General features: G+C 40.1%; 2 protein-coding genes and 1 long non-coding RNA gene across 4 annotated transcripts; 1 reads left to right on the plus strand and 2 right to left on the minus strand.

Annotated features, from left to right (window-relative positions):
* Positions 1 to 1,472: 1,472 nt before the first annotated feature.
* LOC133561446 (uncharacterized) lies at positions 1,473 to 16,034 on the minus strand. Its single transcript, XR_009808699.1, has 4 exons — positions 15,960 to 16,034; positions 5,942 to 6,061; positions 3,596 to 3,690; positions 1,473 to 2,061 (listed from the first exon to the last, which is right to left on the minus strand). It is a non-coding gene; the product is annotated as an uncharacterized LOC133561446 (long non-coding RNA).
* A 748-nt stretch (positions 16,035 to 16,782) lies between these two features.
* azi2 (5-azacytidine induced 2) lies at positions 16,783 to 45,798 on the plus strand. 2 transcript variants are annotated; one of them, XM_061916238.1, is made up of 8 exons: positions 16,783 to 16,937; positions 25,351 to 25,601; positions 27,343 to 27,459; positions 28,674 to 28,773; positions 35,611 to 35,744; positions 35,881 to 35,942; positions 37,953 to 38,080; positions 43,809 to 45,798. In XM_061916238.1, the coding sequence occupies exons 2-8, from the start codon at positions 25,383 to 25,385 to the stop codon at positions 44,225 to 44,227; spliced, it is 1,179 nt and encodes a 392-aa protein (XP_061772222.1). In that variant the 5' UTR covers positions 16,783 to 16,937; positions 25,351 to 25,382; the 3' UTR covers positions 44,228 to 45,798. The 2 variants fall into 2 exon arrangements, with proteins under 2 accessions (XP_061772222.1, XP_061772223.1); XM_061916239.1 differs by having other exon boundaries at positions 37,956 to 38,080.
* A 436-nt stretch (positions 45,799 to 46,234) lies between these two features.
* On the minus strand, positions 46,235 to 57,564 carry cmc1 (C-x(9)-C motif containing 1). Its single transcript, XM_061916240.1, has 4 exons — positions 57,422 to 57,564; positions 57,060 to 57,152; positions 46,768 to 46,858; positions 46,235 to 46,598 (listed from the first exon to the last, which is right to left on the minus strand). The coding sequence occupies exons 1-4, from the start codon at positions 57,438 to 57,440 to the stop codon at positions 46,478 to 46,480; spliced, it is 324 nt and encodes a 107-aa protein (XP_061772224.1). The 5' UTR covers positions 57,441 to 57,564; the 3' UTR covers positions 46,235 to 46,477.
* Between the last annotated feature and the right edge of the window lie 14,525 nt (positions 57,565 to 72,089).

Here is a 72,089-nt window from a genome sequence, read left to right on the forward strand (position 1 = left end):
AACTTAAACGGAGGTGTGGAATTGAATCCATACAAAGTGTGAGTTCATGGAGCACAGCTATACAAATGTAGTGAGGTAAAAAAAATGTCAATTGTTTTGTTTTATCAAAGCAATTAAATAAATAAATAAAACATTTTAGGTGTTCCTAATCAAGTGGTCAGTGAGTGTATAAATCAGTCCAAATAGGTAACAAATAGGGCATGTGCCAGAATATATGCAAGTATAGCTATAACTATTAGACAGTGTTGTGATAGACTATATGAATATCCTGCTTGCAACATTGATCTTAGCTTATCAATGGGACATCAATGCTGCAGAGAGAAGGATCATAAGAGTTATATAGTGGCCCACTATTGACTGTATACATATGTTGATGATCAATAATTATAGTCATGAGTATAAATTTTGCATGTTGGTTTTGTGTCTTCAGGTCCACACTAAAGTGATGCTCATAAAGCCCATTGCAATATGTTATATGTAACTTGAGAGTCAAATGCAAATGGAAGGGAAAAGGCTGAGAGAACAACAAAACAGCATCCTCTTCTGGTGGGAATTGATATGACAGATGATTTGGAAAGGGATGTTTACAAAACAACACAGCAGAAATCCGTACATAACATTATTTTTGATATATGGCATAGTTGTACAATTGTAAAAAAATATATGTATTAAAAAATGTGCAACAGATTAATAATTCGGAATAACAATGGTTCAAAATTCCTCTGATTATGTCCTTTCTGATCACTAACTAATTACATGAGCTGATAAATAAATGATGTAGCTAAAAATGACAACAACGTGACATCTTACACTAATTCAACACTTGAAAAAATCTTCATACCCTCTGCTTTTTGAAAATGGTAGGAAATTTGCATCTGCAAAATAATCTATACCGACCAAGGTGAGGGAAAAGGTACATTTCTGTAACATAGTATACCTGTGCAGTAGTTATTAATGTATGTATGATTGAATGTTGTGCATTTGTTTAATGTGGAACGGATTAAGATTGTTTAAATTACCATTATTTCTGTAATCTGTTGTTACAGAGCTCATACCGCGAAACCTATTCTTGAGCACTCCAAATAAGCCCTTGCTGATAATAAAGAGACTATTTGCATTCACATGTCGGTCTCTTTAGTATGTGAATGCTTTGCAAACTCCTAGGTTGAATTTTGCAGCAGACATTCATGACGGGCTGCTGTATTTTTAATATGTTAAGTGTACGCACTGACATCCATCAGTCAATATCCAACTCTGACATTGAACTAGTAATAATAAATCTTGGATTTTAAACAACTTTTGTAAAACATACATGCACACAGTATTCTGATAATATAATGCACTTGATAATGTACTAGGCCAAATAATTTATGATTATCTCCCTTCACAAGGGACATAACCCTGTCACAATGCAAACACAGCATTGTATGTTTGATATATAATGACACAAAAATAACTTTGCAACGGTTTATTGTGAGCGCACTTAACAGTCTGTTGATAACTGTTGTATATGGTCACTTAAAGGTGTAAAAGACCCATAAAATAATAAAAGATGTTACAAAACATAAACGTGGCATTTATTTCTATAATAATGTGTGCTGGACAACCTTGAACAAAGTCACAACTTTTTACACGACACTATAATAAGAATCGCCAATAAAAAATCTAATTTATGACTAATACAGCAATTGAAAAAAAACTAAATATTTCATATAAACGATTCTATTAATTTGTTAAGTAAGAATCAATTAGCAGTTACCTATAAATTGTCTTCTGAAAGGATTACCAAACACTATGGTGTCATACAGATGCCAGTCATTAGCCTTCTTCGCACCGCTTCAACATGTCATTTGTAGGCTCTCCGTCTGCCAGCCTAACTCCTTCAGAATGTTTGACCTTACTGACTTCCTGTGGCGAAATGACTGAGGTAGACATCAATCATGCATCACCATGGCGACAGTCATTTATCAAGTCCTCCCTGCTGGTCGCACTCTCAAACCTGAATCCGTCGATGACCAAGGTCTCACCCTCGTCAATGCAGGCCAGAACCTCCTCATGAACCTGTCCCAACAGTACACATGTTGGACCAACATGGGTGTAAGTACTGTAAGGGTTAGAATGCAAATAACCTATTGCTATAAAAAATTACTACCCCACACAGCATTTGCAGCAGTGATAATTATGTGCCCACACTTGTCATTTACGCAAATTGCTCAATAGGTAATAACATTTTCTATCTGAATAAGAAGACCGGCAAGGGTTTCAAAACCCAGTCAGGGTCAATAGACATGTGTCAATACGGAATTATTGTTTTTTTATTTAAAAATTGTTTGTATTGTTTTAGTTCTATTTATACTATTTATTTTATTTTTAACGATACTGACCCTTATGGTGTCTCAGAAAAATGTTAGCCCTTAAACAAGTGTAATTGAGGACCCCTGCATTCGACCAAGAAAACTTTCAATACATTCAACTAAACTTGTCTGTCAGATTTCTTTCAATATGCAATGGAACTTCCTGGATTTCCAGGAGAGTGCATGTCTTGCCAGACATCCAACTACAATGTGAGAGCAACAAACTGAAACGAACGGGTTGATATTACCAATCCATGCCTTAATGGTGCAAATAAACTTATAAGTACCATTATCACTGCAGAACTAGAGGACAATGAATGGTTAAGCATACTACACGCCGAGCAGGACGACGCCTGAAGATAGGCTAACCACTAAAGCTTCAATGTAAAGTATGGTGATCGATCAAATATTGGTAGTATTGATATCTGGTATTGCATCAGTATATGATCGACACCAAAATTATTAAAACAATAATTTTCTTAACACTATTATTACAAAAGTCCCTGGATTCAGGAAGGCTTTCAGGGAAAAAAAAAACTAATAATTTAAATGGGATCCAATAAATGGTATGTAAAATTTACAAATTGAATATATAATCTGCTTTACAATAATGCTAGCAAAGTCTGAGTTTAATGAAATACGAATGTGTGGAGTTTGCATGTTCTCCCTGTGGGTTTTCTCCGGGTTCTGCGGCTTCCTCCCACATTCTGAAAATATGCATGTCCGGTTAATTGGAGACTCGAAATTGTCCATAGGTATGAATGTGAGTATAAATGATTGTTTGTTGTGTCCTGTGACTGGTATTGTCTTTACTGAATAACATTTTCAGTTCTATCATTCATACTATAATCACAAAATATTGGATGGTGACTCGGGTCGGAGGCTAAACATGTTGATCAGAACATCTTTCATAACAAATAATGTTCATTAATTATAAGTTCAAGGGCCAAACTATCTTAACATCTTTGAAGATAGTAAGGAAAGGTTGTTATTGTTGATTTAAACCTATTAGATGGAGAAGCCTATAATGAGACATTAATTACTTTTATTGCCAAACTACATAATCATATGTATTATCTTTGCCACACAGAAATTCAACACAAAAAAGGCAGCTAGAAGCTAAAAGTCTAGCACAATCTGCTAATGTCACGTGATATCACGCACATTTCTACCTTCATGTTTTTGTGCAACCTTTGAGGAATATTTATATTAATATAGTTAAAAATAAAAGACACAAATACCAGTGTGCTGCTTCTTGGGTGAGATGGTCTGGCTGGTGCCCACTGTTGCAACACGTTCTCCATTTCTTTCAACAGCAGCTTAGCTTCCCACAACACTGTAATTATTTGGGCAACATATAGTAATCCAGCTCTACCATTCATTTATATTTAAAAAACAAATTGTATTAACTTTTATTGAGGTGATATACTTTCCTCAATTTTCATTCAAGTTAAGGACACATCAAAAAATTGAATGCAACACATCTAATGACTCACATACAACTGTTATTATTTGAATACTTTAAACTAAGGATGTAACAATATACGGTGATAATGATAACTGCAGTAAAACTCCCAACAGTTAGTATTCCATCCATTTTCTACCGCTTATTCCCATCAGGTCGCGGGGGCGCTGTAGCCTTTCTCAGCTAAAATCAGGCGGAAGTCATTTGAAATTAAAATTCTAGAAAAACCGTGACTGATAACCACACATTGATAAACTCACGGACTCTGCTCTTATCTTTCCTCCTTTTGTGTTGTTAATGTTTCCCTCTGGTTTTCATGTGTTTTGTTTTAGTTTGCCTTTTGGTTCAAACCCTTTTGAAACTGAGCAACATGGGGTGGCACTTTCGTGACTTCTGTAGTGCTCTTCGGTGCTTTTTTGTGAGCTTAAGGATCTGCCTGGGGGAGCCTTTTGGCCATGGCCATGTTCGCACCGTAAACCAGCTGGTGGCTCTCTGTCAGATCGGAGTCTGCGTGGAGGGACCGGAGGACATGCGGACGAAGAGAAAGGGCTGCGGAGCGGGCGTTGTGCGTCGGGATGAGCACGTTTCTGACATTTCATTCCCTCGAGACGGAATCTCGCTCATCCGCGCGGACAGGACATTGGCCGGAGGCTAATGAGCAGCCTAGGACAGAGTAGGCTCTCTGTTACTTTGTTGGGTCTGTTCCCGGCTCTGGCCGAGCAGCCCCCTACCCCAACAGAGGAAGACATGAAGCACCCCAGAGGCCAAGGTAGTGTGTTGGTGTTGAAATTGTTTTTGTTTAGTTTTGTTGTTCGATGCATGGTACAATCATATGTATGCAGTACGTATTATTTTTTGCTTATTATTTGGTTTTTCGTTGTGTTTTAATTTCGTAGCTGTATGCACAAATGGGGGCAGCATGGTGGAACAGAGGTTAGTACCTGTGCCTCACAATTCGAAGGTGCTGGGTTCAATCCATAGCTCGGGATCTTTCTGTGTGGAATTTGCATGTTCTCCCTGTGACTGCGTGGGTTCCCTGTAGGTACTCCGGCTTCCTACCACCTCCAAAGTCATGCACCTGGGGATAGGTTGATTGGCAACACTAAAATTGGCCCTAGTGTGTGAATGTGAGTGTGAATGTTGTCTGTTTATCTGTGTTGGCCCTGCAATGAGGTTGCGACTTGTCCAGGGTGTACTCCGCCTTCCGCCCGAATGTAGCTGACAAAGGCTCCAGCACCCCCCGCGATCCCGACAGGGACAATCAATAGAAAATGGATGGATGTACAAATAGTTCCGCTGAATTAATTGATTGATTGATTGATTGATTGATTGATACTTGTATTAGTATATTGCACAGTTCATTATATATTCCGTACAATTGACCACTAAATAGTAACACCGGAATAAGTTTTTCAACTTGTTTAAGTCGGGGTCCACGTTAATCAATTCATGGTAAAGTGAAGTGGCTGCTGGTTGCTCTGTGCTCCTTTGTGTTCTTTGATGTTTTCCTCGTGTTTTCAGATTTCATTATATTTTTGTAGATTTCTGTATCTGCAGTGCAACCACATAATTTTCCCATTGTGGGATAAATAAAGTCTATCCTATCTTATCATAAATTCTAACATGAATACAAGAGACACTAACGTATTTCCCTTTTAAGAAACGACATACCCCAATCTAAACTTATATAATATATGTATTTATTTAATTTTTTTTTTTAAAACATGGTGAAAAAATGTCATTCTGTGTAGAAGTACTTTTTGAGCACATTCCACAATACTAATGATCACCGTGATCATTTTGGTCACAAAAAAATATGATACAAAATGTTCTTATCGTCACATCCCTAATTCAAACTGATCTGTCATGTTAACCTCAGGACAAAACATTGCACCTTTAATTTAGGCCTTCAGACCACAGCTGTCTCAGCAGCACTCAATGTTTTTTTATGCTTTCATCAACTATTAAGGTTCAAACTATATGACTGTCTATTTTTTATTTGCCTTCAAGAACATCTAATTTATTGATTGTTCTTAAAGGGGTGGCAGGTATATCACAAGGGAATGTAAACATAAATTGCAGAGAGTAAATCATGGGTGTAAATTACAAGTGTTGGCCTTACACTTAAGAGTCCTTGAGTAGAGTCTCTCGCGGTCCTCTCTACATCTGATGTCTGGTATCTTTGCAGCCTTTTCCACAGCCATAAGTACGGACCTTGGTTTGCTCTCATCTACTGTATGTCCTTCAAAAAGAGAAATATGCCACAATTCTTCAGAAACGATTTGGACAGTCTGCAGAAAAGGAAAGTTATAAATCTCATACAGTACTTCTATATCCACTTATCAAATATCAGTACATTAAGCACATCAATGAACTTAGCAATAATGGTAGCCTTTCTTAAATGTCACTAGTCAGTCTGACCTTTGAAAAGTTTTATTAATTGGACATGCTGGCTAAAACTGAATTTTCTTTTTAAAGTTCTGCCAAGTAAAATGTGGTTGGTGTAATTTTTACATAAGACTCTGCATCACTTTTCCACCTGCACTGATTCTTACATCAAAACAAAAGCTCTGATTTGAGTATAACAAATAATGCAGTATCCGAACAACTTAGAGCAGGGATCACCAGCCCCTTGGGCGGAGGAGTTGTTCAGTCATTTTAAGGAACTATCCAAACTTTTCCACAAGGACATTGAAGACATTCTTGCCATACTTGTCCACAAGGACATTGAAGACATTGTTGCCATTTACAACCCATTACTAATTACTTGTAGAACACTGGAGTTTTGGCACTGACCACTTCCAAAACTAGGCTCTATTGCAAAAAGAACGCATCATAATAATCCCCTCAATTCGCCCCCAAAATTGATTAACTCCCTGGAATATAAAGACAATATAACATACATTAATAAACATGGATGCAGGTGCAAAAGTGCAATATATTTAACTGTATAGTAACCTATGTATCTATATCTGCACCTTATTACTATTTTATGCTGCACTACCATGAGCTAATGTATGGGTAGGGAACCTATGGCTCGCGAGCCAGATGTGGCTCTTTGGATGAGTGCATCTGGCTATCGGATAAAATCTAAGCTGACATTGCTTAACACGATAAGTAATGAATGATTCAGCTTGTAATCACAGTGTTAAAAATAACGTTCAAAATATAAAACATTCTCATGCTTTTTTATGTTCAAGAAGTTGCGTTAATGGTAAAAAGGTATTTATTTATTATTGGTTAGTGTGGGGCTTGCCCTCATGGGGGTTCTTCAGACCACCAAGCACTGACATGAGAGCCTGTTTCAGGGTTGCAATATTGTTATATTTTTCAATAAGTCTCTCAGTTGCTTTCCAGCAAATGTATTTTTCTCTTTTGTTCTCGCTCGCGCTCTGGCTCCAGCTCCAGCTCCAACCCTGTCTCTTCTCCTGGCTGCTGCTTATAACAGAGCGACCGGTGATTCGATAACAAGGCCCAGGTGGGCCTTCTACACACCTGTCGCTGATTTCGAGGGTGGTCCTGGCAACACCCCGCTTCGCTGCAGGCCCGCAGGCCACGCCCCTCCCCAGTTAGCTTCAGAATAACAATGTTATTACAAAGAATAAGAGACCTATTGTACTCTAGAAATGTTGGTCTTACTAAAAAATGCACACGTTTAGTTGTGTTCAGTGTTCAAATATATATTATATGGCTCTTACGGAAATACATTTTAAAATATTTGGCTTCTTGGCTGTTTCAGCCAAAAAGGTTCCCGACCCCTGAGCTAATGCAAGAAAATATTGTTCTTCTCTGTACTGTAAAGTTCAAATTTGAATGACAATAAAAAGGAAGTCTAAGTCTAAAATACATGGTAAAACATGCTTTGCCCTGTCATTCACACATGTTCTCTAAGAAAAACAAACTCCAGACTCATGATGTGGATTCAGTATTCAGTTTGTATTTTTTGTATATGTTTTAAATGTGATTATGCTCTGTTTCGATTGTTTTCTTTGTGTTGCTTTTTCTTCTCCTTGTTTTAAACTTTGGTACATTGGATTGCTGTGAAGTTTGGAACGTGCCTCTCTGACAGGGCCGCATTAAAAAATAAACTGCAGTTTTTTGAGGAATTTTGCCTATCATTCACAATCCCAATATGAGACAAGAACACATTTGTCTTATTTTGTGAATTTTAAATCGTAAAAAAACCTTATTAAGAGACTGCTAGCAATGTAGGTAGTGGGGGTCCGATCTATTCCTTTTATAAAGCGTTCTAAAAACAAAAAACAACATTTTATATACATGCTTTCGGTACATACTGTATGTAAGGCATATTCATAATGACATTTACCGCAATTTAGTCATTTTATGCATTGTCGGAACTTATTTTGGGTGCATTGATATCACAGAGCACATCACTATTTCCTTCATCAACAACGTCTAATCATGAGACTTCATGACAAACTACATAGGTTACTTTGGGACACATGATGATCCAAAACCTTATCTTTTTGAGCCTGAAAATAAAGAGGAAATCCTACAGGTTGTAGATGCTGAGTGATGGCAGATCCAGCTCTAGTGAAACACAAAGCATGATGTAGCAACACTGATAAGTGCTAAACAAGAAATACGAACTGCGAACATACAAAACCCAAAACCAGTGAAGTTGGCACCTTGTGTAATTGGTAAATACAAACAGAATACAATGATTTGCAAATCCTTTTCAACTTACATTCAATTGAATAAACTGCAATAACAACATATTCAATGTTTGAATTGAAAAACCTTTTTTTTTGCAAATACTCATTAACTCAGAATTTACCGGCAGCAACACTTTGTAAAAAAGTTGGCACATTTTTACCACTGTTCATGGCCTTTCCTTTTTAACAACACTCAGTTAATGTTTGTGACCTGAGAAGACCAATTTTTTAAGCTTTTCGGGTGGAATTATTTCCCATTCTTGCTTGATGTACAGCTTAAGTTGTTCAACAGTCCAGGGTCTCCGTTGTGGTATTTTACGCTTCATAATGCGCCACACATTTTAAATGAGAAACAGGTCTGGACTACAGGCAGGCCAGTCTAGTACCCGCACTATTTTACTATGAAACCACGCTGTTATAACATATGCTTGGCATTGTTTTGCTGAAATAATCAGGGGCGTCCATGATAACGTTGCTTGGATGGCGACATATGTTGCTCCAAAACCTGTATGTACCTTTCAGCATTAATAGTGCCTTCACAGATGTGTAAGTTACCCATGCTTTGGGCACTAATACACCCCCCCCCCCACCATCACAGATTCTGGCTTATGAACTTTACGCCTAGGTAAATCCGGTTCTTTTCCTCTTTGTTTCGGAGGAGACGACATCCATAGTGGGATGGCGTGGCGCAGTAGAAGAGTGGCCGCGCGTAACCCAAGGGTCCCTGGTTCAATCCCCACCTAGTACCAACCTTGTCGCGTCTGTTGTGTCCTGAGCAAGACACTTCACCCTTGCTCCTGATGGGTGCTGGTTAGCGCCTTGCATGGCAGCTCCCTCCATCAGTGTGTGAATGTGTGTGTGAATGGGTAAATGTGGAAGTAGTGTCAAAGCGCTTTGCGTACCTTGAAGGTAGAAAAGCGATATACAAGTACAACCCATTTATCATTATTTATTTAGTTTCCCCCAAAAATTTGAAATGTGGACTCCATAGATCACGGAACACTTTTCCACTTTGCATCAGTCCATGAGCTCGGGCCCAACGAAACCAGCGGCATTTCTGGATGTTGTTGATAAATGCCTTTTGCTTTGGATAGAAGAGTTTTAACTTGCACTTGCAGATGTAGCACTACATCTGTACAAACTTAACTATGCGAACTATAGTTACTGACAGTGGTTTTCTGAAGTGTTCCTGAGCCCATGTGGGGATATCCTTAACACACTGATGTAGCTTTTTGATGTAGTATCGCCTGAGGGATCCAAGATCAAGAGCATTCAATGGGACATGCAGTGATTTCTCCAGATTCTTTGAACTTTTTGATGATATTACAGACAGTGGATGGTGAAATCCCTAAATTCCTTGCAATAGCTGGTTGAAAAATGTTGTTTTTAAACTGTTCGACAATTTGATCACACATTTGTTCACAAAGTGGTGACACTCGTCCCATCCTTGTTTGTGAATGACTACCCATTTCATGGAAGCAGCATTTATACCCAATCATGGCACCCAGCTGTTCCCAATTCGTCTGTTTACCTGTGGGATTTTCCAAATTAATATTTGATGAGCATTCCTCTACTTTCTCAGTCTTTTTTGCCAATTGGCCAGCTTTTTTTTCAAACATGTTACAGGCATTACATACCAAATGAGCTAATATTTGCAAAAAATAACAAAGTTTTCCAGTTCAAACTTTAAGTATCTTGTCTCTGCAGTCTATTCAATTGAATATAGGATGGACAGGATTTGCAATTTATTGAATTCTGTTTTTATTGGCGATTTACACAATGTGCCAACTTCACTGGTTTTTGGGTTTGTACTAAACCGATCACTTCAAATACAACGGACTCACTGTGACGCCGACTGATGGAATGTCTAAATATTTCAGCACAAGACTTGAGATCCCCGTTTAGATGATGAATTCAGCATAATTTTACCTCTGTGTGTAAAACGAGCATCTTGTCGAATCTTCTCATCAAAATCCTCATGTCTAAATTTAATTTCAAAGTTGACCAATCTCTCTGCTTATGGCCAAAACTTTCTTCTGTACAGGTGAAAGGCACGATTTATAACCTGGCATTAGCTTTTACAAGCTGAGAGGCACTGCACTAGCTATGTTATCGCTGTGATTATGGCGCTGTGTTACTAAAAATAAGTCTTCTGCGTTAGCTCTTAGAATACCAATGTCGCTAACACTTGGTTAATATGCAGGTCACGGCATGTAAATGGAGCGTTGTTGGCAGTTTTTGGATGTTTTGTTAGAAGGCTTTATAGGCCCCCCTTTTGAATTTGCAGTGTCATTATAAAAACTGTAATATCTGGGTAACCTACATCACAACAAGAACTGTAGTTTCTTTCAGGACATACAGCTGTAAGTTTTCACTCTTTGAGCTAGAAACCCGTTATATTTTTATCAGTGAACTTGGACATAAACATCACATAGTATCACCAAAAACATACTATGACAGCAATTGCTAATCAAACTAGGAGCCTATTTATGTGCATCAAGCTGGTCAATCCCAGCATCTTGTAGCAAACTCTCCGAAAAATAAATAAGGGACACCTTGTTCGCAAAACTGGCCCACCGATTGTCTTCACTCATACCAATGTGGTTATCTTTTTTCCCTTTTATATTTGTGTAAAACATTTTTAACACCGATTTGACTCAAACCTGAATTCATTTAGATGAATATTTTTAATGATTAACAATACATCCATCCATCGTCTTCTGCTTATATAAAGTCTGGCCGCGACTAATAATTACGGTACAATACATGACAAACTAATTGTTTATTAACTTATTTTGGGTGCAAATTAACAACATTAACAATAAAGTAAACAACATATTATTTCATCTGTCATTTGCAGATCTCCTGATGGCTAGTTTACCCCTGTAACATACAATCTTCCAGGTCAAAAATTTGGGGACCAATGGTTGAGAACTGTGGTACCACTAGTGGCACGTGGGCTTCATCTAGTGGTACGTCTAAGAATCACTTAATTAAATAGTCAAACACAGTGTTACAGTTCAAACTGTGTGTAATGTAACAGTAGCCAAAAATATAAAATATTGTTGTTAAATAAAACCTCTAACTTGTTTTAATGAATATTTAGGCTTACTACGCAATGGTAAATTCCATCCATCCATTTCCTACCGCTTGTCCCTTCTGGGGTTGCGGGGGGATGCTGGACCCTATCTCAGTTGCATTCGGGCGGAAGGCGGAGTACACCCTGGACAAGTCGCCACTTCATCGCAGGGCCAACACAGATAGACAAACAACATTCACACTCACATTCATACACTAGGGACCATTTAGGATTGCCAATTAACCTATCCCCAGGTGCATGTCTTTGGAGGTGGGAGGAAGCCAGAGTACCTGGAAGGAACCCACGCAGTCACGGGGAGAACATGCAAACTCCACACTGAAAGATCCTGAGCCCAGGATTGAACTCAGGACTACTCAAGACCTTTGTATTGTGAGGCACAAGCACTAACCTCTATTCCACCGTGAATTGTTGGTCATTATAATGGAACTTTGAGAGCCAAATGTTTTCTGAGGTGGTACTTAGTGAAAAAAGTTTGAAAACCACTGGTTTAGAGCATAAAGTTAAGTAATGTTTTTAAAGTAAGCAATGCAATTTTCATTTGTAATAAGATTACCCCAAACAAGAAACTAATTCAGTTGCATATTGGGTATGAAACGCACAAATTATTGAAGATACATGTCCGACACTGCATTTTACTGAAACATATACTAGAATTAAGCTATCTGTCAGTATAACAAAATACCAACTTAAAAACAATTCTGCAGTACTACATCACCTCTATTGAAAACAGGTCAGTGCATTGAATAAGTTAATGGCATCATTTAGCCCAGGGTTGTCCAAAGTGTAACCTGGGGAGTACAATGTAAAGTAGGGTTGTCCCGATCAGATATTTAGATCGGATCGGCCACCGATATTTGCCAAAAAATGTGTATCGGCAAGGATATGGGAAAATGCCGTTCCAGATCCAGTTTTTAAATAAATTCTGGTCCGAGTTTTCCAACGCATCGATTTAAATAATACATTCCTCTCTACTGCAGCTCCCTAAACTCCGTTCCGCATTTTCCAGCACACCTTCAAAACATCCGCAGGTCTGCGTTCTAACCGTTCAGACGGCTGTGTGAATTAAAAGTTACGGTAAAAATGTCAGCTGTGTGGGATTATTTTACCCTACAAAACGAAAAAGATGAAGAGGTGGAGTGCAAAACATGCCACAATAAAGTCAAGCGTGGTAAAGTTGTAAGACATTTTAACGACTCATGCGAGTGAAAGAATGTTTAGTAGGGCTGGGCGTATCGATACCAAGTATTGATAGTATCGATACTTGGTGAGTATCGGTATCGTATCGATACTGGCGTGATGGTATCGATACTTCACCAAATTAAGCGAATCACTCCGATTTAAAAAAAAATGTGAGCGCAGCGCAGCGCTCCTCACCACTCCACCCTCCTCCCTAGTGATGGGTCGCGAACGAGATTTAAAAACACTTTAAAAATTCGTCTTCAACCCAAAATAAAATAAAATAAATACAATTAACATGACGCTTGGTGCGTTCGCGCACACACATTAGTATAATTGGCTCCGAGGTTCACTCGGACACGCACACACATACGCGTGCATTTCCATTGCGACTTAATGTCTTGGTTGTAAACTGTAAAGTATTTTATTGCACTAAAATAACGATAAGAATTTCTCAGTTCTTTTGTTTTGTGTTCATTTTTACAACTGTTTAATAACTAGTGTTTTCTTTTTTACTTAAGTTCTTGTGTGTTGTGAGGAGACTAGCCAAGTTCAGTATTTGTTTTCACCTTATTTGCACTATTTACTTTGTTGTAATTGATATTATCCATCCATCCATTTTCTACCGCTTATTCCCTTTCGGGGTCGCGGGGGGCGCTGGCGCCTATCTCAGCTACAATCGGGCGGAAGGCAGGGTACACCCTGGACATACTTTTTTATTTTAATTTCTCAGTTCTTTTATTTTCTGTTCATTTTTACAACTGTTAAATAACTAGGGTTTTCTTTTTTACTTAAGTTCTTGTGTGTTGTGAAGCGACTAGCCAAGTTCAGTATTTGTTTTCACCTTATTCGCACTACTTACTTTATTGTAATTGATATTATTGCTTTTTTATTTGAATTTCTCAGTTCTTTTGTTTTGTACATACATATATACACCCCCCCCCGCGCGACTGGGGCAAACAATTGAAGAGTGTGTAGATTTATTTTTTTTATTTTTTTAAGTTTACACTTGTTCAAGAGCAAGTATTGATGCTGAGTTATAGACATTGCATCCCACTCAGGTTGTTTGCGTGTTTTGCATTTTTTAATAATGTTTGCAGCATTATTTGCACTTTATACTGTTCACTTTTTTACTGTTTAATGATGCCATTTCTGTTGGTCATGCTTCCGCCCGATTGTAGCTGAGATAGGCGCCAGCGCCCCCCGCGACCCCGAAAGGGAATAAGCGGTAGAAAATGGATGGATGGATGGATGTTATACTATAAGTTTTAATATTTTGTGTTTATCCTTGAATACCAACTATTATGTATTATTCAAACTCACCTAATTCAGCTGGCTAGTTGTTATCAAGAGTACTAAAAATCATTTTCAACATGAATCTAACAACTAAGTAGGCTAAATAACTTTAAACTTTAATACATGCTCGGATAGGCCAGTATCGGCCAGTATCGGTATCGGATCGGAAGTGAAAAAACAATATCGGTATCTGATCGGAAGTGCAAAAACCTGGATCGGGACATCCCTAATGTAAAGAGTAAAGGATGTTTTATAGCATTTTTACAAAAATAAAAAATACATTTTAATATATTTTGGTTTGTAGCTGAGATAGGCGCCAGCGCCCCCCGCGACCCTGAAAGGGAATAAGCGGTAGAAAATGGATGGATGGATGGGTTTTTTTTTTTTCCAATAGGGCTATGCGGCCCTTTGATTAATTGAAACTTGTGTTAGTAGATTGCCCAGTACAGTACATATTCCGTACAACTGACGACAAAATGGTAACTCCCGAATACATTTTTCAACTTGTTTAAAGGCCTACTGAAATGAGATTTTCTTATTTAAATGGGGATAGCAGGTCCATTCTATGTGTCATACTTGATCATTTCGCGATATTACCATATTTTTGCTGAAAGGATTTAGTAGAGAACATCGACGATAAAGTTTGCAACTTTTGGTCGCTAATAAAAAAGCCCTGCCTTTACCTGGAGTATGTGCGTGTGACGTCACGAGTTGCAGGGCTCCGCACATATTCACATTGTTTTTAACGGGAGCCACTAGCAGTAAGAGCAATTCGGACCGAGAAAGCGACAATTTCCCCATTAATTTGAGTGACGATGAAAGATTTGTGAATTAGGATATCGATAGTGAAGGACTAGGAAAAAAAAGAAAAAAAAAGCGACGGCTCGGGGCGGCGGCAGTGTGAGTGTTTCAGATGTAATTAGACACATTTACTAGGATTATTCTGGAAGATACCTTATCTGCTTATTGTTTTAATAGTGTTTTAGTGAGATTGTAAAGATTGTAAATAGATACCACAAGGTCGGATGGCTGCGGTGAACACGCAGTGTCTCAGAGAGAAGCCGAGGAGCCAAGCTCACAGCTGCCTTTTTTGACAGCTGCTGCAGGACGACGAATAATCCAATGATGTCTCCGGTAAGATATATATCACAATTTTCCCACCCAAAAACATGCTGGTTGACGTAGAGAAAACATGTTCGCTTCACCGCTTTGCTTCACAACAAACAAAGAAACACCGGCTATGTCTCGGTGCTAAAGACAGCTGCAATCCACCGCTTTCAACCAACAGCATTGTTCTTTACAGTCTCCATTATTAAATGAACAAATTGCAAAATATTCAGCAACACAGATGTCCATAATACTGTGTAATTATGCGATTAAAGCATCCGACTTTTAGCCGCTAGTGGTGCAGCGCTAATATTTCCTGACAGTCCGTGACGTCACGCGCACAAGTCATCATTTCTTGACGTTTTCAACAAGAAACTTGCGGGAAATTTAAAATTGCAATTTAGAAAACTAAAAAGGCCGTATTGGCATGTGTTGTAGTAGTGGGTTTCATTAGGTCTTTAAGTCTGGGTCAACGTTAATCAATTCGTGGTAAAAGTGGAAAAAGTTTGAACACATATCTGCCCTAACCAGTTACATAACACAACAACAATGACAAATAATATGATAATACCGATGTTTTGAAATAACAAGATAAGCAACATTGGAAGTAAACTACTTGTTATGTGTATTTTTTTTTCTTAACTGGTTAGCTAGCTGATTAGCAGCTCACATAAGCAACACGTCACACAGAAAGCTAAAGGTAAAAAGGTATAGTTGTACTACCTGTTTGAGGTATTTAAACTACATTATTGGTATTTTTACCAGTCACAAACCAAAATACTCACTGAATCCCGCTGCTTTTTACCACCAGGACTTGGACTGTCCAACATGCAGGGCCAACTTTTTTTTTTTTTTTTTGCGTGTTTTTTTTTTTTTTTTTTTTTTAAAGTTTATTTATAAATTTCAACAATTATAAACAGTAAGTCAAACAACAATATAAAACATTATAAAACATTATGAAAACAGTACAAAACAGCGCCAGGGGTTGTAAGTTCAAAATAATAAAAATAGAATACAAATATATATATATATATATATATAATAAACAAAATGCAAAGCCGTAGGCTTATTCAGATTCATCAAACAACTTAAATTTGGAACACAGCATCATCGTTTTCACAGCTTTTTTGTTGTTAGAGGTAGAGAGCGTTTTAATGTAAAGTTCCAGATCTTTTTTAAAGGCACAAAAGATAGGACGGGTATTAAGAAACTTACATTTATGAATATAAAACTTAGCCAATAAAATAATGAGGTCGCAAAGGTAGAATTTCTTTTCAAATTTTTGTTCATACAGTGTAAAACCAAAAATCACATCTAGCACAAATTTGTCATAAATATTGTCCAGGATGAAGCGACAGATGCCCTGCCATAGTGATCGAGTGTTTTCACAAGTCCAAAACAAGTGGTTAACAGTCTCTGGGTGCATGTTACAAAAGGTGCAGGTAACATCAATGTCCTTCTTGTATCTAACCATCACAGTCTTTACAGGGTAATAGCGATGGATGATTTTAAATTATATCTCTTTGACTTTGTTGGTAAGTAAATACCTGTTAGGAAGGGACTGCACGGCCAACTTTTATTTTGAAATATTTATTGCCGTGACGTCACTCCCGGAAGTTTTGGTTTCCTGGTCTGTCAGCTCTGTCAAGGTGCAAGTGCATCGCTCCATTGTTTTCCACGGAAATAACATGGCTTTTATCCCGAAGAAATGATATTCCCGTCGCTGCCACCGGACCTATAACCCGAGGACAACATTTTATACGGTTCGTGAAAGGCGAGTGCGGCGAGCAAATGACTCCTTTTGCTGAGGCTAGCGTCAGACAAGCAGAATATGTTGACATAGCGCTAGCTCGCGGTTGTCTCGTCTTGTAGCTCAGTTGTTACCTTTATAATGTTCCTGTTTCAGTGTCTTCTATAACAATAGTCATGCCAACTAAGAACGTGAACCAACGTGTTTGTGAGTGGGTGTTTTTTAACATTCGGTGGAAGCTAAATTACGAGGTTAGCATTGAATTAGTTGGATTCGTCGAATTGTTTACGTACCGATTATAACAAGAATGTTAGTTTATGATTTTGTTAACCTTCCTCTTTTGTTAGCTGTCTGTTACCATCTCTTATGTTAACGGGTCGGTTTTGACCCATGTCTTAAATCAGCTGTAAAATACACTAAAAACAATTATCTATCATCCAATTTGTTTCTCATCTCTTGGTTACCTCGTTTGGCTTCCTTATCCTTGAAAATATTGGTTTTAATATTATTGGTTTGGGCCATTGGGCCTTTTTTTGTCAGTATATCCCTCGATTTCAATTTTTTAAAATGGTAAAACGAACCTCAAGAGAATCATATAAATAAAAAAAGGTTGCGTTACCTAACTATTACTAAGGGGTATTAGAAGACATCTCTTAAATAAATGTGTTTTATTTATTTTTTCATTTTAAGAATTTTAACTATAGTAACATCTATGGTGTTACGGGTCAATTTTGACCCATATATATTTACTTCAAGAAAAAGGCTAAAAAATATTTTTTTCAGCAACAGAAATCCAACATCAAACAAACAACAACCAACGACCAATCAATCAAATGAAACCAAGAGAAATAGATTACTAGTTCCAAAACTAATAAAAAAACTAAATCAGAGTGGCAAAAAGTGACACTTTTAGTGTCCGTCTTTTGTTTGTTTTTGTACAGGATAACAAGGTAAAATTAGAATCCACTAAAGCTCAAATGATTGGGAGAGGAGCTGGCTGTCAGTGTGTTCAGTTTTGGCTCTTATCATTGCTTTATCATCTTATTTTTATAACTGGGTCGAAACCGACCCTAACAACACCAAGGGCATAATTTCTACCAGAGCATTTTATAATTTAGTGAAAAAAAATAAAATGTTTTATTTTGTTGACAAAGAGGTTCCTGACAAAGTCAAAAAGCTTTGATGCAAAAAAATAAATGTATGTGGTGTTTTTATGCATTTAAAAACTAAAACGGGTCGGTGCCGACCTAACACAAGACGAAGGTTAAGCCTTAATGCTGACACTGAACTGTGTGCAGTCTTGGTTTCAACATTGGTATCAACGTTGAATATTGGTATACATTGTTATCAGACTAAAGCTAATAGACTGACCATACGTCCTCTTTTTCCCGGACATGTCCTCTTTTGCGGGGGCTGTCCGGGCGAAAAATCTTAAATGCCTCAAAAGTCCGGTATTTTGAGTTAGGGTTGCGTGTACGGTATTTTCGATGTACGAAAGTTTTGAAAGGGTTAAAAACAAAACAATTTGTGAAGGTGTGTGCGCACGCAGCAGCATTCGTGAGGGAGGGACAGAGAGAGCAAGAGAGTTATGATAAACGCGCATGCGTCGCCAGGCTCCGCTTTTTGTGATAGATTTATCAGAAATAGGGGTGTCAAAAGTGTGCCCCGGAGGCCATTTGCGGCCCGCAGCTAATGTTTTAAAGGCCCATGGCACATTCTAAACATACTTTTAAAATAAACAAAAACATAACAAAAGTGAAAATAAGCTTAAAGGTGAAATGTAATTTAGAAAAAGTTGCAATGTTGACTGATATCATTGCTCAAAACATAATATTTAATCAAAATCAATGTAATTATGAATGATTGACCTATCCAAAGTTCCCATTACATCACATCAAATATTCCACTTTGAAAAATATTTTTGGTGGAAGATTTTGCATATTTTGTGCGTTTGTCATTAAATACATAGTTTTGTTTGACAAAAAAAGGGCGGAAAACAAACAACATAAAAATAACTAAAACATTTTGAAATTTCCTCCGCCGTGTGGCGGGGCTCTCCCTTAGAGATAGGATGAGAAGCTCTGCCATCCGGGAGGAACTCAAAGTAAAGCCGCTGCTCCTTCACATCGAGAGGAGCCAGATGAGGTGGTTCGGGCATCTGGTCAGGATGCCACCCGGACGCCTCCCTAGGGAGGTGTTTAGGGCACGTTCAACCGGTAGGAGGCCACGGGGAAGACCCAGGACACGTTGGGAAGACTATGTCTCCCGGCTGGCCTGGGAACGCCTCGGGATCCCCCGGGAAGAGCTAGACGAAGTGGCTGGGGAGAGGGAAGTCTGGGTTTCCCTTCCTAGGCTGTTGCCCCCGCAACCCGACCTCGGATAAGCGGAAGAAGATGGATGGATGGATTTTGATATGAGGGATAGATAAGAAGTTGATGTAGACTCCAGAGATTTTAGTGTTAAATATAAAATGTATGTATGCCCTGGCACACCATTATCATCATTTCATGACCCAAGCAAAACAGTTTTTACACTTTTATACTGAAATAAATATACCGACAACTTATTAAATAAAAACAGAAAAAACTGCCAGCAGCGGTACAGTTCAGATCCATGAAGAAAAGAAGAAAGTGAATGAATGTTTATAACTGAATACATTTACATATGCATACAAATTTGTTTTCTTTTTTTTATTATTTTTTTAATGGATGAAGTAACGTTTATGACAACCTTTTTCCAAAACACAACATGGAATGTTAGATATAACAGGATAGTGCATACGTTTATCTTTTTTTTTTTAAAACGCTTACAAAAAAGTGGTACCCTAAAAATTTCCTAAGGGACCCCATTTTTATGACTTGATGGGGTCCTTGGGACCCCATTTTTAAAAGTTACTAGCGCCAACACTGCTGTCAACATAGGAAAAAAAATGCTTTATTTAAATGAATATATTATTTATAAAGCAAGTTAGAGTATCATTGGCAAATTTTCACCGAGTCCCGGCCTTGGCACGCATATGTGTGTCCTCTTTTTGGGATTTCAGAATATGGTCAGCCTGAAAGATAATACTTTATTGCAGTGGTTCTTAACCTTTTTGGAGGTATCGAACCCCACCAGTCTTATGTGTGCATTCACCGAACCCTTCTTTACTGAAAAATATATATATATTTTTTTCAAATTCAAGAAAAAGTAATGTTTTTTTACTGATGCACAAAATGTGCAGGAACATCACCTTGTTCAAATAACAAAACCAATACAGTGCATGAACTCACAACAAATTACACACCTTACGCACATTACCATGACTTGATTAACGTGGACCCCGACTTAGAGTTAAAGTACCAATGATTGTCACACACATACTAGATGTGGCGAAATTATTTTCTGCATTTGACCCATCACCATTGATCACCCCCTGGGAGGTGAGGGTAGCAGCGGGCAGCAGCTGAGCCGCGCCCGGGAATCATTTATGGTGATTTTTTACCCAATTCCAACCCTTAATGCTGAGGGCCAAACAGGGAGGTAACGGGTCCCATTTTTATAGTCTTTGGTATGACTCGGCCGGGATTTGAACTCACGACAACAAGTTGAAAAACGTATTGGGGTGTTACCATTTAGTGGTCTATTGTACGGAATATGTACTGTACTGTGTAAACTGTACTGCTTCATATAATGTAATCTCTTCCTTTGCAATCTGCTATTAAAAGTTTCAATCAATCAATCAAACAAGCTGCAAATCAGATGGAAAATTAGAGAGAACATTGTTTCGGGGTATCCATAATACGCTGATAGGGAGAAGTTTTTATTTACACGATAAGTCGGATGTGTCTTTACCTCAGTGGCGGCGGCTCCGCCGAACCCCTGAGTCCGACTCACCGAACCCCTAGGGTTCGATCGAACACAGGTTAAGAATCACTGCTGTATTGATTCCTTCAGGTGAGTTCCCTCAGGAAAATTTAAATTCCAGCAGCAGTGTACAGAATTGAGATCGAATTTAAAAAGTAAAAAGTAAATAATGGGGGTATAAATGAAAACAAAATAGAAAAGTATTACAATAACAATACAAATATAAGCAACAATGAGAATACCTTCAAAACTGCACAAAAAGAACACATCCAGGCAACTTCAACCCTAAACTAACACCTTCCCCCTCCACATTCCACCTCCCTGTATTGTAAATAATCAATAATAATCAAATGTATGTACTTGTTCTTATGCTGTCCCACTGGGTGTGAGTTTTCCTTGCCCTTATGTGGGCCTACCGAGGATGTTGTGGTGGTTTGTGCAGCCCTTTGAGACACTAGTGATTTAGGGCTATATAAGTAAACATTGATTGATTGATTGATGCTTTCTGATCTCTCTATGTCCACTACTTGCAGTACATATCCTACCAAGTCAGACCTACAATGTTTCAATGTCCATTGAAACATTTATGAGTGAAGTGCTGATATCAACCAAACCTACCCCCCCACCCCCCGGATTGTAAATAATGTTAATTATTCAATGTATATACTCTGATGATTCATTTGTGTGATGACTGTATTATGCTGATAGTATATATTTGTACTAGGGCTGGGCGATATTGCCTTTTTTTAATACCGCGATATTTTTAGGCCATATCGCAATATAGAATATATTTCTCGGTATTTTGCCTTAGCCTTGAATGAACACTGGATACATATAATCCCAGCAGTAAGATGATTCTATGTGTCTACATTAAAACATTCTTGTTCATACTGCATTAATATATGCTACTTTTAAGCTTTAATGCAGATAAGGAAATCACAACTAAGTCGATTTACCAAAAATTTATTTATTAAAGTTATTAGTAGCTTACTTTTCAAATGATGCTACATATTAGCAGTAATGCTACTTTTGGTAGCAACGCTTGTGCCCCACACATGACAAATTAAAGTTGTCTATTCGACATATTCCAGCTTGAAGCCGAACCACCGCCAGACGGTGGACCCCGTGCTGTTTTTCTTGGGAATTAATTCTTCCTTCATTTGTTACAAGATTTGCACCTTCTTTCTCTCGCAAAAACCCGCTAGCATCACAGCTAACGTTAGCCACGCCGCTACCTCTCTGCTGGGCAAGGGCATGTACGTATGTGACATATGACGTAACAGTATGTGACGTATGTAAGAATGTGCGCCTGCTTATCTGTGAGAAGGAGACACAGGAAAGAGCGAGGACAGCCTGTAGTGTAATGCCCGCAGCTTAAAACAACTGCGTGAGAACGTCTACTCGAATATTACGATATTGTCATTTTCTATATCGCACAGAGACAAACCCGCGATTTATATCGTATATCGATATATCGCCCAGCCCTAATTTGTAACGTGAATTGATTTACGTGGACATAAACATGTTGAAAAACTTTTTCGGGTGTTACCATTTAGTGGTCAATTGTACGGAATATGTACAGTACAGTACATTCTACTAATTAAAGTTCCAATCAATCAAAAAAAAAATATATAACAGTAAAATAAGTATATAACAAGAGAAACTAGTCAGTTGTGACCATGTTATGAAAAAGTTATGCACTGTTATTGTTTTGCATCCCCTGTCTTCCTAGTAACCCCCCTCCCCCCATAGAGGAGTTGTACAATCTAATGGCGTGTGGGACAAAGGAGTTTTTTAGTCTATTAGTCCTGCATTTGGGATTAAGCAGTCTAGCACTAAACAGGCTCCTCTGGCTACTGATAACGGTATGCAGAGGGTGACTGGCATCATCCAGGATGCTCACTAGTTTTTTTAAAGCAGTGGTTCTCAAACCCAGTAACACCACCTCAGAAAACATTTGGCTCTCCAAGTACCATCCTGATGACCAGCAATAAAATGCAGCGTAATAGGCCTAAGGTTTCATTAAAAACAAGGCAGCTGTGTTATTTAGCAAGCATATGTAATAATGTTGGCCACTGTGACATTACACAAAGTTTGAACAGTAACACTGTGTTTTAAGGTAAATAAAACACTGTACTTTAATTAAGTGATTATTTGGCATACCAATAGATGGAGTCTACTACTGCTCCCACAGTGGAGTATTTTCAGTTGTTCAGTGGCTTTGTGGTTTGAGTGTCCGCCCTGAGATCAGTAGGTCATGAGTTCAAACCCCAGCCGAGGCATACCAAAGACTATAAAAATGGGACCCATTACCTCTCTACCATGAATTGATTTATGTGGACCCCGACTTAAACAAGTTGAAAAACTAATTCGAGTGATACCATTTAGTGTTCAATTGTACGGAATATGTACTGTACTGTGCAATCTACTAATAAAAGTTTCAATCAATCAAACCCTTCTTGGCACTCAGCGTTGGAATTGGGGGTTAAATCCCCAAAATGTTTCTCGGGCACGGCCACCGCTGCTGCTCACTGCTCCGCTCACCTTTCAGGGGGTGAGGGTGATGGGTCAAATGCAGAGGATAGTCTCACCACAACTAGTGTGGGGGTGTTTGTGTGACAATCATTGGTACTTTATATATAACATTTTTGGCCACTGTGACATTACACACAGTTTGAACAGTAATGCTGTGTTTGAAGGAGAATAAAACACTGTACTTTAATGAAGTGATTATTTGGCTTACCAATAGATGGAGCGCACCTACTACTGCTCCCACAGTGGAGTGTTTTAAGACTTGTCTTAAGACCAACTTTTATTCTCTGGCTTTAAACACTACGTGAGTTGTCTAATCCTCTTCATTATTAAATTGTTATTTGTATTTATTGTTTTCATTGCTTTTACCCTTTAAAATCATTTTAATCACATTTATTTTCATATTGTTTTTATATTGGTTTTTATATTTAGTTTTTTAGTTTTTATTCAGTTATTGGTGGAGCTAAGGATAGTATTTGAATCTTGGGACAAGTGGTCGAAAATGGATGGATGAATGGATTTTTTGGGGGGCGTACCTCTAGATTGAACTACTTGCTCACCAATACTGGTAGACCCGTGTAAAGAGTGAGTATGGACAACTAAACCACGGGCACCTTTTTGGACACCAAAGACGTGTGGCTGTGCCTGGAAGCATGCATTTGCAGTCTTTCTGACAATAAACCACATATTAACACAATAAGTCTAAAAATATTTCTAAACATTCTCCATCTTATAAACCTAAAATAAAACATTATTTTCGTCAAAAGTTTAATTTTGGGGCATTTTTGCCGCCGTATTTGATGCACTTCGCTGTATACAATCAATCTAACACACTCCCGCTGCCCAAGTGTATGTCAGAAAATACAAAACGACCAAAAAAAAAGTTATTTGCCTCATTTTGTCAAAATCATCATTACCCTTTGGACCAACAGTTACGGAGAAATTCTGACTTTTAACTGTGGTGTCTGCCTCTAATATATTTTGTAATCACTACGCTATATATGTCTGCGCTTTTACTTTTGGCTTTTATCAATACTTTTTTATAGGTTTTCCTGTAACAAGTTTGCATTGCTTCCTGTTTTTATTATCACCATACTTGAATATTGAACTAATGCTGCTTTTTACCGTAATATGTATTAGTTTAGTTTCGATTTTTGGTGAAACGTGCAGAAAAGGTGCAATTTTGGACAAAGCATATTAGTTCTCTGTTACTGAGAGTGAGATATAACACCTTTCCCATGCGTATGTATGCTTGCTTACCTCACACAAAATACTGTCGTCATTCATTAGCACTCTAGCCTCGCCGGCTAACCTTTACTTTTCCAGCATTTTCTTTGATGCAAATGCTGCCCGCATTTTTGGTGAGTGGAGCATCCCCATGCTCCACTCACCAAAATCATCAGGAATGTTTGAATGGAAAAACACCTATTCAATTAAAGGAATGTCTAATCAGGAAGTGCAGTGTTGCTTAGCGGTGGCTCTAAATTGGTGTCTAACATGGCGCGCTGTCTTCACGTGAGGGGCTTTAGACCAATTGTTAAGGAGATCGTCTGAAACACAGTTGTCCATACTCTCCCTATAGACGGCTCTGACTAGTGGTACGCTCACCACAGTTTGAGAATCACTTAGCAACAACCAGACATCTAGTTGTGTGGTTCATACTTGATAACCATTTTCTGCGTTGTGAGTTTTGTATGTAAACATTTTTACATCTAAAACCGCAGTCTGTAATGCTGTTGCTGAAGCTTGGGCCAGTATTTTACATGCAGTGCTTTGACTCAGCGAGTCGTTGCGTTGTCAAAATGCTGACTCAACAAAGCTGTTCAACCTTCTATCATTTTTTTGTCTGATTCGAATCAAACAATTTGGCTAGTGTGTTTGCAGTCATTCTATAAAGCATATGCAAATACATTCAGGAAGTAATGAGTAGCATGATTCCTGTTATTGTTTTCTATATGTACAACAGAGGCAAAGTAACGCTCTCACAAGTTATTCCTCCTCCCTGCCAAATGTCTACATTAAAAAATATCTGCATTGCAATCCCACAGGTTTTTCTGATTTTTAGTGACCCTGTGCAGCCATGGAGCCCCTGGCTGTGGATGATGACATCTGCATCCTGAAATACGAGACAGCCTACACAGCTGCTGGAGAGAGTCCCGTATCAGTATGTGCTGGCGATGAATCTGTAGCTTCTCACTTTGCCCTCGTCACAGCCTACGAGGACATCAAGAAGCGGCTAAGAGAGACTGAACGAGAGAACACATTACTAAGGAAACGAGTCAAGCAGTTGGAGGACAAGGTATGCATATGAGCCAAAATTTATCTTGTGTTCAGCAGTTTAAAACAGTAGGAATGTAAATACATTGTTTGTAAGGTCATGCAAAAACTGGAAAAGTCATGGAATTTTAAATTGCTATTTTCAGGCTTTGGAAAAAAATTATGGAAAATGATAGGGCTGCGAATCTTTGGGTGTCCCACGATTGGATTCAGTATTGATTCTTGGTGTCGCGATTCAATTATATATAGATTTTTTCGATTCAACGCGATTCTCGATTCAAAAGCGATATTTTTCCGATTCAAAACGATTCGGTATTCATTCAATACATAGGATTTCAGCAGGATCTACCCCAGTCTGCTGACATGCTAGCAGAGTAGTAGATTTAAAAAAAAAAAAAAGCTTTTATAATTGTAAAGGACAATGTTTTATCAACTGATTGCAATAATGTAAATTTGTTTTAACTATTAAATAAACCAAAAATATGACTTATTTTATCTTTGTGAAAACATTGGACACAGTGTGTTGTCAAGCTTATGAGATGTGATGCAAGTGTGACACTATTTTTCTTTTTTTTTTATAAATGTCAATGAGGGATTTTTAATCACTGCTATGCTGAAATTATAACTAATATTGATACTGTTGTTTATAATATTCATTTTCTTTTTTACTACTTTTGGTTTGTTCTGTGTCATGTTTGTGTGTCCTCTCAATTGCTCTGTTTATTGCAGTTCTGAGTGTTGCTGGGTCAGGTTTGGTTTTGGAATTGGATTGCATTGTTATAGTATTGCTGTTTGTTGGATTGATTAAAAAAAATGAGAATCGATTCTGAATCGCACAACGTGAGAATCACGATTCGTATTCAATTCGATTTTTTCCCACACCCCTAGAAAATAAGAATTATTTAAAAAGTTTTGGAAAAGTTGTGGGAATATATCTAAAGTTGCATTAATCCAAACAAAATGGATGTGTCCTAATTAAATATAAATTTCTACGGGCCGTTATATTTCAGTAGTGTGAATATTCCGTCTATTCTGTGTGGGTATGTGGCATGGAAGCACCTACTTACTGCAGGCACATCCACTAACTAGTTACTTTTGATAGCGTAGTGACGATGCTAAAAGATAAAACATTTGACATTTCGAATATGAGGAAGGGCAGCCACTCAGCCCCGTGAAGGGGGTTAAAAGCATGAAACTAGCCACAGTTTACCAGCAGCATAAAACCCACAGTTGAGTTTATGAACACTGATGCTGTTAGGACAGCGAGCAGCTCTACTACAGTTTCCACAGCAACAAAGCAGACAACTTTGGACGCTTCTGCAAGAAAAATTAAGTCCTCAAAGTCGAGATACCGTTGGCACTGGAAATGCAAGCGGTCGTTCTACTCATTCAAGTCGAGGACACAAGCTGTATTTTGTCGCCGTGTTCACCGACAGCCAGATTGCAGGGAAATATACTTGTGTTGAGAACAAGTGGGCTTTCTCTGCACCTTAAAAAACCCTTACTGTCACTAGTGTCCCAAAAATGGCATATGTAGTGCTGTTTGACAAAAGCCAAAACCTCCCTTTGTCCACATATTGTATTCATACATGAGGCTGTGGGATGGAACAGAAGTTAAGACTAAATATATTGATAGTAAAATGTGAGAAGATGTCATGGAAAGTCAGTGATGAAAAAATGTAAAAACCATGTAAATAGAATTTGGTGGGAGGAAAACAATATCTGTACTCATCATATTTTCTCTGTGTATGTTACTGTTCTAGCTCTTTCGGCCTGAGGCACCGCCATCAGAGGGTCCCCAATATGTAAACAAGGCCTTCAGCGCATATCGAGGTATCTATATTGAAAAGGAGGACCTGCAGATGGAGCTTAACAAACTGGTGGGTTGTGGCAATGAAAGGAATCTTTCTCACACTTATTTTTAATGTGCTGCAAATAGTTATGGATTTACTGTATTTATGTTTTATAATTTCTGGGGCGTATTAGCTATTTAATAGAGAAAGTTTCTCTGAGAGAAATATGATAATTAATTTTGTATGAAGCTTTGTTTTAACTATAAGACAACAGCTGGCCTTTTTTTCCTCTACCAACAAGAATTTATACAGTGTATGTGTTTATATATTTGGCTATCTGCAGACAGATTCAGAGCTTTTGTCTACAGCATGCTCTTAAACTAAAAATCAATTAAAACGATAGTATTTATAGTGTATGTAATCATATTATATAATAATAACAATGCAAGTGACCATTTAAAAGGATATACACTTTTTTTTCTCTTTACTGTAGAATTGTTTACCATTGAACAGTAATTGGATGGTAAATTACTTTATCCTAAGTAAATAAACACAAAATAAAATTGATTCATTTTTAGTAAGCAATCATTTTACACAAGTACATATTGAACGGAGTTCATTTTTTTCCACAGTTAGAAAAATTAGGTCAGACCTTGTCTTTTTGTTTATTGCTATAACGTGACCACGACGGCATTTTGCTCGTTCGTCCGTGCTGATGGGCTCAAACCGCCCATCCGATTTGAAGCTAAAATATTCCCCCAACTGGGTAATTTGGCTTTACAATCTAAATGTTTTCCTCTTCATTGATGTTATTTTGCCACACTTCTCACTGGCAAGTCACAAGGCTCTCTGTACTGTGTTGGTGGCACCGCCCAGCTCTAGTCTTCGCCAAGACAAAGATTATGAATGACTGAAAGATAGGTCAATCCGTTCAGTTTATTCTACTGATATATAGAAATGCTTGGGTGCAAAGTAAGACACCTGTCTTGCTATTTGAAGCTTGAGACAAACAAATGGAGGCTCAACAGTTCTAATTGGCGAACCTTGCTGACAGTCTAAATGCTGGTGCCGGTAAAGAAAAAACTAAACAAAAACTAAGCTTCTTGCGGTCATTTTCCTCAATGTTGATTCAATTCGAATAATCGTGCAGCCTTTATGTAAACCCACTCCCAAGGTAAATCTCAAATGACACTTGCAAGTTCGGCAACCTCATTTGGGACCTAAACCATGTTTGCTGCATTACTATGAGTGCACCCGCTCCTTTCCCTTTGTGTTCATTGTCTCCCCACTTTGGCCACCAGAAAAAAGAGAAGAGTGAGAGTGAGCGGCTGCTGACAGAGCAGCTCCAAAGCAAAGAGCTAGAGTTGCTTCAGCTGAGGACAGAGATGGAGACCAGCCAAGGTTTGTTGGGCAAAGCCAAAACATTCAGACTTTGACCATGTGTTCAATCCAGTTACATAAAACATAATACAGTGGTACATCTAAATTGTTTTCAAGGAATAGATATGTTAATATTTTTAATGCACGGGTAATAGATAGATTTGTTTATTAAATAAATAAAAAACATTGCTTATAACTCTAAGCCTTTGTACAAACATAGTAGCGAATGAGCTGGTGATTGTTTTCCAATGCTTAGGTTGGTACCATGCACAATTCCTTTCGCAATGTACTTTTTATCCTTCTCGTATAATTGACTTGAAATTATTGTCGCTTTAGCAATATAGTCAGAAATGTATGCAGTCATGTTTCTTTTTGTGTACATCAATCAATCAAAGTTTATTTATATAGCCCTTAATTACAAATGTCTCAAAGGGCTGCAAATGAAACATGTCTTGTTTAATTTCAGGTTATGTATTGGTATGTTTCTGTGATGGCAAGACAAAAACGCGAAGAAAACAGACAAGAGAGTCCTGCATGATACACACAATGGGCCTTATTGATTGATTGATACTTTTATTAGTAGATTGCACAGTTCAGTACATATTCCGTACAATTGACCACTAAATGGTAACACCCGAATAAGTTTTTCAACTTGTTTAAGTCGGGGTCCACTTCAATCAATTCATGGTACAAATATATACTATCAGCATAATACAGTCATCACACAGGTTTATCATCATTGAATTATTTACAATCCGGGGGGTGGGATGAGGAGCTTTGGTTGATATCAGTACTTCAGTCATCAACAATTGCATCAACAGAGAAATGAACATTGAAACAGTGTAGGTCTTACTTAGTAGGATATGTATGTACATCCAGCAGAGAACATAGTGAGTTCAGATAGCATAAGAACAAGTAAATACATTCGAAGTACATTTAATTATTTACATTTGGTTATTTAAAATCCGGGGAGATGGGATGTGAATGAGGGAGGGTATTAGTAAAGGGTTGATGTTGCCTGGAGGTGTTGTTTTACAGCGGTTTTGAAGGAGGATAGAGATGCACTCACGTTTACACCTGTTGGGAGTGCATTCCACATTGATGTGGCATAGAACGAGAATGAGTTAAGACGTTTGTTAGATCGGAATCTGGGTTTAACGTGGTTTGTGGAGCTCCCCCTGGTGTTGTGGTTATGGCGGTCATTTACGTTAAGTAAGTAGTTTGACATGTACTTCGGTATCAGGGAGGTGTAGCGGATTTTATAGACTAGGCTCAGTGCAAGTTGTTTTACTCTGTCCTCCACCCTGAGCCAGCCCACTTTGGAGAAGTGGGTTGAAGTGAGGTGTTATCTGGGGTTGAGGTCTAAAAGTAACCGGACTAGCATGTTCTGGGATGTTTGGAGTCTAGATTTGAGGGTTTTAGAGGTGCTGGGGTACCAGGAGGTGCAAGCGTAATCGAAAAAGGGTTGAATGAGAGTTCCCACTAGAATCTTCAAGGTGCTTTTGTTTACCAGAGTGGAGATTCTGTCGAGGAATCTCGTTCTTTGGTTGACCTTTTTGATTACCTTGGTTGCCATTTTATCACAGGAAAGATTAGCCTCTAGAATGGAACCTAGGTAGGTGATCTCATCTTCCCTGGTGATAACAATGTCACCCACTTTTATAGTGAAGTCACTGATTTCCTTAAGGTTGATTATGGGACCCAAATAGGATGGATTCCGTTTTACCTAAGTGTATGGATAGCTTGTTGTCAGCGAGCCAGGTGCAAATATTAAGGAGTTCAGCACTGAGGATTTGTTCCACCTGTGACTTGCCCCTGCCGGATACCAGCAGGGCAGAGTCATCAGCAAACAGTAACAATTCACAGCGGCATGCTAATGGCATGTCATTTACGTATATTAGGAACAGTAAAGGTCCTAGTATACTGCCTTGGGGGACTCCACAGCTTACTGAGAGGGGAGGGTACACGGTGTCGTTCACCTCTACCACCCGTTTCCTCCCCTCCAAGTAAGATTGCATCCAGCTCGATGAGGTTTTATCGAATCCGATTGCTCTGAGCTTATCCAACAGTATAGCGTGGTTAACGGTGTCAAAGGCCTTCTGAATGTCCAGCATGACCATGCCGCAGTATTTGCCCGCATCCACCTCATGTTTGATGTGGTCGGTCAGATAGAAGGCATGTGTCGGTGGAGTGGTTAGTTCTGAGTGGTTAGTTTATCTACTAAGATCCAAATACCACAGGCTAAACTACGTCTGCAAATTATAAAACTGTGTTTGTTATTTGTGGCCGCGTTACAAAGGGATGGGAATTGATAAGATTTGTACAACTCAGATCCCATTTTCTATTCTGATTAACGGTTCAGTTCTTTATCGATTCTCATTTGGATAAAAGGATAGCAAACAAGTTGATTAGCATCAACTTTGTTTAGTTTAGAAAAATATGAGTATACAAACACAAGAGTTACATCTTAAGACACCAACAGCCTCAATGGGGTGCCAGAATAAATACATTTTTCGGAAATAACTTTCTTGTGAATGTAAATTGATGTATGTCTGTGTTGGTCCTGCGATGAGGAGGCGACTTCTCCAGTGTTTACCCTGGGTGTATCCCAGCTGGGATAGTCTCCAACCGCTCCAAGAGGGACGAGCGGTAGAAATTCTACTGTAATAATAAACAAAATACAACAAAGTACTTTGTGACAAATAACGTTTACAGAAAAATGTTCGGTAACATGTTCAACATTTTTCACATAGAAATTAAAAGTATCTTTTTTATTTTAAAAAAAGTATATGTGGAACTGTGGACCAGCTCTATACTCTCGGCAGGGTTCTTGAGGGTGCATGGGAGTTTGCCCAACCAGTCTACATGTGCTTTGTGGACTTGGAGAAGGCATTCGACCGTGTCCCTCGGGAAGTCCTGTGGGGAGTGCTCAGAGAGTATGGGGTATCGGACTGTCTTATTGTGGCGGTCCGCTCCCTGTACGATCAGTGCCAGAGCTTGGTTCGCATTGCCGGCAGTAAGTCGAACACATTTCCAGTGAGGGTTGGACTCCGCCAAGGCTGTCCTTTGTCACCGATTCTGTTCATAACTTTTATGGACAGAATTTCTAGGCGCAGTCAAGGCGTTGAGGGGTTCCGGTTTGGTAACCGCAGGATTAGGTCTCTGCTTTTTGCAGATGATGTGGTCCTGATGGCTTCATCTGACCGGGATCTTCAGCTCTCGCTGGATCGGTTCGCAGCCGAGTGTGAAGCGACCGGAATGAGAATCAGCACCTCCAAGTCCGAGTCCATGGTTCTCGCCCGGAAAAGGGTGGAGTGCCATCTCCGGGTTGGGGAGGAGACCCTGCCCCAAGTGGAGGAGTTCAAGTACCTAGGAGTCTTGTTCACGAGTGAGGGAAGAGTGGATCGTGAGATCGACAGGCGGATCGGTGCGGCGTCTTCAGTAATGCGGACGTTGTACCGATCCGTTGTGGTGAAGAAGGAGCTGAGCCGGAAGGCAAAGCTCTCAATTTACCGGTCGATCTACGTTCCCATCCTCACCTATGGTCATGAGCTTTGGGTCATGACCGAAAGGATAAGATCACGGGTACAAGCGGCCGAAATGAGTTTCCTCCGCCGTGTGGCGGGGCTCTCCCTTAGAGATAGGGTGAGAAGCTCTGTCATCCGGGAGGAACTCAAAGTAAAGCCGCTGCTCCTCCACATCGAGAGGAGCCAGATGAGGTGGTTCGGGCATCTGGTCAGGATGCCACCCGAACGCCTCCCTAGGGAGGTGTTTAGGGCACGTCGAACCGGTAGGAGGCCACGGGGAAGACCCAGGACACGTTGGGAAGACTATGTCTCTCGGCTGGCCTGGGAACGCCTCGGGATCCCCCGGGAGGAGCTGGACGAAGTGGCTGGGGAGAGGGAAGTCTGGGTTTCCCTGCTTAGGCTGTTGCCCCCGCGACCCGACCTCGGATAAGCGGAAGATGATGGATGGATGGATGGATGGAAAGTATATTAAGTATATATGCAGAGCTAAAGTAAAACTGCGTCAAAGGCAAATACAAGCGAGTCAAGTCAGGTACAACGCTACAGCTTCTTTCCTCCTCTCGTCCACTTTCTTGTTTTTCCCTTTGATTTATCTTTCTTTATCCACACTCCCCTGTCCCTGCTCCCCACATGCACACACAGGCCACTTTAAAGTTTCCTTCATTTAATCAGGTAAAAACTCACTGGGATTAAACATACAGTATCTTATACTTGAGTGATCTGGCCAAGAGCGCAGCAAAAAAAAGGCTTCATCAATACAAAGAACAGCAGCAAAGAGTAGCAGTCACACACTATAGTTAAAAGCACTCATTACTTACAACGTAAGCATAAAAACACACACTGGGTAAAAAAATAAAAGGATTCAATAAAACACATTACCAGCAGCGCAAGCTACATCACCAATAGGTAGCTCTATAGTGTGTGCTCTATGGGGCAGTCTTGCACTTATTTTACTCATTAAACAAATCATTGAAACAGTAAAATACAATTCTATGCTTTTTTTCTAATTTAATCAATCGATTTACTCGATAAATCATTGCAGCCTTAACTGGGACACAGCTGTGGTAAAGATTGGCTGGGCTCTGCAGCTCATCAGCCAATCAGCGGTCAGGTAAAAAAGGCAAATACAGTATTGACCCATGAGTTTAGTAGCTCAGGCCCAACATCATGATGATTTTTGCACAACTGTTCCTGAACATTTTGGTCACTGTGTTAATTCTACACACTTAGCGGGTGCTCACTAAATGTGTACTTTAATCGCCTCTTGAAAAAGTTAACCAGTTCAGCCTGCACCAGTTATTTACTCTGAATAAAAATATAAACGCAACACTTTTGTTTTTGTTCCCATTTTTCATGAGTTGATCTCAAATATCTAAAACTTTTACTATATACACAAAATACCTATTCCTCTCAAATGTTGGTCACAAATCTGTATAAATATGTCTTAGTGAGCATTTCTTCTTTGCCAAGATAAAGCATCCCACCTCACAGGTGTGGCATATCAAGATGCTGATAACAGCATGATTATTGCACGGGTGTGCCCTAAGTTGCCCACAATTAAGGTCCAATCTGAAATGTGTAGTTTTATCACACAGCACAATGCCTCAGATGTCGCAGGTTTTGAGGGAGCATGCAGGTGGCATGCTGACTGCAAGAATGTCCACCAGAACTGTTAACCATGAATTACGTAAATGTTTATTTATCTGCCATAAGCCGTCTCCAAAGGCGTTTCAAAGAATTTGGCATTGCATTCAACCAGCCTCACTATCGCAGACTACGCGTAACCACTCCAGCCCAGGACCTACGCATCCAGCAATTGCACTTCCATGATCGTCTAAGGCCAGGCACCCGGATAGCTTTGTGTATAACCAAATAAATTCTGCACAAAATGAGAGAAACCGTCTCAGGGAAGCTCATCTGCATGCTTGTCATCTTCATCGGTGTCTCGACCTGACTGCAGTTCGTCATCGTAACCGACTTTAGTGGGCAAATGCTCACATTCAATGGCGCCTGGAATGTTGGAGAGGTGTTCTTTTCACGGATGAATCCCGGTTTTCACTACTCAGGGTAGACTGCAGACAGCGTTTGTGGCTTCTTGTGGGAGAGCAGTTTGCTGATGTCAATGTTGTGAATAGAGTGGTGGGGTTATGGTATGGGAAGATGTATGTTAGGGACAACGAACGCAAGTGCATTTTATTGATGGCATTTTGAATGCACAGATACACCGTGACGAGATCCTGAGGCCCATTGTTGTGCCATTCGTCCGAAGCCATTGTCTCATGTTGCAGCATGACAATGCACGGCCCCATGTTGCAAGGATCTGTACATAATTCAAACGTCCTTGTTCTTGCATGGCCAGCATTCTCACCGGACTTGTCACCCATTGAGCATACTGTATTTCCTTGAATTGCCGCAGGGCAAATAGTATGCGCCTGCCTTGAATTACTGCCGGGTCAAACTCGCTTCCCAAAATAATGATCGCATGCTTAGTATTACCGCCTGGTCAAACTCGTGATGTCACGAGTGACACTTCCCCTGTCATTATTTTCAAAATGTAGGAGGCTGATTTCAATACTGGTAATTTGAAATCACATAAATGGAAGAAGATTAAGAGGTATTCAGTAGGATTTAAGGTCCAAGCTTACATCACACTTAAATTTTCACTGCATACCTTTGGTAAGTGCCGGACTGAAAAGAGGTTTTAAAATAATTAGCGCATGCTTACTTTTACCGCAGGTCTTTGGTAAGCGCAGGAGTGAGAAGAGGTTTTAAATTAATTAGCGCCCCGGCGGAAATTTAAGGAAATACGGTATTTGGGATGCTGTGGATCGGCGTATACAACAGCGTGCTCTAGTTCCTGCCAATATCCAGTAACTTCACACAGCCATTTAAGGGGAGTGGACCAACATTCCACAGACCACAATTAACAACCAGACCAACTCTATGCAAAGGAGATGTGTTGCACTGCGTGAGACAAATGGTGGTCACACCAGATACTGACTGCCCAATAAAGCAAAATTGCACATTTAAGCGTGGCCTTATTTATGCACAGCCTAAGGCACACCTGTGCAATCATCATGCTGTTTATTTAGCATCTTGATATGCCACACCTGTGAGGTGGGATGCATTATCACTAACACAGATTGAGACAGATTTGTGAACAAAATTTGAGAGGAATAGGCCTTTTGTGTATATAGTAAACATTTTAGATCTTTAAGTGCTACCCATGAAAAATGGGAGCAAAAACAAGTGTTGCGTTTATATTTCTGTTTAGTAAAATTGTGGTTGAATACATTTCACAAGTACTCTAAATTAACCAATATTTGTGCAGTGATGAAGAGCCTGAACAGCCCTCAAGACTACTGGCAAGTTAACTGTGCCACTGCCGAACACAAGATCTACAAACTTCAGGAGGAGCTGGAGAAGCTCACACTGGAAAACAGCAGACATTTGGAGAGGAGTGGGGTAAGTGTGGGCTGGGCCTCAACTAAATGAAAGCACATTTGTAGAGCTGGGCTGAAATTGATGAGTAAAGTGGAGTAAAGGTTTCCAATATGTTCAAATTAGTATCTATATGAACACCCTTACGACTCTGTTACAGGAGGAACTACGTGGCCTCAATGGACCAAACATGGAACCGATATGTGATGAGTTGAGTTCCAGGTATAGTGTTTTAAGTAAAATCACTGTTTTTATTAGCAAAAATGTGTCTTTTTTTTATTGTTATGCAGTGTTTCTTTAACGACTACCTTGCAAACACTTTGCTCTTTTTATACCAGAGGTGTCACACTCAATCGCACACGGGGCCAAATTCAAAGGACACTCTAGATTGCACGTCAAACAGGATTAATTGAATCACCCTGCTGTGCATGTGCATGCATTGTTTCACATGCACAGGCAATTAACAAATAATTCATGTTGTTTCCCGAACTTTGTATTTGTGCGCAGATTTTAAAGATACAGAGGTGTTATGTGATACTTTTTTAACAATGGTGTGGAGGAAATGTGCGTTTTTTAAAATATCTGCGTTTCTGTTCGTTGGTTAGTGCTTAGAGGTATATGTCTTGACAGTCTGAGAGTCAGTATATGCGTCCAGACTGGTGAGCAGACTGAGCGCGGGGAAAACAGCGAGGGAGGTACCATAGGAGAGCACCGCTTTGTGTGAACGCTGGGATGGGTGTGGATCTAGTTTCTGTGTGATTGCTCATTTTAACTAATGTTGGTCGACTATTTCACAGTCATTCTTTCAACACCTGGGAAAAATCTAAGATATTTTACACACACACAAAAACAGCAAAATTCGGGAGGTTTGTAACTTCAATCAAAGTACTTTTTTCCCTCAGAATTCTGCAGGCTTGGCAAATCTGAGCATGTGTTTCCCAACATGGCTTGTTGCTGTTACAATTATCACTTTTGAATGTGTTATTTTGTACGAACAGGATTTAATAGTTAAAGTGGTGTCCTTTTTAGCCGTGTACAATTAAATGATTGCTATTTTTGCTGGTAATGCCCTTACAAAGAATGGACATCATATTAATACCACTGTGACCTGCTGTGTTGTTTGTATTACATAAGTTGAATGTATGGTAATATTGTAAGGGTAAGATAGGGGTAATATTTGCTTAAATCCGACATGCGTACCAGATTCATGTTGCTTTTCATTGTTTTGAATAAACTGGTAATAGTTTGGGTTTTCCCTTGACTTATCTAGTGCAGCACATGCTGCAGTTTGCCTCTGTAGCCACTAGAGGACGGTACAGCTTAATAAAAGAAAATGGCCATATCAGAAAAATTATATTAAGATGGCATCGCCTAAAGTTGACATGTCCTCATCACCAGCTGTAGCCTTAGTGTTGTTTTGCATTACAACCAACTTATGCAAGCATAAATATGTGGAAACTGGAATTCCCCTTCACCTTTTTTACATAAGCTCTTGTAAATTGTTGTTACTGTAATTTATAAATGCATTTCTATTCGTGCCGTTTTACATGTCAGCACTTCTCATTTGGTGTTAGCTTTTATTAATCAGAACCCCCCGCCCCCTCTCACACATTTTGTCTTTAGTCCTAGTGCTAAAACATGCTGGTGTTAGAGCTAGATGAAATTTGCATTTTTATGTCAGGTGTGGAAAGGACAGCTTTCGGGTGTTGCAGGTCTCATAATGTACTATGATATTTTTTGATAACTGCTTGGAATGCAGATTACAATGTGCAATGTAATGTCGAGTATTCGACTTATTGCTTAGATTTGTAGTGTGTTTAAATGAATTGTTAATACACAGGCACACTGCAATTTCTATTGTAAAAGTTCTCTCACTTAATTATTAGATCCTGAACAACACCATACGGTCTCCTAATGTCATACTAACCAAATTAATTAATAATCAGCGCACACCTATTGTTACAATCGGAATGCCCAGACGTTTTGAAACGCCTCTTCCATTAGACACTGTATGGTTTTTTTAATGAGGACGAAATACACCTTTTCCGATTAAATTTGTTTTTTCTTGAACACTTCCATCTGGGAATTACAAAAGAAGCTAACAAATAAAAAAAAATAGGTAAAACTATTTTTTTTTTAAATACTTGCATGCAACCGATTCCAGCAGTGTGCAGAAATATAACGCGGCGAGACTGTAAATCTACTGTAAAAATCAAATTTTCTGTCCATCAGCAGAGAGAGGAGCATGCAGCAGGCATACGAGGCTTTGTGCTCAGAGTTCACCGGTCTCCATTCAGGGCTGAAATTCCAAACAGGCCTGATTCGGAAGCTGAGACCGTTAATCAGTGAGACAAGACAAGGTGAGTACAACATGCACATGTACGCGTGCACACACACACGCAGGAGTTTGGGATGTAATTTTTTGCGGACATCTTCCCTACTCCTGTACTGCTTTTTAACATTTCCTTGCTGATATCTCCAGAGCTAAGATGTGTCCTCCAGTATTTATAATACAGCGCACATGGATCCTTAAATTCACTTCATGATTAAAGAACTTTCAATTCTGGTTTTGCATTCGTGACCATATCTATTAACAATTGCATTTTACAATATGGAAATTAATAGGATTTTCATTTCCGTCACCAATTGTTGTTAAATCACTAAAATAAAAAAAGTAATTTATAGCCTGGACTTGAACTCATGTCCTTTGCATCAAAGGAGCGTGTCACGAACCACCATCCACCCGAACACACCTTCCTTGCTGTTAATGTACATTGTAAGGTTGCCTACTGAGGAAATATTGTGGAAAATAAATTAAAGACAATTCTGGGCTCCTTCACATAACTTATTGTTGAGACATTTTTCTAGCCGACTCATGTCATTTCTCCCTCAATGTTTCAGAAAGTATGAGGAAATGTGAGCAGCTACCTGTTCTTCTTCATATCAGTGTTACTTTTGACAGCTTGTTTTTAATTTAGTTAGTCTTTTGACAAAAATATATTTTAGTCATATTTTAGTTTAATAGTTTTTGTCCAGTTTTAGTCGACAAAATTCGTCAACATTTTATTTGACTACAAGTACAGTAAATGTGGTCGACTAATATATAAAGTATAGTGCACAACACATCTTTGAAGTTGCCTTGAAAGCACTATTTTAAATTATTATTGCAGAGCATCTCAAAAACCACATTTACAACAAGACCTTCACTCCATGAATATTTCAATAAGTACATTTCACACTAACTTTATTGTGTTATTGTTTTAGCTGAAATTTAGCATTTCTTTCCAAATGTTGAATAATACATGACTCAAATGGTCACATAAAGGAACAAACTTTAGATTGGCGGGCAGGCTCACCTATGCGTGTAACGGAAAAAAAGTAAAAGAAAGTGAAAAGTTGGTTACATAGTTTCCAACCCTAAAGAGTGGAATAACATTAAAAACATCTGATATGTTCCAGTGTCTCTGTGACATGGCGACTGTGTGGCATCAGATATGAGCATCCCTACACAAAACTAATGTAGCTAACATCAGAGCAAGAGGGAAAGCTGCTTTGCCTCAATGTGTCTTCAAAAGAAGTACAACGTTGTCTCCCGCTGCTTCTCGTTGTCGATTGTATAAGGGTGTGAGAAGCTTTTGGCTATTATCAAAGTACTCCCAACAGTTTGATAAGAGACGTGATATTATAGCTGGCTTTCTCTCCTCCCTCTGTGATGAAATATTCTGCTCTCAGAGAGATTGCCTTTCTGTCTATTCCCTTGGTGTGTCACAAGAGGAGACCAGGAGGTGAAAATTAGAACAAAATACAGAAAGAAAATAAACCTCCGTCTATTTATTCCACTGGACGTGAAGAGATAATCCTGTAACATTGATGGAGAGAAATGGGGAGAGCAGGACTGGCAAACAAAATACATTCTAAATGGAGAGGAGGTTATGTATAGAGGGCGGGTAATGATCCCCGGTTGGAATCCGTAAGATGATCATGGATGGACCTTGTGTGGAAGAAAAATAAATGAATAAAAGGAAAATAATACAATTAATTTCCAGTCATTATATTAAACACATTACTCACAAGAAATTATGATGTTCTTACACCACAATGTCATTTTTTACATCCATCCATTCATTTCCTACCGCTTATCCCTTTCGGGGTCGCGGGAGGTGCTGGAGCCTATCTCAGCTACAATCTTTTCCATTTTAGTCAAAACCCACAATTTTGATCATAGTCTCTGTTGTCACATATACATATACTGTAGTGGTCAAAAGTTTACATACACTTGTAACAAACGTAATGATGTCATGGCTGTCTTTCCAATCATTTCTACAACTCTTATTTTTTTGTGATAAGAGTGATTGGAGCACATACTTGTTGGTCACAAAACATTCATGAAGTTTTTTTTTTTAAATGAATTTATTATGGGTATACTGAAAATGTGATTGAAATCTGCTGGGTCAAAAGTATACATACAACAATGTTAATATTTGGTTACATGTCCCTTGGCAAGTTTCACTGCAATAAGGTGCTTTTGGTAGCCATCCACAAGCTTCTGGCAAGCTTTTGGTTGAATTTTTGACCACTCCTCTTGACAAAATTAGTGCAGTTCAGCTAAATTTTTCTGTTTGCTGACGTGGACTTGTTTCTTCAGCATTGTCCACATGTTCTCAATAGGGTTTAAGTCAGGACTTTGGGAAAGACATTCAAAAACCTTAATTCTATCCTGATTTAGCCATTCCTTTACCACTTTTGACGTCTGTTTGGGGTCATTGTCCTGTTGGAACCCCCAACAGTGCCCAGGACCCAACCTCCGGGCTGATGATTTTAGGTTGTCCTGAAGAATTTGGAGGCAATCCTCCTTTTTCATTCTCCCATTTACTCTCTGTAAAGCACCAGTTCCAATTGGCAGCAAAACAGGCCCAGAGTATAATACTACCACCACCACACTTGACGGTAGGTGTGGTGTTCCTGGGGTTAAAAGCCTCACCTTTTCTCCTCCAAACATATTGCTGGGTATTGTGGCCAAACAGCTCAAATTTTGTTTCATTTGACCATAGAACTTTTCTGCAGAAGGTCTTATCTTGGTCCATGTGATCAGCAACAAAATTTAGACGGGCCTTAAGGTGTCGCTTCTAGAGCAAGGGCTTCCTTCTTGCATGGTAGCCTCTCAGTTCATGGCGATACTGACACCTGTGTTCCAGCAGCTTTCAATTCATTGCAGATTTGCTTTTTGGTAGTTCTCAGTTGACTCTTGATTATCCTGACCAATTTTCTCTCAGCAGCAGGTGATAGATTGCGCTTTCTTCCTGATCGTGGCAGTGACAAAACTGTGCCATGCACTCTATACTTACAATCGTCTGCACAGTTGCTCTTGGGACATTAAGCTGCTTTGAAATAGCTCCAAAGGACTTTCCTGACTTGTTCAAGTCAATGATTAGTTTTTTCAGATCAGTTTTGAGTTCCTTTGACTTCCCATTGTCGCATTTGTAACCGAGTCTAATGACTGCATCACATGAGCCCTATTTAAATGGGCTCAGAAAAGTCAACAGGTGTCGTCAATCATAGTCACTCACATGAAGTAAAGAGGCAATGCCATGAAGCTAATTTGATTTGATAACTTTTCTACATCACCGCTTATCGACTATGTCGTCGGTACAGGCTAGAAAGTCAGATGCGTGCTAATTTTCAGGATTTATGAAGATCCAAAATACAGATCAGCCGGTAAGAAAAATTGCTTTTGCATAATATTGCTAACACAACACCAGATAATGTCTTACCTTACACACACACACACACCATAATAATACTTGTATATTTAATGTGCTGACAATCCACCAAGCGGTGTGGCTTCATAGATTACCAAAGTAGTACGAAAACATTTTGATTGTTTTTTTTGAGCGCCGTCTGTAACACTTACGGACTGGACTCTCACTATTATGATGGATCCACTATGGACTGGACTTTCACAATATTATGCTGGACCCACTTGACGTCCATTGCATCCGGTCTCCCACATCTGCGGTCCTCTCCAAGGTTTCTCATATTCACAATATTATGCTGGACCCACTTGACGTCCATTGCTTCCGGTCTCCCACATCTGCGGTCCTCTCCAAGGTTTCTCATATTCATTCACATTGATATCCCACTGGGTTGTGAGTTTTTCCATGCCCTTATGAGGAATCTGAACCCAGGATGTCGTTGTGGCTTGTGCAGCATTTTGAGACACTTGTGATTTAGGGCTATATAAATAATCATTGGTTGATTGATTGATTACCACATATCTCTTATGTTTGACTGCCATCTACTGGTCACACTTATCTTTACACCATGTGTCGGTGAGCAAAAACAGAATTATTCTGTACATTAGTCACACTGTCCAGTTTTAAGGAAAAAAAAAATGTTTAAGTGCGCCTTATAGTCCGGAAAATTCGGCACTAAAGAAGTATCTCTACTTACAAGTGTAATTGCTTCTCAAAACACTTGTATCTGAAATCAACATCTCCCATTGAAATGAACTGAAATTATTCAAAACAGCATTCATGTATCATTATTGTTTTTAAAGTACCTTCGAAATAATATTGTATGAAAAAACAATACAATAGAATGTAGTACAAAAAAATACAGTATTTTCATGCACAAATGTCTGCCGATTAGATATTTTAACATTCATGGCTGGCGTTAGACTCATTCTGGTGTAGGCTTGCAGGGATACACTCGATTTTCTTCACCTAGTCAGCTACAAGCACGGGCATGTTTTTGATTATTTCTTTTTTCTCATTGAATGTTGTCAGCTTTCTCTTAGTACTGTCCTTCAAACTTTCTTCCTCCCCATGGTTGGAAGACAATGTCATGTCAATCCCCAGCTATAAGTAAATGCTCGCGAGTAAGACCAGATGTATAACATTCTTTACACCAACTTGTGGTGAGAATGCTTGTAACGCACAATTTTGGTTGTAATTTAAAGGCCTACTGAAACCCACTACTACCGACCACGCAGTCTGATAGTTTATATATCAATGATGAAATATTAACATTGCAACACATGCCAATACGGCCGGTTTAGTTGACTAAATTGCAATTTTAAATTTCCCGCGGAGTTTCTTATTGAAAACGTCGCGGAATGATGATGCGTGCGCGTGACGTCACGGACTGTCAGGAAATATTAGCCCAGCACCACTTTCGGCAAAAAGTCGTCTCTTTTCATCGCATAATTACACAATAATTTGGACATCTGTGTTGCTGAATCGTTTGCAATTTGTTCAATTAATAATGGAGACTATAAGGAACAATGCTGTTGGTTGAAAGCGGTGGATTGCAGCTGTCTTTAGCACCGAGACACAGCCGGTGTTTCTTTGTTTTTAACACAGAGCGGTCAAGCGAGCATATTTTTGGATGGGAAAATTGTGATATATATCTTACCGGAGACATTATTGGATTATTTGTCCTCCTGCAGTAGCTGTTTAAAAGGCAGCTGTGAGACACTGCGTGTTCACAGCAGCCATCCGACCTCGAGGTATGTCTTTACAATCTCACTGAAACACTATTAAAACAATAAGCAGATAAGGGATCTTCCAGAATTATCCTTGTAAATGTGTCTAATTACATCTGATACGCTCACACTGCCGCCGCCCGGAGCCGTCGCTTCTTATTTTATTTTATTTTTTTTTTTTGTTTCTAGTCCTTTGCTATCAATATCATCATCCACAAATCTTTCGTCCTCGCTCAAATTAATGGGGAAATTGTCGTTTTCTCGGTCCGAATAGCTCTTGCTGCTGGAGGCTCCCATTAAAAATAATGTGAAGACGTGAGGAGCCCTCACCCATGTGACGTCATCGTCTGCGACTTCCGGTAAAGGCGAGGCTTTTTTATCAGCACCAAAAGTTGCGAACTTTATCGTCGATGTTCTCTACTAAATCCTTTCAGCAAAAATATGGCAATATTGTGAAATGATCAAGTGTGACACATAGAATGGACCTGCTATCCCTGTTTAAATAAGAAAATCTCATTTCAGTAGGCCTTTAAAGCATTATACCACTGCACAGTAAATTAACAAAGTGATGATTACCGGTAATTTTTTTCCACCTTCTATTCCAGTTCCAATTCAGTGTCTGGAAGACGTGGAGACCAACCACCATCCAGTCCTCCAGGCTCCAGTACATCGACCCCCTAGCGCTCCACCACTGCCCTCTTGTTCTGGGCGTCCTTGTCCTCCTACTGGTGGTCCAAGCAGCACTCTGCCACCGGACAGTTTGAGGGACGACTGCTGGTACAACGGTCCGTGGCCAACACACGGAGAAGCTCTGATTGGGAACGAGACCTCTTCTGTTGTTTTGCCCCCACCTCCTCTTAACCAGGCATCCATAGATGACAGCTCGAGGTCCTTCCCAAGCCCGCCCAAACCGAGCGACGCCCTTTTCTGGGAGGGACAGTCTGCTGCCTCAAATTCATCTTCCTCAATTGGAAACTTAAGTCCTCAGAGCCCTCCTAACACAGAGTGGGTCAAGCCCTTTTGAGGGAGACCTTCATGGAGTGACTTTCTAAGCCTGCCACAGTGCTACCACCTATCTGCCTTAAATTGATAAGACTACTCCCTGCTGGGCTGGCCTGGAACTAGGTGAAGGCCAGAAGAGGCCTTTATGTGGTGAACACTGAATATATCCAACAAGTCCGCACTGATGACCATATCTAACCATGCAGAGACTGTTTATGAAGGACCATTCGGGGACCCCAGTTACGTGTCCTTTTTTTGCAGCATTTTATTTGTGTGTGTGCATCAAAGTGTGCCTGTGTCTGCAGAGCATTGCGTGGGCCTCATTTCTGGCCCCTCTTATGCTTGCATCACATCATTCGAATCTGATTATTTTCTTTATTGTTCCCTGTTTTCAATGAAGTACAAACTATAGAATCGTTTGCCTCACCATGTAAGGAGGTTTTTTAGGAACGAGGCCTTGGTGTTTGATGTGTATCTGTGTCGTGATGGAGACTTAGTCCAAAACAGCAAATGAAACATACCTAGTTTAGTAATTTAATATTCACCTATAGTCACTTTGTCATTAATAAGAAGGTCTTGTTCCCCCGATCTGATTCGTCATACATGTTTACATCAGATCAGTGTTGTCATCACACAAACACTAACGTCATGAAGACTTGGGAGTACTACTGAAACCTCAGCTATTCGTAAAGCCACACCAAACAGACTTTGTGACTGACAAGTTGCGCACCATAAGTTGTCATGAAATGTATGCATGTTTTGTTTTCCACTGCTCATAGTTTGGTGTGTTTATTGTGCATCACTATTTGCGGGCGATACTTCCAACCCATGCATGTAAAACAGAAGTGCTGATGCGTGACAAAGAGCTTTGAGATCCGATTTGATCAAGGTTTAAATTGCCGGCTACATTAAGAAGGCTTAAACATATTTTAAATTAAAAAATAGGACTCCAGCCACATTTTCACCAACAAGTTGATAACCAAAATTCTCAAGTCTCTTTAACTTGCCTTGTGTTTACATATTAGTGGCAGTACTACTGACAGATGCCTCTTTTTTTTATTCTTTTTTTTTAGGTGGAGGGGTGGGCGGGGGTACAATATGGAGCTTGTGACTCAGTGTAATTAAAAAATGTACTGTGCTGATGTAAATCAAATCAATGTGTTCTGCATTATAAGGGACGTTTGTCCTATTTTTTTACGTGTCAGATGAAGTGAACAAGTGAAGGAACAATGTATTTGGATGTGTAAGTCAAATGTACATGACGGCCGTAAGCACCCTGCCAAATGCAGTTTTGCACTCCAAACTATGAGTAATCTTTCCTTGTTTATTTTAATGTATGTTGAATATGAGAGACAATAATAACCTGCAGAAACGTGAGCCGGGTGCTAAGAAAACCAACTGTGCACAAAAGGACATTCATTTACTTTCATGACCACTCTTCTCTTTTTTCCTTTATTAAGCATTTCATTTTACTTTACAGCAGCAGTTTCTTACTCCTGTAAACGATTTGCAAACCAAAATGCAATGTACAGTAGATATCTATTTTAGATTTACTGCACTTGTAAATGACAACTAAAGAAATGAAAAGACCAATGTGTAGAGTTTTTTTTTCCATGCACGTGGTTCAGTTTGAGATTAAAACCCTGCAGAAATTATTGCATTTCCCAGAAAATAACTGCTAATCAATACCGGCACAAAGCGTGTGTTGCTTATTTGTTTAGGAAAAAAAAGTCAACATTTTCAGACGGTGTCCATATAAAAAGGCAGATTATTCTTCACAATGTTACTAGATTTGTTTCAACATTAAAATAAGCATACATTATAGTGCTGCTTAAACATTGATTATAGATATACAGTAGGAAAAATAAATTTCTAACGTATTCTACTCTGACGAGCATACTAACATCTTTAAAATAAAAAACACCATTAATTATATTTCATGCATAATTCTCTAAAATGAATGTGGGACATTGGAGCTGAAAATAAAAATTACATTTACATAACCATCTGGGAAATAAGACAATAGATGTGTGAATATTTACATGCTTTTAATAACATGAAACATGATCAGTATACTTTGTGTCTTTTCGTTTTAAACACACTGTTGATATTTATTCAAATGTTTTTTTATCTCCAACAATTGTAGCTCAATGTATTGCAAAGATGATAAAGACATGGATTGTTTGCATGATGAAATACAATTCTTGCCAACGTGGGTTCCTTTGACACATGTCAGCCCTCAAACAGAAACCCTGCAACAAAACTGAAGCATCTACATACTGGTTGGGAGTTTTTGTTTCCTGTTCTTAGCAGGGATCCCCGTCCTCTCAAACTCAGTTTTTTCCTGGATGTATTCCTGCTTACATATCTCATAAAAGGCCGGGTCCCTGTAACTGGTGACGGACAAAAAGGTAAGGGAAAAGAAACAATCTTACTGGAATATACTTGATCGTGTGACAAGATTAATGTATGGCTGTGCTACTGAGAATTAAAGAGAAGTGTAACAACACAAAATGTAACATGTGCTGGCACTGTGTGAGAAGAAAACTGCTAAGTACTCACTGTTGTGTCAGACAGTCCTTCAAGGCGGCGTTCTCCTCTCGGCATTTCACCACCATCAAGAAACCCGTCTCTTTGCAGCAGAGGTTGAAAGCTGGAGGGAGGAAGAGGTGTAGGAGTGATATATTGGATGGAAGCAGAGATTTAGTTTATTTGCAAAAAAATGCTAAAATGTGTATAGTGAGCACAGCAAAGACTCAATTTGTCTCTAACACTATTGACCACAAACATTTACAGTTTAGTCCAAAATTTACACCCTGACCACATTTGTTGTGATTTAATGAATAAATATATGTTTAAAAGATTTCACTATTTTTATTTTTCATATTCTTTCCAAAAAAAATCCATGTCAAAAATGATCAAATGTATGTTTTTTTATCAACAAACAGCAGAGGCCACATTAGTATTAAGATGCATTGCACCAACCATTTTTACTAAAAGGAGCCAGATAGCCACCAAAAGTAGCTGAAAAATACACCACTCACTATTCAACCTTCCTCCCGTGTTAGATTTCTGTTACCATCTCTCATGTTAACGTGTTGGTTTTGACCCATGTCTTAAATCAGCTGTAAAATAAACTAAAAACCACTAACTATCATCCAATTAGTTTTTCATCTCTTGGTTACCTTGTTAGGCTTCCATATCTATGAAAATATTGGTTTTAATATTTTTGGTGTGGGCCATAGGGCCTGTTTTTTGTCAGTATACCCATCAATTTTAATTTTAAAAAATGGTTAATCAAATAAATAAAAAGTTGTTGTGTTACCTGACTTTTACTGAGGGGTATTAGAACACATATTTTAAATACATTTGTTTTATTTATTGTTTTCATTTTAATAATTTTGAACCGAATTGACCTCATGTCCGGACATGCCCGTCTTTGTTTGTTTTCGTACTGGATAAAATGAGAATCCCCCAAAGCTCACGATTGGGAGAGGAGCTGGCTGTCAGTATGTTCAATTTTGGCTCTAATTATTGCTTTATAATTTCAACAAGGGCATTTTATAATTCAGTGGAAAAAAAAAATTGTTTTGTTGAAATAGAGGTTCCTGACAAAGTCAAAAGCAAAAAAATCAATTTATGTGATTCTTTTATGCATTTAAAAACTAAAACGGGTCTGTGCCGACCGACCCTAACACAAGACGAAGGTTAACCCTGCCTGTACAAAATAACACATTAAAAGATGCATGTTAGCGATAAAACGTTATAATTGTTAATTACAGCAAGGCATGCTGGGAAACGCCTCTTATTTAGAAAGGCCAACTCTTCCTCTTGTCTACTGAAGTTCCAAATCTCCCTGCTGATGTTTGGGTGCATATAAAACATTGTAATTATGTTTAAAAAGATATGAGAACCTGTTCCTAATCTCACCAGTCATGACACGTTGGAAAATAGAACTCTCCAAGAAGGAACAAATGCAGATGTTCTCAAAAATACATGTCAACAAAAATTCTGTCTGCAAATGTGAATTTTTTATAAATGTCAACATAAAATGACATTTACCGGCTGTCGTGGGCATTTTGTCCAAGCCAGAAAAAGCAACCACAGATGTCAGGAATATCAACAATAATGTACATGACGTGTAGAGATGGGAAACTTTGGGCACCTCACAAATCGATTAAAAATAGAATATTGTTGCATCTTAATTTATATACATTGATGATGCATTTTTATATTTATTTTTGTTTCACAAAATAAGCATTCATGACCTGCATATTTTGAAAACAGAGCATTTTGTAACAAGAAACAGTTGAATTACATTTCTTAAATGAATGGATTTATGTGCAAAACTGGAACATAAGTACCCTGTAATAAGGAGCTGGTTGGCTCTCTCGGTTAAGTGGCTCGCTGGGGTCAGTCAAATTTTACAACTGTCTACATTACTTTATTTGCAATAAATAAAAATTCAATTATTGATGTTTACTTATCGTTTATACAATCGCCCATGTTCGAATTGTTTTTTTAATTATTGCTTTGCCTGATTAAAAAAAAAAAAATGCTGCTTTTATTTTTTAATGAGATGTACAACGATATTGAGTTTCTTGAAATACACTTTACAAAATAAATGTGTTAATAATAATAATAATACCTCTAATTGCATGTAAGCATCTTTTAATTTAAGCGCACATTTACACAAAGGCCAGGAAACAGAATAAATAAACACTTCAAACACCACCATGCCTACGGAGTCGCCCACTCTGGTGGTGGGTAGAAAGACCGTTGCCGCAAATTGGCACCAACGTCAATCTGTCACAGGGCTACTGTGGCTCCAGATGTGAAGTGAAGTGAATTATATTTATATAGCGCTTTTTCTCTAGTGACTCAAAGCGCTTTACATAGTGAAACCCAATATCTAAATTTTACATTTAAACCAGTGTGTGTGGCATTGGGAGCAGGTGGGTAAAGTGTCTTGCCCAAGGACACAATGGCAGTGACTAGGATGGCGGAAGCGGGGATCAAACCTGCAACCCTCAAGTTGCTGGCACGGCCGCTCTACCAACCGAGCTATACTAAGATGTAGCTTACCACGACCAAGAACGTGTAAATGTAGCGTTAACGGAAAATTCAGTGTAGGAATGTAACAATAAATAGTATGAATGATAACCGCGATAAAACTCCCGACAGTTAGTATTACTGTTTTAATTTTAAATTATCGAAAAACCATGATTGATTGCCGCACTTTGATAACCTCATGGACTGACTGGTGTCAGCTTGCTTGCGAGCTTAAATGCTGACAATAAAACAAGACACATCATCACAACGCGCTTTCTTAGTAATAAACAGGGGTTTCAAACTCAATATACCTGGGGGCCACTGGATGCAGAGTCTGGGTGCGGCTGGGCCCCAAGAAAAGATTTCTTAAAAAAATATTTTTTTAAATGTCTTTATTTTATTTTCATCACAAAATAAAATCAAAATATTAATGAAAGAAATGAGTATTAAGAAATGTGAGGCAATGCAAATAAAAAAAAAAACGAAAAAAAAAAAAACTGTGAATTGGTCCAGGTTATTGGGGACTGTTATTACTGACGGACAGGTGTCGCGGTGCGACTGCAGCCAGGCACGTTAGAAAACCCTTGTCTCCATGGCAACGTGTCTGTTGCGTTCACTTACTTGCCGCTTTTCCACTAACGCAGGGGTAGGCAACCCAGAATGTTGAAAGAGCCATTTTGGACCCAAATAACAAAAATCGTCGCTGTCTGGAGCAAACGGGAGGGGAGAGGGGGGGGATCTCTGCTTGCATCATGCAAGTGACGTCAATGTACGGCCCTCGAGAGCCACATACCACACCGTGATTGGTAGATTCCTTCAGCTCCGTACACAACGCTGTCAAGCGCCATTCATACAAAATTTGCGGGCCGCACTAACATTAAACTTTCATAGTAAGGTGGGGGCCGCAACTTAACGTCTCGCGGCCCGCATTTGGCCCGCGGGCCGCGTGTCTGAGACCCCTGGTATAGAATGATCGTTCTTTACTGCGAGGAATACAAGACGGAGATGTTTTTACGCTGCGATCAAGAACAGTGAACAAAGTAGGGCGCCACAAGACCCCCCAGAAATAAATAGTGCAATTACATTTTATTTTGCGCTTTTCATGTAAATACATCTTAAAGTGCTACAGTACAAACCAACATTTAAAACAATAACAGCTTAGCCATTAAGAGATAAAATAGTAAGACTGAAACACTATCAGTAAGCATAAGAAAGACAAAACATGCAAAATAGTGTTTTTTTTTAACTATGTGTCTATTTAGTTATTTAAAAAAATACATTCAATCATCAATCAATCAATGTTTACTTATATAGCCCTAAATCACTATTGTCTCAAAGGGCTGCACAAACCACTACGACATCCTCGGTAGGCCCACATAAGGGCAAGGAAAACTCACACCCAGTGGGTTAAAAGATTTTAGTATGTGCAGGAGTACTTTTGAGCAAATTCAACATTATATATTAATGATAACCGTGATCATTTTGGTCATAATTACAGTGATATGAAATGTTCATGTAGTTATAACTTTGGCGGGGGGTCTGAAAAACGTACAAATAATGTGATTCCATCTTTCAATATCAATGTAACGTTTTCTTCTCAGAAATACAGTGGATATATCAAAGACTTTGTTACTTGTAATTATGTGGTAAAACAAAGTATTTGTGTGCATGCCTTAAAATAATGCACACATTTGAATAAATGTTTTGTTGATGTATAATTACAGTTGATGATGGTATTGAAGCAATCTTAAACATAAGTCAGTGTTCATCACCATGGAAATGTTACATCTGTTGAAAAAGAGCATATTCAGAATGAGAATAGCCCAGAACAAAATGGGATGACGAGGGACCATTGATGCTTCAGCTGGGCATAAATCTTGCTGAGTCATTCCAAACATTTAAAAAAAAGGTCAGCCAGATCCTCTGAATGTTGTTTTGGTGTTGAGGAACGCTAACTAAAGTGCCCTTCCATCCCCTCTCTGAACAACATGACATCATACAGTAATTACCTTCATCAGTATGGTTATCACACAGGCACTTTCATCAGGATGCACATGTGAAAACACTGCAAAAGCAATTTAGAAAAGCAGAACAGTGCGACTAATCTAATCAACCAATACCTCGCCCCCGTCCCAGGGTACTAATAGAGGATTGCCTCTGCTCAGCGGCTTTACTCACGTCAAATGTACAAGACGATCGGTGAGTGAGCAGAGACCTTACTTTTAAAACAATAAAACATACGACTTAAAAAATCACAATCAATAGGCTTACAATTTAGAAGGTTTAAAGGTAACACAGTCATTTCATTCATTTATTCAATATACAAACATGTCAAATTGATAATGAAATAAAGTGCTTTATTTCAAGAAGCATAGCTTCTCCATGAATATGGATACAAATGACCAGTTATGTCTGACATTAAATTAAAACCCAGCAAGAACATGCGGTCGATCTCAAAAAAATATACTCCACATTTGGTTTGCCAATCTCTTGATAAAACATAAAAGCACAGACTAAAACCCAGAGCAGGCACAAACATACACATTGTGATTATAGAAGATAGAGGCTGGAGGTGTGAAAACGAGTGGGACGAGAAGCTAGTCATGCGGGCGGGTGTGTGGGTTGTAGGGTTCCGTTCCCCATGTAGCTCTAACGCTAGAAGCACGCCACTCAGCACTCATCATTTTTACATTTATTAAAAAAAGAAACACTATTTGCATGCAACTCATTTGCATCCTCCATCCACTATTCAGAAAACATCAGTAAGGCACAAAGTGAAAAAAACAGTTCAGCAACAAGTACCAAATGTTAGAAGGAATCCAAAAATATAAAGACTTCTTTATGGTACAGCGTCTAATGCCAGCCTGTTCCTACACCTCACGTCGACAGCGACACGAACCACAGAGCTGAGGTAGGTCAGCTTATCACTTTCATTTTCTCTGTCCTGCGACAGCGCCATAAAAATCAGTAAAAACTAAGTGACTGACTGTAGGCCTGCGCCGATAACACAATTTCCTTGACAATATGTTAACCCTCTATTTATTGACCAATTTAAGCACTAAGGTAATACATTTTAATAATAATTATAATATTATTATTTAATAATAATAATGCAAGTGCCGTATTTTCTGGACCATAGGGCGCACCGGATTATATTGCGCATTGTCGATGAGCGGGTCTAGTCACGTCTATTTTCATACAAAAGGCGCACCGGATAACAGGGCGCATTAACGGGGTCATAATATTTCTTTTTTTTTCTAAATGGAAAACACTTCCTTGTGGTCTACATAACATGTAATGGTGGTTCTTTGGTCAAAATGTTGCATAGATTATGTTTTACAGATTATCTTCAAACCGCTTTCTGACAGTAACTTCAGGATGCGCTGTTTTGTGGGCGGTCTTTTTTACATGGCTCACCTGCGGCAGGGTCTTCTCCCCGTCATCAGTGTTGTAGCGGTGTAGCGTGCAAGGACGGGAGTGGAAGAAGAGTCAAAAGATGGAGCTAACTGTTTTAAGGACATTCAGACTTTACTTAAATCAATAACGGTGCAGCCTCTCTTTATCCGTGGCTCACTAGTACAATACCAACGGCGGAAATGTGTTCCGTGAAAAAACGTCCGACCGGAACTCTCTAATAACTTAAGCTCCTTGGGTGAATAATGTAAATTCACTACACTGGTATATTTTAGCGCTTTCATGGTGAGTTTACTGACAGATATAAGTAGAAACTTTGCACTACTTTATATTAGAAATAGCAACAGCGGAGGATGAATGTGCCATAAATAGAAGATAGAGAAAAAGAAGAAACTTATCGACTACGGTGTCGTCGTGGACTATAAAGGCGGACACGCACACATTTTCAGGACTTATGCAGATCCCAAAGATCAGCAGGTACCAGAAGGTAAGAAAAGTTATCGCGAAAACAAAACGCCAGATAATATGTCTTACCTTGTACACACACCATAATAATACTCGTATGTTGATTAGGGCTGGGCGATATATCGGTATAGACAATATATCGCGGGTTTGTCTCTGTGCGATATAGAAAATTACTATATCGTGATATTCGAGTATACGTTCTCACGCAGTTGCTTTTAGCTGCAGGCATAACACTACAGGCTCTTCCCACTCCTTCTTGTGTCTCTTTCTCACAGACAGTAAGTGCACCTTCTTACACACGTCACCTACTGTCACGTCACACGTCACATACGTATACGCCCTCGCGGAGCAGAGAGGTACCAGCATGGGTAACGTTAGCTGTGATGCTAGCGAAACCGTGCGAGTGGTAATACAAGAGAAAGAAGGTGCGAATCTGGAAAAAAATGAAGGAAGAATTAATACCCAAGAAAAACAGCAGGGGTCCATCATCTGGCGGTGGTTCGGCTTTAAGCGGGAATATGTCAAATAGACAACTTTGATTTGTCAAGTGTGGGGCATAAGCGTTGCTACCAAAAGTAGCATTACTGCTAATATGTAGCATCATTTGAAAAGTCACCTGCTAATAACTGTTTAATAAATACAGTTGTGGTCAATTTACTTAGTTGTGATTTCCTTCTCTGCATGAAAGTTTAAAAGTAGCATATATTAATGCAGTATGAACAAGAATGTTTTAATGTAGACACATAGAATCATCATACTGGTGTGATTATGTGTATCAAGTGTTAATTCAAGGCTAAGGCAAAATATCGAGATATATATCGCGTATCGCGATATGGCCTAAAAATATCGAGATATTACAAACCCAGTTTCCATATGAGTTAGAAAATTGTGTTAGATGTAAATATAAACGGAATACAATGATTTGACATTCCTTTTCAACCCATATTCAATTGATTGCACTACAAAGACAAGATATTTGATATTCAAACTCATAAATTGTTTGTTTTTTTTAAATAATAATCAACTTAGAATTTCATGGCTACAACACGTGCCAAAGTAGTTGGGAAAGGACATGTTCACCACTGTGTTACATCACATTTTCTTTTAAAAACACTCAAACGTTTGGGAACTCATGAAACTAATTTTTGAAGCTTTGAAAGTGGAATTCGATAACAGTCTGAATGATTCGTTTCCCCCTTTGGTCCGGATGACACAATGTCGAATATTTCCAAAAACAATTTGAAATGTGGACTTGTCAGACCACAGAACTCTTTACCACTTAGCATCAGTGCATCTTAGATGACCTCGGGCCCAGAGAAGCCGGCGGCGTTTCTGAAAGTTGTTGATAAATGGCTTTCGCTTTGCATAGTACAGCTTTTACTTGCACTTACAGATGTAGCGACGAACTGTATTTAGTGACGAAACTTGTCATGTACAACACTTTACCTTACTAGCCTATATAAATCAACCATTTATAAATAGTTAAATGTTGCTAACCACATACGAAAAACGAGCAGCACTTTTTGAAACAGTATGTGGGCATACTTTTATTTTGAAGTGCCTCGTTTGGTCTGTCGACGGGTGTAAGGAAGCTACTTCCGGTATGGCCAACGAGGTATTTGTCATTTGTTGGTATTTTACTTGGTAAAATGTTTGATCCACATGCTGTGCATGTTTTTTTTTTTACCTTTGTAACGTGCTTTATTTATGACAGTTTTCACGTTGAAATTGAAGGGAAAGGAAGCCTTCAAATAAATCAGTTCAAGAAAGCCATTGTGTCTGTGCTATTTAGAGGGAGTTACACTTTCTAACCTCACTAATGCCTTGCATCGTCTATATTAGATATATAACAACGGGCGGGTGACGGGCGGTTGTGGCTTTGATAAAATGTTGGTTTGGGTGGATGGCGGGTGGTTGACGACTTTAGTGATGCAGTTGCGGATGATATAATTGCCTATCCGCTAGGGGTGTAATGGTACACAAAAATTTCGGTTCGGTACGTACCTCGGTTCAGAGGTCACGGTTTGGTTCATTTTCGGTACAGTAAGAAAACAACAAAATATAAATGTTTTGATTATTTATTAAACAAATTTGCTAAATCTTCCACCAAAAACATTTTTCTTAGTTTAATATTTGATGTGAAGTAATCGGAACCTTGGATAGGTCAATAAGTCATAATAACATTGATTTTGATTCAATATTATGTTTTGAGCAATGACAGTTTGAAAGAAGAAAAAAACAGCTTTGTTTTATTAGTTGCAAATTTTTCTAAATTACATTTAGCCTTTTGTTTATTTTAATAGTACTTTTAGAATGTGTCGTGGGCCTTTAAAACATTATTTGTGGGCCGCAAATGGCCTCCGAGGCACAGTTTTGACACCCCTGCTATAGATAATAAAAAATAAAATCGGATAAATCTATGGTTAAAAAGCAGAGCCTGGCAACGCATGCGCATTTATCATAACTGTCTCGCTCTCTCTGTCTCTCCCCCTCCCTCACGAATGTTGCTGCCGTGCAGCACTTTTTTTTCGGTTTTTAACCCCTTCTTAACACTGAACGTACACTGAACGTACACTGAAAATACACGCAACGCTTAACATAAAATGCCGGACATTTGAGGCATTAAAGATGCTCCACCTGGACAGCTCCACAAAGAGGACATACCCCGTGAAAAGAGGAGTTGTGGTCAGTCTATCATATATCTTGATCGCTGCTAGCATGCCGTGTGTTGATGTTTTTTTGATTGATTGAAACTTTTATTAGTAGATTGCACAGTACAGTACATATTCCGTACAATTGACCACTAAATGGTAACACCCGAATAAGTTTTTCAACTTGTTTAAGTCGGGGTCCACGTAAATCAATTCATGGTGCCTCGGTGTGCATTGTTTACACAACGTGCGCTACGCTACTTAATATTTCCGTGACGTTCGGTTCACTTACGAACCGAAACCCCCGTACCGAAAAGGTTCAATACAAATACACGTAGTACCATACATAAAACCCCTACTATCCACGCATCTCTAACGCAAAGACAAAAACCACCCTGGCGGCGCCAAAATCGACGGAATTCCGCGGAAAATTCACATCCCTGCATAAAGGGAAGAAGATTAAGATTAAGAGCTATTCAGTAGGATGAAGTTCTGGCTGTCCAGAGTCGGGACCCAGGATGGACCACTCGTCTGGAGTCGGGACCCAGGATGGACCGCTCGCCTGTGTATCGGCTGGGGACATCTCTGCGCTGCTGATCCGCCTCCGCTTGGGATGGTTTCCTGCTGGCACCACTGTGGACGGGACTCTCGCTGCTGTGTTGGATCCGCTTTGGACTGGACTCTCGCGGCTATGTTGGATCCACTAAGGACTGAACTTTTCACCGTATCATGTTAGATACGCTCGACATCCATTGCTTTCGGTCCCCTAGAGGGTCCTCTCCAAGGTTCTCATAGTCCTCATTGTCACCGACGTCCCACTGGGTCATCATTGTCACCGACGTCCCACTGGATGTGAGTTTTCCTTGCCCTTATGTGGGCCTACAGAGGATGTCGTAGTGGTTTGTGCAGCCCTTTGAGACATTAGTGATTTAGGGCTGTATAAATAAACATTTATTGATTGATGACTGATTTAAGATCCAAGCTGACATCACACTATTACTGCATACCTTTGGTAAGTGCCGGAGTGAGAAGAGGTTTTAAAATAATTAGCGCATGCTTACTTTTACCGCATGCCTTTGGTAAGCGCAGGAGTGAGAAGAGGCTTTAAATTAACTAGCGCCCTGGCGGCAATTGTAGCTGAGATAGGCACCAGCGGCCCCCGCAAACCCAAAGGGAATAAGCGGTAAATGGATGGATGGATGGATTATTTTTACGTCTCGGGGGTCGGTGACTGCTTCTTTGGTTAACTATCACCTTAGTTGACAAACACACCTTGAACTTTGTCGATGCAGATCTCCTTCGCTTTCTCCCTCATCAGTTTGGGAATGAGCACGTCAGTCTCCACATGCCTAAGGTGCATCTCCCCTGGGAGAATAAACAACACACGGAAATATACATTACATGTTGTTGGTACTTACAAAGAATCTCTTTGTTCATTTAAGTTACATATATATTGAGGAGTATGATACATATAGGGAGCATCATTTCCGGCTAGCAACATAGCTTGCTCCAACGACAAGGCTTTGGCTAAAGTTCCTTTCCATCAAATAAAATAGTTATAAACGTCTATGACTCTAGCTAAATACACATCATGCATGTGACGTCGAGTAAAAACCTACAAATAATTGTCCTACCATTGTTGACAGCTTCCATGGCGGCAGGGTCGTTCAAAACATTGCAAAACACCGACAATGTGACCTCGCTGGCGCACTAGCCTTCAAGTACTTCCGGTGGTTATGTAAAGAACTACAAGTCCCAGAATCCCTGTCGCACTCCGTTCAAGCGCGATAACTGCTTCTTGTTGATATCTATGGCTGCTTTTGTAGCTATGCCTGCTTTTTTAATAGCGTTTATTGTACAATAATTGGGCATTTTAATTGTGAAAATACTGATAAAGATATTTAAATAAAGTCTTACAGTGGAAGGTATCATATTCTAGTTGTACTTAACTTTTCAATTGTTCACTCATACTGTTATTCCTCATATTTTTTATTTATATTATAGTTGCCTGTATTTTTTATTTATATTAACAGTAGCCTGCATTCCTGTTTGTTGTATATCAGTTGGATTTTTGATTGAATTTTTATTCTAACTTAGTTTCAAAAGAATTACATCACAATTTATCTAAACAGTTCAACCCAAACCATAGACCAGAGATGTCCAGAGTGCAGCCCAGGGGCCATTTGTGGCCTGCAGGTCATTATTTCTAAGCCTGTGGCACATTTTAAAAGTAATATTATGAAAAAGAAAAACACTAAAAGTGGAATACAAAAGCAAACATATGTAATTTAACAAGTAAATGTTGCAATATTGACACTAATAACACAAAGCGGTCATGTACGCTGTTTTTTTTTACTTTAAAACTCTCACTGCTCAAAAAATAGTGAAAATCTTTGACGGATAGATCTGTGGTTGATCTAAAGCAGGGGTAGGTAACCTATGGCTCCAGAACCAGATGTGGCTCTTTTGATGACTGCACCTGGCTCTCAGATAAATCCTAGCTGACATTGCTTAAAAAGAATAAGAGACTTATTATACTGTAAAAATGTTGGTCTTACTTAAAAATGCATGTATTTAGTTGTATTCAGTCTTTAAAAAAAAGTATTATATGGCTCTCACGGAAATACTTTAAAATATTTGGCTTGTATGGCTCTCTCAGCCAAAAATGTTCCCGACCCCCTGATCTAGAAATTCAAGCGTTAAAAATCCAAATAACCCATATGGCTTGGTGACTTATTTTTGAACACTTTTATGAACCCCCAAAATTTAGTGGGATTTTTTTAAAACTGTCATTGCTCAAAAAATGATAATGAAATAAAATTAATGGTGTAAGGCAGGAGTCCCCAAACTACGGCCCCATGACCTGGGGGAAGTCCCAAGATTAAAAAAAGAAAATACATTTTTTATTATTATTATTTTTTTTAATCTGTCCTTTCTAATCCATTTTCTACCGCTTGTTACTCTGGATGTCTCCTAGCCGCTCAGGCAAATAATATTGTCTAAAGATGCATTATTATTATATATCCATCCATCCATCCATTTTCTACCGCTTATTCCCTTTCGGGGTCGCGGGGGGGCGCTGGCGCCTATCTCAGCTACAATCGGGCGGAAGGCGGGGTACACCCTGGACAAGTCGCCACCTCATCGCAGGGCCAACACAGATAAACAATCAACATTCACACTCACATTCACACACTAGGGCCAATTTAGTGTTGCCAATCAACCTATCCCCAGGTGCATGTCTTTGGAGGTGGGAGGAAGCCGGAGTACCCGGAGGGAACCCACGCATTCACGGGGAGAACATGCAAACTCCATACAGAAAGATCCCGAGCCTGGATTTGAACCCAGGACTGCAGGACCTTCGTATTGTGAGGCAGACGCACTAACCCCTCTGCCACCGTGAAGCCCAGTATTATTATATATATATATACAGTGAAGAAAATAAGTATTTGAACACCCTGCTATTGTGTAAGATCTCCGATTTAGAAATCATGGAGGGGTCTGAAATTTTTACGGTAGGTGCATGTCCACTGTGTGAGAGATAACCTAAAAAGAAAATCCAGAAATCACAGTCTAAGATTTTTTTAACAATTTATTTGTGTGATAAAGCTGAAAATAAGTATTTCAACACCAACATTAAAGGCCTACTGAAATGAGATTTTCTTATTTAAACGGGATTAGCAGGTCCATTCTATGTGTCATACTTGGCCATTTCGCGATGTTGCCATATTTTTGCTGAAAGGATTTAGTACAAAAAATCGACGATAAAGTTCGCCCATTTTGGTACTTCCTGAAAACGCCTCGCCTTTACCGGAAGTCGCAGACGATGACGTCACATGTTGATGGCTCCTCATATATTCACATTGATTTTAATGGGAGTCTCCAGCAAAAACAGTTATTCGGACCGAGAAAACGACAATTTCCCCATTAATTTGAGCGAGGATGAAAAATTTGTGTTTGAGCATATTGATAGCGACGGACTAGAAAAAAAAAAAAAAAGAGTTAAAAAAAAAAAAGTGTGATAGCATTGGGACGTATTCCGATGTTTTTAGACACATTTACTAGGTTAATCCTCCGAAATCACTTATCTTTCTATTGTCTTGCTAGTGTTTTAGTGAGTTAAATAGTACCTGATAGTCGGAAGGGTGTCTCCACGGGTGTCTTGACGCGCAGTGTCTCAGGGGAATCGACGGCAGCTATGGACGACACAAGCTCAGCTTTTATCCGGTAAGAACTGACTTTTTAACCACAATTTTCTCAACGAAACCTGCAGGTTGACATTTGGTCTGGATCCATGTTCTCTTGACCGCGCTCTGATCCATAGTAAACTTTCACCTCCGGGAATTTCAAACAAGGAAACACCGTGTGTTTATGTGGCTAAAGGCTAAAGCTTCCCAACTCCATCTTTCTACTGTGACTTCTCCAATATTAATTGAACAAATTGCAAAAGATTCAGCAACTCAGATGTCCAAAATACTGTCTAATTATGCCGTTAAAGCAGATGACTTTTAGCTGTGTATGTGCGTAGTGCTCATACTTCCTAAAACCCTGTGACGTCACGCGTACATGTCATCATTACACAACTTTTTCAAGACGAAACTCCCGGGAAATTTAAAATTGTAATTTAGTATACTAAAAGAGTCATATTGGCATGTGTTGCAATGTTAATATTTCATCATTGATGTATAAACTATCAGACTGCGTGGTGGGTAGTAGTGGGTTTCAGTAGGCCTTTAATATTTGGTAGGGTAGCCTTTGTTTGCAATAACAGAGGTCAAACGTTTCCCGAAGTTCTTCACCAGGTTTGCACAGACTGCAGAAAGGATTTCGGCCCACTCCTCCACACAAATCTTTTCTTGATTAGTCAGGTTTTTGGGCTGTCGCTGAGTAACACAGACTTTCATTCCCTCCAAAGATTTTCAATTGGATTTAGGTCTGGAGACTGGTTAAGCAACTCCAGAACCTTGATATGGTTCTCACGAAGCCACTTCTTGGTTTTCCTGGCTGTGTGCTTTGGGTCATTGTCATGTTGGAAGATCCAGCCACGACTCATCTTCAATGATCTGACTAAGGGAAGAAGGTTTTTGGCCAAAATCTCACAATACATGACAGCAGTCATCCTCTCCTTAATACAGTACAGTCGTCCTGCCCCATGAGCAGAAAAACACCCCCAAAGCATGATGCTACCACCACCATGCTTCACAGTGGGAGTGGTGTTCTTGGGATGGTACGCATCATTCTTCTTCCTCCAAACACGCATAGTGGAATTATGACCAAAAAGGTACATTTTGGTCTCATCTGTCCACAAAACTTTCTCCCATGACTCCTCTGGATCATCCAAATGGTCATTGGAAAACTTAAGACGGGCCTTAACATGTGCTGGTTTAGGCAGGGGAACCTTCCGTGCCATGCATGATTTCAAAGCATGACGTCTTAGTGTATTACCAACAGTGACCATGGAAACAGTGGTCCCAGCTCTTTTCAGGTCATTGACCAAGTCCTGCAGTGTAGTCCTGGGCTGATTCCTCACCTTTCTTAGCATCATTGAGACCCCACCAGGTGATATCTTGCATGGGGCTCCACTCCGATTGAGATTGACCGTCGTGTTTAGCTTCATCCATTTTCTAATGATTGCTCCAACAGTGGACCTTTTTTCACCAAGCTGCTTGGCAATTTCTCCGTACCCCTTTCCATCCTTGTGGAGTTGTACAATTGTGTCTGTGGTGTCTTTGGACAGCTCTTTGCTCTTAGCCATGCTGAATGTGTGGGTCTTACTAAATGTATGGGGTGGACAGGTGTCTTTATGCAGCTAACGACCTCACACAGGTGCATCTGATTCAGGATAATACAGTGGAGTGGAGGAGGACTTTTAAAGGTGGACTGACAGGTCTTTGAAGGTCAGAATTCTAGCTGATGGACAGGTCTTCAAATACTTATTTTTAGCTGTATCACACGAATATATTGTTAAAAAAATCATAGATTTTGATTTCTGGATTTTTCTTTTTAGGTTGTCTCTCAGGGCTTCACGGTGGGAGAGGGGTTAGTGCGTCTGCCTCACAATACGAAGTTCCTGCAGTCCTGGGTTCAAATCCAGGCTCGGGATCTTTCTGTGTGGAGTTTGCATGTTCTCCCCGTGAATGCGTGGGTTCCCTCCGGGTACTCCGGCTTCCTCCCACTTCCAAAGACATGCACCTGGGGATAGGTTGATTGGCAACACTAAATTGGCCCTAGTGTGTGAATGTGGATGTGAATGTTGTCTGTCTATCTGTGTTGGCCCTGCGATGAGGTGGCGACTTGTCCAGGGTGTACCCCGCCTTCCGCCCGATTGTAGCTGAGATAGGCGCCAGCGCCCCCCGCGACCCCGAAAGGGAATAAGCGGTAGAAAATGGATGGATGGATATATATATATATATATATACATACGTTAGGTCAGGAAAATACACAGAGGCTATGTCATACCTACAAGCCTGTTTCGCAGGTTTAAGCAGGAAAACCTGCGGAACAGGCTTATAGGGATGATATAGCCTCTGTGTTTTTTTGTTGTGACCTAACGTATATTCCGCTCTACCCCGGGATTGAGCACTGTATAACGGATAAACCACAGAAACTTTGACTGTGTATGTATGTATATATATATATATTTGGCTTCTGTGGCCAAATTTTATCAACCCAATGCGGCCCCCGAGTCAAAACATTTAGGGACCCCTGGTGTAGGAATCATTTACCTGTTTAAGGGCCCAATTATGTCATATATATGGAAGGGGAGTCAGAAATGTGAAAGGGTCATCATGTGAGCTTCATCGTCCAGCATGCTTTGTCTGTGCTAATACAATAGATACCTTGCCGTCTTCATTGAATTTGGTTGTTAGCTACAGTATGAACTTGATTTACAAAGATACAAATAACAAGCACCAAACAGTGTGTGCAATCTATAAAATGGTGTGTCCTATTAGTGGGAGTGTTTTGTGATTTACTAAGACTCTCTGTACAGTTGTAAAGTGGTGCAGACCCCCTTATTTCAATGAGGATTTTGTGTTTACGGAGCATCCCCACAGAGACACTCTCATTCATGTTCACTGGCTCCTCTAACCTGTGGCGTTTCGCTATGTTTTCAAACAGGCAGGAGACATCTACTTTTTATGGGCATTTTAGAAGCAGCCGTGCAGTGCATTTTGATACCATTTGCTTCCTTTTTGTAACCACTAAAGGTGCATTGGAAAGAGGCTGCACTTACTGTACTCAATATGCAAAAATGCAAACTTCAATACGTTATTTTCATATAGGAAATATTTTAATAATATATATACACTACGCGAAAATAAAGAACGTTATTAAAAAAAAAAAAAAGAATAAAAGACACCAAAATGCATAAATTGAATTTGTTTTAATCAGCCCTTCATTATCATCGGCGATCACTCGAGACGAGTAAGATTGTCCTCCTGTCGGTGGGTCTGGTCATCTGTGGGTCCTCAGGTGGCTGTAGAGGCCGATCCTGGATCCGCAGACTTTATCGCAGTGGGGGCATGCGTGGGTGTTTGACTGGGTAGTGGTTGTGGTGTGAGGAGCTGTGTTGGTGGTGGATCTCTCCTTTCTCTGTTGCCTCTTGGTATCTGCGGCACGGTGGAGGTCCTTCTCTAGGTGAGTTGTGCCTTCATGGACCATCTTGCTCCACATGTTCCTCTGGTGGGCTACCTCCTCCCAGTTGCTGAGGCTGAAGTGACACTTTCTCAGGTGGATTTTGATGTTATCCTTGTACCTCTTCTTCTGCCCTCCTTGGGTACGTTTTCCTTCCTTTAGCTGGCCATACAGCATTTGCTTTGGAGGGCGGTTGTCAGGCATGCGTATGACATGGCCTGTCCATCGCAGTTAATGTCGGATGATGGTTGTGGTGATGGTGGAGATGTTGGCGTCTTTCAGAACACTGATGTTTGTACGCCTCTCCTCCCAACCGATCCTGAGGATCTTCCGGAGACATCGTTGGTGGTACTGCTCCAAGGCCTTCAGATCTCTGCTGTAGGTGGTCCAGCTGTCGGCTCCACAGAGCAGTGTGGGCAGAACTACTGCTTGATAGACAAGTAGCTTTGTCTTTGTCTGGATGTCTCGGTTTTCAAAAACCCTCTTCCGCAGCCTGGCAAAGGCTGCACTGGCACACCCGATGCGGTGGTGAATCTCTGCATCTATGACAGCTCTTGTAGAGAGAAGGCTGCCAAGGTAGGCGAATTGATCCACATTATCCAGGATGTTGTCTCCCACATGATTTGTGGGGGGTTGTGGGAGTGTGTCAGGAGCTGGTTGGTATAGGATTTGGGTCTTTTTTATGTTTATGTCAAGTCCCAGGAGTCTGTAGGCTCTGGCAAAGGCTTTTAAGATGTCCTGGAGGTCCGCTTCGGAGTGTGCAACTAGGGCATTGTCATCCACATACTGGAGCTCCATGACGGAGGATGTGAACACCTTGCTTTTTGCCCAGAATCTGTTGATGTCAAATAGCCCTCCCTCAGTCCTGTATATGAGCTTGACTCCCTCAGGTAGGTTCTGGCTGGTGAGGTGGAGGATGGTGGAAATGAAGATGGGGAACAGGGTTGGTGCGATGATGCAGCCCTGCTTAACACCAGTGTCTACTTTGAAATGAGGTGTCTCCAATCCACCATTGCCGACTACGGTTGCCGTCATGTCATCATGGAATAGTCGCAAGATCTTTAGATACTTGTCTGGGCATCCAATCTTGGAGAGAACACACCAGAGGGCAGTTCTGTTTATGGAGTCAAAGGCCTTTGTGAGGTCAATGAACGCCATGTACAAAGGTAGATGTTGCTCCCGACATTTTTCCTGCAGTTGACGAGCTGTAAAAATCATGTCGGAGGTCCCCCTGGCAGGACGAAAGCCACACTGCGATTCTGGTAGGGTGTTCTCTGACAGAGGCAGTAGCCGGTTGGCCAATATACGAGCCAGCACTTTGCCCGTTGTCGACAGGAGGGAGATACCCCTGTAGTTGGCCTTGTCTCCATTCTTGAAGATGGTAACAACCAGGGCATCCCTGAGCTCAGCCGGTATTTCCTCTTCATCCCAGATTTTACCCAGCAGGCTATGGATGTGACACAGGAGTTTTGGTCCTCCTTGCTTGAGGATTTCTGCTGGAATCCCATCTGGTCCAGAGGCCTTGTTGTTGCTCAGTTTCCTCACGTCATCCAGGACCTCATTTTCGGTTGGGGGTTGACCCAACTGCTCCATGATGGGACACTGAGGGATCTGGTTGATGGTTTCGAGCTCGACTGTGGTCTTTCAGTTCAGGAGTTCTTGGAAGTGTTCTTGCCATCTGGAACTGATACCAACATTGTCCTTCAGCAAGGTTTGTCCATCTTTGGAGCGGAGAGGGTTTAGGCCTCGATAGCAGGGCCCATACACGGCCTTGGTGGCGTTAAAGAAACCCCTGGTGTCTCCCGAGTCTGCAAGTCTCTGGATTTCCAGGGCCTTCTCCAAACACCACTGGTTCTTCAACTCTCGTACTCTGCTTTGGACAAGTGCCTTTGCCTTGGAGTGGGCCTCCCTTTTGGCCATGTAGCTGATGTCATTTTGCCAAGTGCAGAAGGCTTTCCTTTTGGCGTCAATTAGATGTTGTATTTCGACATCGTTGTCGTCGAACCAGTCTTGATGTTTCCTGGTCTTGTAGCCAAAGGTGTCTCTGCTGGTCTCAAGAAGTGTGGTTTTGAGAGCCCTCCAGTGTTCCTCCACACCCTCTGGGTATTCTTCAGGGAGCCTCTCAAGTAGGGTGTCTTGAAAGAGTTGCACCCTGTTTGTGTCGCCCAGGCTGTCGAGGTTGAATTTTGGGCGAAGATGTTTCCTTTGTGTTCTCCTTTTCTTCCGCAGCTTGATGTTCATGGTGGAACGGATGAGCGGTCAGTCCAGGATTCATCCGCGCTGATCATGGCCCTGGTGATGTTGACATCTTTGCGATCTCTGGCCCTGACTATCACATAATCAATGAGATGCCAGCACTTTGATAGGGGATGCATCCATGAGGATTTGTAACGGTTTCTCTGGCGGAACAAGGTGTTTGTGATCACGAGCTCGTGTTCAGCACATTTAGATAATAGGAGGATTCCATTGGAGTTTACATTCCCAACACCCTCTTTGCCCAAGGTGCCTTTCCAGAGCTCGTGATCCTTGCCGACCCTGGCATTGAAGTCCCCGAGTAGGAGGATCTTGTCTTCCTTTGGGAGGTTTGATAAAACCTGGTCAAGGTTTGCATAAAAGGTCTCCTTATTTTCATCTTGTGAGTCCAAGGTTGGTGCATAGGCACTCACAGCTGTGGCCATCTGATCGTTTGACAGACTCAGTCGTAGGGTCATGAGACGCTCATTGATGCCTACTGGAGATTCGGAGAGTTGGGAGATGAGCCGATTCTTGATGGCAATACCCACCCCATGGTTTCTGGGCTCATCAGCCGCTTTTCCCTTCCAGAAGAAGGTATATCCCCCTTTCTCCTCCTTTAGTTGCCCCTCCTCAGCCAGGCGGGTCTCTGACAGGGCGGCGATGTCGACCTTGAACCGTTTCAGCTCCCTGGCAATGATAGCAGTTCTTCTTTCTGGACGATTGGTGGAGGCACTGTCCATAAGTGTTCTCACGTTCCATGCTCCAATGTTCATTGTTTTTTGTTTTCGACCGCTGTAGGTGAACCCACTGGACGCGGTATTCCAGTCAGGTTTTATGAGGCAGGCTATTTTTAGGGCACCCTTTCTAGCCCCTTCCCCGTCTGGGGTGAGCAGAGTGGATCCTATATAGGGCTGCTCAGACATGGGTGCTGCTGCCGAGATGCTCTCTCTGCCTCGGTCCGAGAGCAAGGTGACTGAGTCAGGCACCCACCGCCTATGTGCCAGTTCGTGGCTAGAAGCTCCATGGCTTCACTGCCCTGCTTCCGTCACCATTTCCTGAATGCCATAGGACTTGTGGGGGGGGTGGGGCGGGTGGGGGTGGGGGGGTGGGGGGGGGTGTTGGGTAATGGTGAGTCCTTCCTTCAGGAGAACACCTGTGCGTGGAATCTTATAAAGTGGGGAGGCTGGTGCACAGGCAGCCACCACACTGTCCTTGACAAAGGGAGGGTCAATGGCATGGAGACCAAGACAATTGGGGATCCATCTTTGCTGCAGCCTTCTTCCGCCTTTGTGACCGTTGTGGAGCTTTCTCCGCTGCCATCATCCGCCCACTCCACCGTTGAGGACTTTTTGGGCCGCTCTTCGTCTGGAACCTCACCCTCGACCTTACCGCCATGGTTGAACCTACGAGGAGCTTAAGCTCCAGACGGCATCGCTCTCAGGTTCATTGGAACACGCAAGGCTCCCCACCACGACAAGGTGGCAACCCGAGGAGAACAATCAGCCCTTACGTCCTCTAGCAACTACAGGTATAAAATGATGTTGCTGATTAGACGATATTTCTAATGTTTTTTATTTCTAACCATCCAAATGTGTTGAAACGTACACGTAGGATGGAGGATTGTCGTCTGTCCATCATGTGTCTGTGCAGCAGAAACACTGATCCGGCAGCCGTGCGTGGAACTGACAGTTAATGTTGATAAATCACATTGCGTGTGATAAATGTATTTGTGGCCGTTTTGATGATCAGCATATGTTGTGCATATTACTGAAGACAGGGACATAAAATGGATGGTCTTATTCTGCTCACTTAAAGGCCTACTGAAACCCACTACTACCCATCACGCAGTCTGATAGTTTATATATCAATGATGAAATATTAACATTGCAACACATGCCAATACGGCCTTTTTAGTTTACTAAATTACAATTTTAAATTTCCCGGGAGTTTCGTCTTCGAAACGTCGTGTAATGATGAGGTGTACACAAGACGTCGCGGGTTTTTAGGAAGTATAAGCCCTGCACACACCCACAGCTAAAAGTCGTCTGCTTTAAGGGCATAATTATACAGTTTTTTGGACATCTGTGTTGCTGAATCTTTTGCAATTTGTTCAATTAATATTGGAGAAGTCACAGTAGAAAGATGGAGTTGGGAAGCTTTAGCCTTTAGCCACACAAACACACAGTGATTCCTTGTTTAAAATTCCTGGAGGTGAAACTTTCCTATGGATCAGAGCGCGGTCAAGGGAACATGGATCCCGACCACATGTCAACCAGCAGGTTTCGGTGAGGAAATTGCGGTTAAAAAGTCAGTTCTTACCGGAGAAAAGCTGAGCTTTTGCCGTCCATAGCTGCCGTCGACTCCCCTGAGACACTGCGCGTCAAGACACCCGTGGAGACACCCTTCCGACTATCAGGTAATATTAAACTCACTAAAACACCAGCAACACAATAGAAAGATAAGGGATTTCCCAGAATTATCCTAGTAAATGTGTCTAAAAACATCGCAATCCGTCCCAATGCAATCGTGTTTTTTTTTTTTTTTTCTAGTCCGTCGCTATCAATATCCTCAAACACAAATCTTTCATCCTCGCTAAAATTAATGGGGAAATTGTCGTTTTCTCGGTCCGAATAGCACTTTTTGTTGGAGGCTCCCATCAAAAACAATGTGCATATGTGAGGAGCCATCAAACATGTGACGTCATCGTCTGCGACTTCCGGTAGTAGCAGGGCATTTCTCTTAGCACTGAAAGTTGCAAACTTTATCGTGGATGTTCTCTACTAAATCCTTTCAGCAAAAATATGGCAATATCGCGAAATGATCAAGTATGACACATAGAATGGACCTGCTATCCCCGTTTGAATAAGAAAATCTCATTTTAGTAGGCCTTTAAGAGAAGCAATCCACTTTGCACACATTTTGTAGATCAGCTTTGTGTCTGCTGTCAGGTTTGCACGTGTTTTAGTACACGCGAACGTTTAGGAAATCAGGACCGATGTGTCCCACTCTAACATGGAGAAGAGGATTCCACTTTGTCAGGCCTCTACCTTTACACCTGTACAACTTGGGTGTCACACCTGAAAAGTAAATTAACCACAATAAGGTGGCATTCTCTCAGGAGGGAATAAAAACAATTAAAGTTAAATAAATATAATAAATTATTCGTCATCCACATTTAATCAATCACATTATTAATTCTTAAACTGAATTCAACCTTCAAGACTGTGCGGGCGGTCTCATGAGCCTGACAGGTGATTGACAGAAAAGAGGGAAGATGAAATCATACAAGTGTTGTAGCCAGTCCCTTTTTCAGCTGATTTCTTCACAACTGTGGACAATTTTGTCAACTTGTCATGAATACATTTTGTGGGTATATTAAAATGTAAATTCTGAACTTCAAATATTTTATTTTTTTTTATTTGAGAGGAAAATACATTTATTTGAGGGGGCTCTGCCCCTTCTCGCCTCTATGTAGAGCCGGCCCCGCATTAAATATTACGCTTTGAAAAATTTTTGTGGTGGCAATAGTGCGTGTTTTGTGGTTTTCCTATTTAAAAAGAGAGTTTTGACAAAAAGGGCATAAAACATAAAAAATAAAAATAAATAAAACTTTTTGACAATGGACAAATCTAAAGTTGATCAATAGATATTTAGGTGTTGAAAGTAAAAACCAAAAACAATATATGACTAATATTTTTACATTTCAATAACTAAGGACTTTTTTGGGTCGCTGAGACTTTTAACAGTCACCAAAATTGGGGGAAGTTACAAAAGGTATTGATTTTGTATTAAAAGAAGAAAAATATCAAGATGGCTTTGGTATGCTTTAATTTTTCAGTGTGCCATCCTCGGTGGAAAATGTCCGGACACTCCTGACATAGACTATAGAGCAGGAATATTCAAGTTTGGGGGCCAAATTTCCAGAAAGCTAGGGACTTGGGGCCGGACTTCTCCCATCAGTATTATTCTTATTTTGTATATTCCGAAGAACCGGCAGTACTACTACTACAGTAGACATTTGATTTTGGTCTTTTTATTTGGTTAGCGTTATAGGAGCTTTTTCAAAGGACCTTCTGCTAAAAAATCTAATCAAAGATAATCTCTTCTTTTTTATTTTAAATCTGCTGCAAAAATTTTAGTCTCTCACACGTTTTTTTTTCTACTGAACTCACGGGCCAAAAGTTAAATATCCCAAATAATGACGAAAAAAGAGAGGCCCTAAAATGGAACCTTGAGGAACCACAGTTATGTAAATCAAAAGTCTGGACCCTGTTGCCCCTGTTTGCTAGAAGGTTAAAATGTAAATGTATTTAGAGTAGTCCAAGTTCCTTTACAAAACAGGAGCATTCTTTTGTTTTGAGTATTTTTTTTTGCAAAAAGGTGAAACTAACCCAGGGGCCAGGATGGCGTCATTCCCGGGCTATATTTGGTTGAATAGCCCTGTTTAGAAAGTATTTTACCAGTACTAAGTATGAATTCACCAAACACAACTGCTCCATTACCATGGTATAGTCCTTTCAAAAAGGCAGACAATTGGATGTAACCTGCTGTACATTTCACATGATTATTTAGAGTTAAACACACTCAGACAGATGGACTCACATACTGCATTTTCAGTTTGAGTTAACACCTCCCAGACTGCACACTCGACTATTCCCATCCCTCTTGGCACCAGGCAAACATATGTAGCTATAATGATAACTATATAGGACTGAATATTCTGTGTACTGCATTTTAGTCATTAGTATTTCATTTTATTGTATACAATCTTACACAACTTATTCTCACCTTACCTTACATTATTATTGAATATTTTGTTTACCAACTTAACAATTGTCAGCTCCTGGACATTTACATTTTTCTCAGGATCAATAAATGATCAATCTATCTGAATGGAGGGACAGACTACGGTTGTACGTAACGGTATCTAAAATACTGTATCAGACAGAATATACCAATTCTATACAAGCTCATTAAGACGGGAGGGTGTTCACTCTCCCAGGGAGCCAGGCTGACATGGCAGAGTCACAAGCTCTCGATTCTGATCCAACACCCAAACAGCAGGGACCTTGAACCTGGCAGAGGAGGTTACAAAAGTTAAACCCTCTTACAACATGCCTCAGTGCCCTGGGCCTACCATCAACTCCTCCAACTGTCCAGTGACAAGCACAAAACCAGACCCCTGTCAGAAAGCGTTAAAAGGCCACTGATGTTAAACAGTACTTTACAAATGCATCATGAATTTAGGATTCATGAACTTTTTATTCAAGTAATTTTGTAAAATAAGGTGTTGCTAACTGTGCAGTTCAAGGACCTACTGTACTCTTCACAAGCAAGTTCTCTCTATGTATTTCTCAGGCATCTTAAGAAAACATCAGTAGAAGAGGATGTAAAATAGACTACTGGCAACCTACTTTCCTTTTCTCTTGTTTTGGAGCACTGGGTCTATTCTTCTTTCTATGTTTTTCCACCGGTTCGGACTCAGTCTTTCTACCCTCGAGGTTGCTACTGATTTTCGGGATAGCATTTGGCTTGAGGGGGCAGCCCGGTGGAAGAGGGGTTAGTGCGTCTGCTTCCCAATACGAAGGTCCTGAGTAGTCCTTGGTTCAATCCCGGGTTCGGGATCTTTCTGTGTGGAGTTTGCATGTCCTGCCCGTGACTGCGTGGGTTCCCTCCGGGTACTCCGGCTTCCTCCCACTTCCAAAGACATGCACCTGGGGATAGGTTGATTGGCAACACTAAATTGGCCCGAGTGTGAGAATGTGAGTGTGAATGTTGTCTGTCTATCTGCGATGAGGTGGAGACTTGTCCAGGGTATACACCGCCTTCCGCCCGATTGTAGCTGAGATAGGCTCCAGCATCCCCCGCTAACCCGAAAGGGATAATCGGTAGAAAATGGATGGATGGATGGATTTGGCTTGAGGCTTTTTTTTTTCTCTGTGACGGGTCTCCGGTCGTCATCGTGTGGGTTGCTGTGACATTCGGTACAGGACACATCGTAACAGCTTTGACTTTCATTTATTCTTTCAACAAACATATTGTCTTGTCAGTCGGTCGCGCCAATTTCTAGCTCGCTGGCTCTTCCTGCTCGTCGCTGCGGGGGCTCATCTTGCTCAGGATCTCTCTCGTCGTGCTCGTGGTCGTTGTTGTCCGGGGTTTCCTCGCCTACTTCTGCCGTGATCGTTCCTCACTCCCCCCTTTTATACTGCAGCAGAAAATGTAAAAAATTGATTGTAGGTGTGTCGCTTACGCACCTGACTCGGCTGGCTGCAGCCTTGTTCCGAGTGTGCTCCGCCTCTCCTCTCCGCCGCATGCCCCGCCTCCTGGCCGCAATCTCGGGTAGGACCGCCGTCTGTCCTATCCCGCTGTCGGCTCCATCTCTCCACATTCTCCATCCAAACTCAACAAAACCCTTTTTCTTTTAAGTCAGAA

The sequence above is a fragment of the Nerophis ophidion genome, linkage group LG11 (assembly GCF_033978795.1).
Source record: "Nerophis ophidion isolate RoL-2023_Sa linkage group LG11, RoL_Noph_v1.0, whole genome shotgun sequence".
In the NCBI taxonomy this organism is placed as follows: Eukaryota; Metazoa; Chordata; class Actinopteri; order Syngnathiformes; family Syngnathidae; genus Nerophis; species Nerophis ophidion.

What these genes read in the sequence shown, in the direction of transcription:
- azi2 (XM_061916238.1), top strand. Translation starts at nt 25,383, where the DNA reads ATGGAGCCCCTGGCTGTGGATGATGACATCTGCATCCTGAAATACGAG. An exon ending in AGATGGAGCTTAACAAACTG is followed by an intron (nt 27,460 to 28,673) that starts GTGGGTTGTGGC and finishes TTTGGCCACCAG; the next exon opens with AAAAAAGAGAAGAGTGAGAG. An exon ending in AGAGATGGAGACCAGCCAAG is followed by an intron (nt 28,774 to 35,610) that starts GTTTGTTGGGCA and finishes ATATTTGTGCAG; the next exon opens with TGATGAAGAGCCTGAACAGC.
- cmc1 (XM_061916240.1), bottom strand. An exon ending in CTGCATCGACAAAGTTCAAG is followed by an intron (nt 46,859 to 57,059) that starts GTGTGTTTGTCA and finishes TCCTCCCTCCAG; the next exon opens with CTTTCAACCTCTGCTGCAAA. An exon ending in AAGGACTGTCTGACACAACA is followed by an intron (nt 46,599 to 46,767) that starts GTGAGTACTTAG and finishes GTCCGTCACCAG; the next exon opens with TTACAGGGACCCGGCCTTTT.